Source organism: Diceros bicornis, chromosome X (assembly GCF_020826845.1).
Source record: "Diceros bicornis minor isolate mBicDic1 chromosome X, mDicBic1.mat.cur, whole genome shotgun sequence".
NCBI lineage: Eukaryota > Metazoa > Chordata > Mammalia > Perissodactyla > Rhinocerotidae > Diceros > Diceros bicornis.
In genome coordinates, this window is record NC_080781.1 from 96,534,415 (window position 1) to 96,606,503 (window position 72,089).

The window sequence follows — 72,089 nt, forward strand, 5'->3', positions numbered from 1 at the left end:
CTATTAGGTGAGTCTCTTTTCACCACAGCACTGTGCACCTTTCTTTCCGGTAATTTTAGGATGCTTTCTGTAATGGGTGAGTTTGTGCGTGGGCCCTTTAAGAGCCGGTTTTAGTTTCTTTGTGAACCAGCTTTTCTTGGGGTACTCCCCAAAGTTTTAGTAGCAGGCAAAGTCAGATATTATGCTGCTGGTCTTGATTGTGCTGGGTCCACAAAATTCCCACAATAGGGGTGCTCCCGGCTCGGCCCCGCTCCTCCAGGGAGGGCTGCGTACCTGTGCGCTGCTCCCGGCGTCCGTGAAGCTGGCATTTTTCCTCTCCGGAAGGGAGTCTCTGCCTCTTCCACCTCAATTAGGATTGTCCGTTGTTGCAGGAGTTCCTCTTATCCAGTTTTCAGTTCTGTCTCAGAGGTAATTTTTCCACAAGTAGTTGTAAATTGGCTGTGTCCACGGGAGGAGGTGAGTTCCGAGTCTGCTTACGCTGCCATCTTGAGTTCGCCCCCTAAATCTGCTACTGATCACTCTAGTTGAGGGCTCCCATCTTGTAGTCATCAGTTGCAGAGTCCTGAGAAGCTGCATCTTCTCAGCCACCCAACACCACGGGTTCAGTCACCTGCATGAAGAGCTCTGCCCCGGGAGATAAAATCCATGAATTCCCAGCACATGTCTGACGCATTTGCATCCATCCATCCATTCATACAGTTAACAGGCATTAAGACCTAACTCTACACCATCCCACTGGTAAAGTTTCAGGCTTCTCCAGAATGGAAACAAGGAATTAAAGTGTGGAAAGGGTGGTGCGGGAAATTCACATGTTAAATCTAAGAAGAGATGGCTCCTTCCCATTAAGATTTCACCCTGCTCAAGTCTCTTGTAATTGATGATTTTAGAACATAATTTAATACCCTGGACCATTCCCCACATCTCTAGTTACTGTCTTCACATATTTTCTCCCCTTTGCACCAAAGTTCTACTAGGAATTCTTGATACTCAACTTTCATCCTCCTGCACCTCCCCTCCCACTCAGTCTTCCTCCTTCATCTGATGTGGCTGTGTTCCCCCACACTGCCACTGAAATTAACCTTGACAGGGTCAACAACCACCTCTTTGTCACATTTATGATCAAGAATGTTGATGGAGCTGGCCTTGTGGTGTAGTGGTTAACTTCTGTGCTCTCCACTTCAGTGGCCCACCTTCGTGGGTTCGGATCCAGGGTGCAGACCTACACCACTCGTCAGCCACGCTGTGGCAGCGACCCACATATAAAGTAGAGGAAGACTGGCACAGATGTTGCTCAGGCCTAATCTTCCTCAAGCGAAAAATGAGGCGGATTGGCAACAGGTGTTAGCTCAGGGCTACTCTTCCTCAGCAAAAGGAAAAAGAAAAAAAGAATGTTTAAATAAGTATTCAAATGGACACAAACAGGCATTTCCCCAAAAGGAAAGGATTTCCTTTCTGCAGGATGAAATTTAATTTCTTGGGTATAGACAAGGATTATACTGCAGTGTGATCAGTTATGTAAAACCTAGAGTTGTAAATATCTTCCACAGAGTCAGAGTCTGATAATGTGAAAGCTGTGCTTTAGACATTGGGCTTTCAAAAGAAGCATACATTTTCTCTGACATATCTCATACTGTTGCTTCATTGAAAAGGATTTTGCAAATATATTCAGTGCAGGTTAGCAATAAGTTTTTATAGTCTCTTCAATAACCTCTGTCTTAATTGTTTTTTATTTCTTTATCAAGGGATTACCAGGTATTAAATAAAATAATCTGAAATTATAATGTTCTAAACTCTGCCATGGTTAAATATATCGTGTAATATGCCATATTTAGACAAAATAATAGTGGTGATAGGGAAGTCTTTTGCAGTTTCCTGACTGTTGAGTCAAAATTCTTTTACTGCACCATAGAAATCATGATACTTGACTTTCTTTTGTGATGTATTAATTAAGTAAAAAAAAAACCAACCTACAAAATAAGTATACCTGAATCCATACTCATATAAATAAATATTTGAACTAATAAAGAAATGGGTGACAAAAGACAAATTGTATTTATCAAATATTTTCAATAATATATATAGATACCCTGTCCCTATGAGGTGAACCTTAATTCTACCTCCCACCCCTGAGGACAGGGAAGACTTAGTGACTCCCTTCTAAAGAATAGAGTCTGGGAATGGAAAATAGTTACCATACACTAGAGAACCTCGACAAACCACACCTTTACTCAGTGATGAAGGTCAACATCTCCATCGACCCGATGATGTCACGTGGGTATCATGTCCTCCCAGATATGATGTGATGAGAAAGGCACTTCAACTCTGCGGTATTCTTTCTCAAAACCCACAAGCACAGTCTAATCACGAGAAAAAATAACAGACTAATTCTGCACCCCTTAAGACTGTCAGGGTCATGAAAACAGTCTGGCAGTTCCTCAAACAGTTAAACAGAGAGCTACCATACCCAGCAATGCCACTCCTAGGTACACAGCCAGGAGAAATGACAACATATGTCTACATAAACACTTGTTCACAAATGTACGTGGCATCATTATTCAAAATAGCCAAAAATGGAAACAATCCAAATGTTCACCAATTAAGGAATGGACAAATAAAATGTATGTTACTTGGCAATAAAAAGGAATGAAGTACTGCTACATGCTACGACATGGATGAACATTCAAAACATCATGCCAACTGAAAATGCCAATATGCAAAAGAGCACATATTGTATGATTCCATTTATATGAAATGTTCAGAAAAAGGCCATTGGGATAGCTGTACGCAAGGAATTCCCCCCTTTCTACCCAGACTTCCAGAAAGCTTTGTCTGGTGAATTTGGGCCAGAGCCCCTCCCTCCCACTTGCTTGCTCCGCTATGTTCAAGCTGCAATTCACGCTTCTGTCACGAGGTGGCGCTAATGCACCGCCATTTTCAAATTTCTCTACAAAGAAATTTATTCAAAGAGCAAAAAAATACACTACCCTCCCTTACAATCCAGCCTGCGAACCTAGGTACAGAATGGTCTATTTCTGTCTGAAAAGCTGATAGGTGTAAAAGAAGACTATAAAAACTCCGGGGCCTGCATAGGATGAAACACCAGGTGGCAGTAGTACACCTTAGCAGTGGGCAGCGGGCAGGCGAAGGGCAGAGCACGGCAGGCGGGAGGTGACAGAGAGAGGATGGGGCTTCGGAGGGGGGTCTGGGCAGCTGTATCCGCTGTCCTAGACAGGGGATGACACACACAGGGGTGGGAGAAGGACTGGGCAGCCTGTACTGAAGAAGAACGAAGCGTGACCCTCTGTCAGTCCACACTGTACATCAGCCGACAGTGATGAGGGAAGAGATAAATCGATGAACGTGATGTAGATTTGGGGTCAACAGTAAATGGAACTGCTTTAACATACATGTGAATTTCCCAAACAGAATTGGTATCATAGTAAACAAACCGTTTCAGGATATTTTTTACTCTTTGCAAAACGTACTCCTTTTCAATACAAAATAACAAAAAAGGAGATGGATGTGTTGCCACCATGTGGCCAGACCCAGGATTGCAGCTCTGAGTGTCAAAGCAGAGGGCTCAGCAACGCGGAGCGAGGGATGGGGGTTGGGAGCTTGACCTAACAGGGTCAGCCAGCGTTTTCTAGATTTTCACTCAACTGGAGCAATCTCTCTGTATCCATCAGTTTCCTAGGATATAAAAAGCACATTTTCTGGGATATCTAAACCTGAGATTGGAAGTCCAGCTCCAGTCTTGAATGAGGGTAAAGCTGCCACTGTGAGTGTGTACTTGAGGTGGTAGAGCCAGAAGGGACACAGACACACACACAGTCAATTCGGTTTTTGTACCTACTTCGTTTCCCCATGAAACTGAATACAACGAATACTTTTACAAAGTAATGAATATATGTGCATTTTTGTCAATCTGTTCACAAGTATTTTTTGTTTTCAGTTTTACCAAAGTACCATTTTTCCTGAGTATAATTTCAAACAATAGGTGAAACTGTATTCATAAATTGAAGTTGTCCTGCATCTCTCACTAGCCCTATTCCTGTTGTCCTAGAATGGTGCCTCCTAACCGAGTATCTGAGGTGTTAGTTTGCAAATATTTTCCCCAAAGTGTTCACAAAATTCTTTGTGTTTTTTAACTTAGAATTTGCTTTTCAAGCCCAATAATATTGTGACTGAAAAACTTTATGCATCATAATTTTTAAAATATTGAACATCACCCAGGGGCATGTAATGGCATCCTATAGGGAGACGAAAGCATTCAGAGCCCTGGAGGCATAAAGAGGAAAAGGAAAAACTTCAGTAATTCCAGAGTGAGCTGCTGACGGGAGACTACAAACAGTCTTTTTCGATTTACATAAACTCATCTAAAGTCAGTATCTTGGTACGAATACTGGTCATAATGAAGGGTAACTTGAATAGCTTCTAGGATTAAAGGAGATGGAATATGAAGTACAATTTCTTAAAGCAGTTTCGTACATATTACTTTCCATCCCTCTAGGTCACATGTCCCAAGGGCAACACCTGAGCTTCTACCCCAAGCCCCACTCCTCCCTTCAGGGATCAGTCAGTGGATGTGGCCCGACACCCGGTCACTTGACACAAAGGGCGGATTTCATCTCCTCTGTCATCTTCATCACCCAGACTGGTTGCTGGGTGAGTAGTGGCCACATTAGCAGGGGAGTGTGATCCACCATTTCTCCAGCCCTGAAAGCCCATCTTCTGAAAGGGAGGCTGCTCTGTGTCCTCTAAGGAGGGCAAGGGATGGCACCTCATTCCCATCCTGACACTTATCTGGTGAGGGGACTTCTGCTCTGTCAGCCTGAGCTTGCTCATCTGTGAAGTGGGATACCTGATACCTTTGTCACAGAGTTGTCCTGAGGAATAAATGAGAAAACATGCCCATAATACGTGGCATGTAGTGGGACTTCAATGACCCCTTTAATGTTGAGACGGAGCAGTAGGGGCTGGCTGAGCTTCGGGGATGAGGCAGGCATTGTGAAAAGTCACTTCTCATTGTTTCTCCTCCTGACCTTACAGACACATAGAGGGGGGGAGCAAATATCTCTCTGATATGCCCATGAGTTCAAAGTTCTGGAGACAGAAGCTTCTCTACTTACTTGAGTAGTTCAGAAACTCATAAGAGATGCTCCATATCATGCCTCTGAGCAGACCCTAATCCAGTTCCCCACCTGGTGAGCTCAGTGAGGGATGGCACCAGGGAAGCAAGGTGTGGTGTTTGCCTAACTGCTGCTCCAATTAGAGGAAATATATGAACCCATCCCACAGTTACCAGTGCAAGGGTCCTCAGATCATGCATGATCCAGCCACGTCACACCAGAATTTCAGTCATCTGCTGCCTTCCTGAGACACAAAAATTCACAAATTACTAGCATTTCTTTGAAACACAATTATCCATTCTTCCATTCACTGATAGCTAAATATATAGCGAGCTCAAAACCAATATTGTTCCATTGGAGGTATCTCATTAACTCTAAAGTGGAAATAAGAGGGAAATATGGGAAAGTTCAAGGGGTAACTCTGAGATGTGATGGCCCCTGCACATTAACTTCTATACTTTCAAGAAACTGAAGATTTTTAAAAATCCATCTTTGGACCCCTCACCCCATTCAGTTACAGGCCTTCTTTCTCTCTCTCCCGTCTCCCTTTCAAGATCAAAGTTCCAGAAAGCATTTTCTGCATTCCCTGCTAACATTCTTCACTTCCCACTGACTCCTTATCTCACTGCAGTATTGATTCTGTTCCCGTGATTCAATGAACACGCTCTCACCAAGGTCAGAAGCCACCTTTTTGTCACTAGGTCAAGATATTTATATAAATATATTAGTATATGCATATTGCTTTTAGTGTCCACCTAAAATATACATGCTTGTGCCAACTGCTTCTGTCACTTAACAAATCTTTCAGTTACCCAGACTCTGGAGCATGAGGTGCTGGGTACAAACCCCGGTTGTGCTGCTCCTTAACTGTGCAGTCCTGGGCCAAGTCCTTATGTCTCTGTCCCTCAGCTTTTTTCTATAAAATGGGGATTAGCAACAGTGTCTACCTCATAGGGGTGCTGTGAGCATTAAATGAATCAATACAAAAAAAAATCATTAGCACATAAGAAAAATTTAGCGATATTTGTTTTTCTTATACATCTTTATTGGCATTTCTATTCCCTTAGGCATGGAGAAATAGGATACAGACTGATGTTTATTCACAATCAACAATATTTCGGGTATGTCGTTAGGGAGTGTGAAACCGCGGGCCAACTTGCTTTAACTAGACTCAGTTTCTGTTTGCAAAATTAGTTATACAATGCATTACTAAAATCCACCCTATCGATAACATCTCCCCAGCGGTGCCTGGGTCACCATGGTAGTAGACACTTAAGTTGTTTTTCAGGAAATAAGGGTTGACCCCTGTCCGGTTCAGGCTGGTCGAGACCACCAATTCACCAACTAGATCTGCCCAGGTGTCCAACAGGCGACCTCCTGATGTCCGGGAGCTAAAAACTCCACCCTCAGATCACGCTAACACCTCCATTTCGTGAACATGCATCCTATGAAGAGTCATGAAGCCTGACTACACTTACACAGATCATCAAATACGTCACTCTTCCTTACCTCCAATCATCTATTTCAACACTTCAGACCACCCTGCCCCTTTATCCATAAATATCCCTAATCCCCATTCTTCAAGGAGATGGATTTGAGATTTGTTCTCCCATCTCCTCGCTTGGCTGCCTTGTGAATAAAGCCTTTCTCTGCTGCAAACTCATCATCTTGGTGATTGGCATATATTGTGTGGCAAACAAAACGAACTCGGTTCAGTAACAAGTGTATTAGTTCCTAGGGCTGCTGTAACTAATTACCAGAAACTTCATGACTTAGAACAAGAGAAGTTTATTATCTCATACTTCTTGAGACCAGAAACCTGAAATCAAGGTGTCAGCAGGACCATGTTCCCTCTGAAGCATTGAGAGGAGAATCTGTCCTTACCTCTTCCAGTCTGGTAGCTACTGGCTTTCCTTGTTTTGTGGCAGCATAACTCCATACTCTGTCTCTGTCTTCACATGATCTTCTTCCCTGTGTGTGTGAAATCTCCCTCTCCATTCTCTTATAAGGACACCAGTCATCAGATTTAGGTACCATCCTAAATTCCAAGATGATCTCTTCTTGAGATCTGTAACTTAATTATATCTGCAAAGACCCTATTTCCAAAGAAAGTATGGGCGGGTAGGATTTGGGAATATTTTGGGGAGTACATTCAATCCACTACAGTGAAACAAGTGAGTTACAATTAAACATATGATGAGATCTAATGTTTTGTATGTAAATATATAAATGTATGCATACATGCATAAATATATAGATGCCTGTATAAGAATACTTCTGGAAGAATATAATGTAGATGAAAACATTAGAAGGGCTTTGCTTTGGGTGAGGGGCTTTGAGTTATTATTATTTTATTTCCCTTTCCATCGCATTTATTTTTAGCTATAATAAACACCTATTGCTCTTGCAATTACACAAAATATTAAAAAGGCTGGGAAACATAAGTATTTTCTGTCCCAAGCACAGGAAAGCCATTCACTTTAGAACGGGAACATCCCTGAGACAGAGGGAGAGAGACAAGATGTTGGAAGAGCCATTTATACAGTAAAAAAGGACACAGTTCCCCAAATTTTAAACCACGCTGATTAAAATCAATATTTAAAATTTTTGCCTAGTTAACTGAAAGAAAAACATGGGACCTTAATTAGTTGTATTTTGCTGTGCTCTGATGATCAGTGATGTTGAGGGTCTTACCAGATGAGAAGCAGTGGTGTGCACTGGTTAGATGTGGGGCTCAGCAGCCACACAGAATCTGTTCAAATCTTAGTCTATGACTTGCTAGCCCTGCCCCTGCTGTGCCTCAGCTCCCTGATGTTTAAAGATGGGCAACAACAGCTCCTTCTCATGGGTTGTGTTGAGGACGAAGTGAGTAAGTATAGGGTTAGCACGTACAACAGTGTGGGGCACAGAGGGAGTCAGCAGTAATAGTAACCATTCTGATCATTATTATCATACCAGAATGGACCATCAGTGTTTCTACTGCCATTTTTATTATTGTGTGGGCTTATATTGATTGGCATGGATTGACCTTCATAATGTGATGTTTGTGACAGAAGAGCTGTTTACAAACCTACATGGTTATATTTGCATAGTAAAATTTCTAAAAATTATATACACATTCAACTGTTAACAGTGCTTATCCATGAGTAGTCGACTTTTAAAAGTTTGTAATGATTTTTTTTTTTTTTGCTTTCCATGCATTTTCCATTTTTATCTGCAATGAAAGTGCCTTGGTTTTAAAAGTAAAAAAAAGTAATCAGAAAAAATAAATATTCCCAGCCCTTCCCACAGGAAAGTGGTTCAATGTCACAATGGGGAACATCCCTAAACCAAGGGACTTAGGTAATAGGGTGGTCCCAGAACTAATTTATGAATCTACCACACGACCATCCCAGTTGGGCAGCTTCAGGGAAATTATAGAAACCTAGGAGAGCGCAAGCATGTCTTTAAAATAAACCTCAAATTCAGCAGTCAGAAAGTGTCTTGATTTCCTTGGATTTTAGTGAAGGTGATAAGTTGAAAGTAGTTTCACAACATGCTTCTTTCTGAGGTCTCCAAAATATAGTCCGTTGATCTGAAAGCAGGCTCACTGGTTTAACCACACAGTTAGCCAAGCAGTGACCGCCACAGGGGAGGGGAGGAGGGACTGCATGAGATCGCCCAGTGCTCAGTCCCACCGGTTCCAGAGGGGAGAATGCTTCAACAGCGGGGTTCAGGGGAAATATGTAGTCACAGGCTCATTCAGCCCAGGGCCCCAGGGCAATCAACACATGTGCATTAAAACACCTTTGAAGTACTTTCCTTGTGCAATGAAAAATAACAAAAGGAAACGAAAACATACAAATGCCCAGCACTTGTAATACAAATCAGCTCAAGTTCAAAATGTGATGCACTCCCAAACCGACTGAGGGATATGAGTGTTAGTCTGGACACAGGAAAACTAACTCCCTGCAATCACTGTCTTCTCTCACCAGGACGGCCCAGATCAGGTTCTGGACGTACAGCCCTAGATGATTAACAGTGTACTTGAAAGACAGAAAATAAGGCCTGGACAAAGGGGAAGAAGTTTCACATTCAGGATATATTTAGGCATTGTTGTGCTCTAGCTGGCACTTAAGAAACTCTAAGACTTTAAACACATGACACAAAAAAAGTGACTGAAAATATTATGTCCAGATTCTGTTCATGCTGCTTACAGCATGTAAACTGAGAAAATGGGTGTGTCCATTTTGGAAGCTCTGCAAGAGAATACACATGGGAAGGAGGCATAAATGGCAGGTCACGCTGCTGAGATGTGAATGTGCATTTGTTCTCTTCACGTTTCTTCTTTCCTCCTTTCCATGAGATACCTAGGCATCTATAGATAAACACATGCAACAAAATGATACCATATTTCTTGTAGGGAATATATACATGTGTAATAAAACTATAAAGAAATGTATTAAGAATGAAAAGCCCAAGTTCTTGTTAGTGATTAACCCTGGGTAAGAATGAGGTTAATGCAATCAGAAAAGACTTCAAATGAAATTCAGCTACATAAGTAATGTTTTATTTCTTAATATGAGTATCTTGAAATCTGTTTTATAATTTTCTATAACTTTTTGTATGTCTGAAATATATCAAGCACTGTTTGGTGAGTTTATATGTTTTAAGCAATGATCCATACTATTTTGAAAATTTTGGAAAACACAGTGAAGTCAAGTGATAAATAAATAATTAATCAGCAAACCTACCACCCATTAACATAAAACAATTATCACATTTGTTCATTTCCTCCCATTATCTTCTCTATGCATGCATAGATAATGTATATACATCACATGTGTATTTCATATATCTGAAGACTCATAGTTGCTAAAGATCATGAAACCAGCAATTAAATGTGCCCAAGCTTACATCACACTCGAACTACAAAACCCATGTCCCTACCCATTGGGATATATAATCTTTTTCTGTGTTAGGGCTGAGGCCAGCACAGGGGAGGTGACTACCCACGGTCCTGTAGGCAAGGATTGATCTGATATTTGGGACCCAGGTCTCCTGATTTTAGTTTGTTGCACAGCAGACCCATCTTGATACTCTGTTATTCTGTACTATCTCCTTTCTAGGGATCTCTGGGAGGCTGCTATTCCAGTGTCAAAACAGAAGGTAAAAACGAGGATCAGAAAGCAAATCAAATAAAAATAAAGAGAAGATGATTTGCTTCCTCTTTCCTACCATCCCCTGGTAACTCATCCTAAAAGAAATGGCACCAAATCCTAAACATCATATAAAGAAAACTAAGAACTTCTCATCATTTCAAAAACCATGAAAATCTCAACTTGAATGAGAAATGACAATCAACATACACCAACACCAACATGCCACAGATGTCAGAATGACCTGACAAGGATTTTAAAGTAGTCATCATAAAAATGCTTCAATGAGTAATTACAATTATGCTTGAAATAAATTAAAGAATAGAAATTCTCAGGAAAGAAACAGAAGATATACAGAAGAACAGTATGGATATTTTAGACCTAAAATATACAATAACTGAAATTTTAAAAATTCAATGTATAGACTCAACAACTGAATGGAGAGGAAAGAGAAAAGAATCAATGAACTTGAAGATAGAACAATAGGAATTACCCAATTTGAACAACGGAGAGAAAACAGACTTAAAAAAAAGAACAAAGACTCAGGGACCTGTGGGATTATAACAAAAATCTGATATTACTGTCATGGTTGTCTTGGAAAGAGAGGAGAAAAAGTGCATGGATGAAAAAGTATTTGAAGAAGTAAAGGCTGACAACCATGTAAAATAGTACAACTCCTGTTGAGGAGATTTGATAGTATCTAGTAAATTACACAGGAATTTACTCTTGGAACCAGCAATTTCTCCTCTAAGAATCTATCCCAAAGATACAATGCAAAAAGACAACAAGGCATAAGCACAAGGCTATTATTAGCAGAAAAATTCATAACATCAGAAGATAAGAAACAAGACAGACATTCACCAATAGGAGGCTGGCTGAATAACCTATAGTACATCTACATCCTAGAGTGCTATGCAAGTATAAAAAGCGTGAGGGATTCCTCCTGGAGAAAGATGGCAGAGTAGGAAGCTCCAGACCTCGTTCCCCCACAGGGACACTAACATAACAATATACAGTCCAAAAAGCCTTTATGAGAACTCCAGAAACAAGTTTAAAAGTTGCTGTACCCTAGGCAAGCACAAAGCCAAGAAGAGCTGCATTGATACAGGTAAGAAAATCTTTTGCATTTCACCCACATTAGCCCCTCACCCAAGCCAGCCAAGCTCAGCACAATTGGGAGAAAATACCCAACTTGCAGCTCCTCTCTCAGAAGAGAAAGACAAGAGTGATTTGTAGTCCAATGTTCTGGCTCTTCAGGGACTTCCCAAGGGTCTGGTTTCTGTCTCACCTGACTGGAAGGGCTGACAGGGAACCAGTATACTTTGGATGCCTGGGGGCCACCGAGAACAAATGAGAGCTCTGCAGCCTATTGCAGAACCAGAAAACTTGCAGTACCACAGACAGACACCAGAGGGAGCAAGAGATTATGAGGTCAGAAAGAAAAAAAAATAGCAAACCTCTAACTGGGAAATCACACCAACAAGACCAGAGAAGAGGCATCCCCAAAGCAGCTTTGAGATGCCTCAGAATTTCTAGGTAGGCTGACTGGTGAAGATCTTCCCCTGTACAAAACCAGTCCATAAAGACTGGGAGAGGAGGATGCTTTTTCAAACGCATAAACCTCAGCAAAAAGTAGTAAGACATACAGAGAAACAGGGAAACATGGCCCAATCAAAGGAACAAAATAAATCTCAAGAAACCAGTCATAAAGAAATAAGGATCTGGGCCGGCCCAGTGGCGTAAAAGTTAACTGCACACGCTCAGCTGTGGCGGCCGGGGTTCGGATCCCGGGCGCGCACCGATGCACCGCTTGTTAAGCCATGCTGTGGCAGCGTCCCATATAAAGTGGAGGAAGATGGGCACAGATGTTAGCCCAGGGCCAGTCTTCCTCAGCAAAAAGAGGAGGATTGGCATGGATGTTAGCTCAAGCCTGATCTTCCTCACAAAAAAAAAAAAAAAGAAATAAGGATCTATGAATTATCTGACAAAGAATTCAAAATAATTGTCTTAAAGAAGTTCAATGAGTTACAAGAGAATACAGATAGACAACTAAATAAAATCAGGAAATAATGCATGAACAAAATGAGAATATCAACAAAGAGATAGAAACTATAGAAAAGAACCAAACAAATTGTGCAGCTGAAGAATACAATAATTGAATTGAAAAATTCATTAGAGGGGTTCAAAAGAAGACAATCAAGCAGAATAAAGAATCAGTGAACTCAAAGATAGGTTATTTGAAATTATTGAGTCAGAAGAACAAAAAGAAAAAAGAATGAAGAAAAGTGAAGAAAGTTTAAGGCACTTAGGGGGATACCAACAAAAAGACCAATATGGGTCTACATTATGGGATTCCAAGAAGGAGAAGAGAGAGAAAGGGGCAGAGAGTTTATTTGAAGAAATAATGGCCAAAAATTTCTCAAATCTGAGGAATAAATGGAACATCCAAATTCAAGAAGCTCAAATGACTCTAAGTAGGAGGAACCCAAAGAGGCATTATAATAAAACTGTCAAAAGTCAAGACAAAGAGAGAATCTTGAAAGCAGCAACAGAAAGTGAACCATCATGTTCAAGGGAGTTCTTATTAGACTATCAGTGGATTCCTCAGAAGAAACATTACAGGCCAGAATGGAGCGGGATGATATATTCAAAGTGCTGAAAGAAAAAAAAAGTGCCAACCAAGAATACTACACCTGGCAAAACTTTCCTTCAAAAATTAAGGAGAGGGGCCGGCCCAGTGGCTTAGTGGTTAAGTTCACGCACTCCACTTTGGCAGCCTGGGGTTCACCAGTTTGGATCCTGGGTATGGACCTACACACCACTCATCAAGCCATGCTGAGGCAGCGTCCCACATAGAGCAACTAGAAGGATGTACAACTATGACATAAAACTATCTGCTGGGGCCTTGGGGAGAAAAAAGGGTAAAAAGGAGGAAGATTGGCAACAGATTAGCTCAGGGCCAATCTTCCTCAAAAAAACAAAGAAAAACAAAACAAAAAAAATGAAGGAGAAATAAAGACCTTCCCAGATAAACAAAAGCTGAGGGAGTTCAACCCAACTAGACCTACCTTACAAGAAATGCTAAAGGGAGTCCTTCAAGTTCAAACAAAAGGATGTGAGACAGCAACACAAAAGCATATAAAAATATAAAGCTCTCTGTTAAATGTATACATACAGACAAATAAAGAATCCTGTAATACTGTTATGGTGGTGCATAAGTCACTTTTAATTCTGGTATAGAATTTAAAAAGATAAAAGCATAAAAAATAACTGTAACTATAAAACTATATTAATGGATACAAAATATAAAAAGATGCATTTTGTGACATAAATAACATAAAGTGGGGGAAAGATGTAAAGGAGCAGGGCGATTACATGAGATTGAAGTTAAGTTTTTATCAGTTTAAAATAGATTGCTACAACTATAAGATGTTTTATATAATCCCCACAGTAAACACAAAGAAAATACCTATAGAAGATACACAAAAGAAAATGAGAACAGAATCAAAGCATATCACTATAAAAAAATCAATGAAACACAAAGGAAGGCAGCAAAGAGGAAAAGATGGACAAAATAAATGCAAGACACACGGAAAACAATTAACAAAATGGCAAGAGTAAGTCCTTCCCTATCCCATTACTTTATATATAAGTGGACTAAACTCCCCAAAATACATAGGGTGGCTAAAAGGATAAAAAAAATGAGATTCAACTATATGCTATGTACAAAAGACTCACTTTAGATAATAAAGATACACATAAGCAAAAAGTAAAAGGATGGAAAAAGATGTTCCATGCAAATGGTTACCAAAAGACAACAAGGGTGACCATACTTATATGAGAAAAAAATAGACTTTAGATCAAAATTGTCACAGGAGACAAAGAAGGATATTATATAATGATAAAATGGTCAATTCACCATGAAGTTATAATAATTATAAATATATATGTACCTAACATTACAGCACACAAATATATGAAGCAAACAGTGACAACGTTAGAGGGAGAAATAAACAGTAATACAATAATAATAAGAGATTTCAATACCCCAATTTCAATAATGAATAGGACAACCAGACAGAAGATCAATAAGGAAACAGAAGATTTGAACAACGCTATAGATCAATTGCACTTAACGACATATAAGGAACACTCCACCCAACAACAACAGAATGCATATTCTCAAGCACACATGGAACATTCTCCAAGATAGATCACATGTTAGGCCACAAAACAAGTCTTAAATTTAAGAAGGTTGAAATCTATTTTGACCACAATGGAATGAAACTAGAAATCAATAGCAAAAGGAAAACTGGAAAATTCACAAATATATGGAAATTAAACAATATAGTCCTGAACAACAAATAGGTCAAAGAAGAAATCACAAAGGAAATTAGAAGATATCTTGAGACAAATGAAATGAAAACAAAATACACCAAAATTTATGGTATGCAGCAAAAGCAGTACTAAGGGGGAAGTTTACAGGAGTAAAGGTCTACATCAAAAAAGAACAAAAATCTCTAATCAACAACCTAACTTTACACGTCAAGGAACTAGAAAAAGAGGCACAAACTAAACCCAAAGTTAGCAGAAGGAAAGAAATATAGAGCAGAGATCGAAACTCATAGCGATACAAGCCCACCTTAACAAACAAGAAAAAGCCCTAATAGGCAACCTTAAATTACACCTAACAGAACTAGAAAAAGAAGAACAAACAAAGCCCAAAGCCAGCAGAAGGAGAGAAATAATAAAAATCAGAGCAGAAATAAATGATATTGAGACCAAAAAAACAGTAGAAAGGATTAATGAAACAAAGAGTTGGTTCTTCGAGAAGATAAACAAAATAGACAAACCCTTAGCCAGGCTAACTAAGAAAAAAAGAGAAAAGGCTCAAGTAAACAAAATTAGAAATGAAAGAGGAGAAATTACAACGGATACCATGGAAATACAGAGGATTATAAGAGAATACTATGAGAAATTATATGCCAACAAATTGGACAATCTAGAAGAAATGGATAAATTCTTAGACTTATACAACCTCCCAAAATTGAACCAAGAAGAAATGGAGAATCTGAATAGACCAATCACAAGTAAAGAGATGGAAATAGTAATCAAAAACCTCCCAAAAAATAAAAGTCCAGGACCAGATGGCTTCTCCAGTGAATTTTACCAAACATTCAAAGAAGATTTAATACCCATCCTCCTCAAACTATTCCAAAAAATAGAGGAAGATGGAACACTTCCTGAATCATTCTATGAGGCCAACATCACCCTGATACCAAAACCAGACAAAGACAATACAAAGAAAGAAAATTACAGGCCAATATCGCTGATGAACATTGATGCAAAAATCCTCAACAAAATATTGGCAAACCGAATACAACAATATATTAAAAAGATCATACACCATGATCAAGTGGGATTTATACCAGAGACGCAGGGATGGTTCAACATCCGCAAATCAATCAACGTGATACATCACATCAACAAAACAAAGAATAAAAACCACATGATCGTCTCAATAGACGCAGAGAAGGCATTTGACAAGATACAACATCCATTTATGATAAAAACTCTCAATAAAATGGGAATAGAAGGAAAGTACCTCAACATAATAAAGGCCATATATGACAAACCCACAGCTAACATCATACTCAACGGGGAAAGACTGAAAGCCATTCCTCTGAGAACAGGAACGAGGCAGGGCTGCCCACTCTCACCACTCCTGTTCAACATAGTACTGGAGGTTTTGGCCAGAGCAATTAGGCAAGAAAAAGGAATAAAAGGAATCCAAATAGGTAACGAAGAAGTGAAACTCTCACTATTTGCAGATGACATGATTGTATATATAGAAAACCCTAAAGAATCTGTTGGAAAACTGTTAGAAACAATCAACAACTACAGCAAAGTTGCAGGGTACAAAATCAATCTACAAAAATCAGTTGCATTTCTATATGCTAATAATGAACTAACAGAAAGAGAGCTCAAAAAGATAATACCATTTACAATTGCATCAAAAAGAATAAAATACCTAGGAATAAATCTTACCAAGGAGGTGAAGGACCTATACAATGAGAACTACAAGACATTATTGAGGGAAATCTACGATGACATAAAGAAATGGAAAGATATCCCATGCACGTGGATTGGAAGAATAAACATAGTTAAAATGTCTATATTACCTAAAGCAATCTACAGATTCAATGCAATCCCAATCAGAATCCCAATGACATTCTTCACAGAAATAGAAAAAAGAATACTAAAATTTATATGGGGCAACAAAAGACCCCGAATAGCTAAAGAAATCCTAAAGAAAAAGAACAAAGCAGGAGGCATCACAATTCCTGACTTCAAAACATACTACAAAGCAATAGTAATCAAAACAGCATGGTACTGGTACAAAAACAGACACACAGATCAATGGAACAGAATTGAAAGCCCAGAAATAAAACCACACATATACGGACAGCTAATTTTCGACAAAGGTGCTAAGGACATGCAATGGAGAAAGGAAAGTCTCTTCAATAAATGGTGTTGGGAAAACTGGACAGCCACATGCAAAAGAATGAAAGTGGACCATGTGCTATCGCCATTCACAAAAATTAACTCAAAATGGATCAAAGACCTGAAGGTGAGACCTGAAACTATAAAACTCATAGAAGAAAATATAGGCAACACACTATTTGACATTGGGTTTAAAGGAATCTTTTCGGATGACATGCCTACCCAGACTAGGGAAACTAAAGAAAAAATAAACAAGTGGGACTTTATCAGACTAAAGAGCTTTTATAAGACAAATGAAACCAGAATCAAGATGAACAACCAACCAGCTGGGAGAGAATATTTGCAAAACATACATCTGACAAGGGGTTGATCTCCATAATATATAAAGAACTCACACAATTGAACAACAAAAAAACAAACAACCTGATCAAAAAATGGGCAGAGGAAATGAACAGACACTTCTCCAAGGAAGATATACAGATGGCCAATAGGCACATGAAAAGATGCTCAACATCACTAATCATCAGGGAAATGCAAATCAAAACAACACTAAGATACCACCTCACGCCCGTTAGAATGGCTATAATCACCAAGACAAAAAACAACAAACGTTGGAGAGGATGTGGAGAAACAGGAACCCTCATACACAGCTGGTGGGAATGCAAATTGGTGCAGCCTCTATGGAAAACGGTATGGAGATTCCTCAAAGAATTAAAAATAGAGATGCCCTATGATCCAGCCATCCCACTACTGGGAATCTATCCAACGCACCTGAAATCAACAATCCAAAGAGGCTTATGCACCCATATGTTCATTGCAGCATTATTCACCATAGCCAAGAAGTGGAAGCAACCTAAGTGTCCCTCGACTGACGATTGGATTAAGAAAATGTGGTATATATATACAATGGAATACTACTCAGCCATAAAAAAAGACAAAATCGTCCCATTTGCAACAACATGGATGGGCCTGGAGCGTATTATGTTAAGTGAAATAAGCCAGAAAGAGAAAGACAAACACTGTATGATCTCACTCATATGTGGAATATAAACCAACACATGGACAGAGAAAACTGGACTGTGGTTACCCGGGAAGTGGGGGTGGGGGGTGGGCACAAGGGGTGAAGGGAGTCATATATGGGGTGATGGACAAACAAAAATGTACAACCCAAAATTTCACAATGTTAGAAACCATTAAAATATCAATAAAAATCAAAAAAAAAAAAAAAACAAAACAGAGAATAGAAAAACAGCATAAAAAAATCAATGAAACTAAGAGTTGGTGCTTTGAGAAGATCAACAAAGTTGACAAATCCTTAGCTAAATTAACTTAGAAAAAATAGAGAAGACTCAAACAAAAACCAGAAATGAAAGAGGAGATATTACAACTGATGCCACAGAAATAAAAAGGATCATAACAGATTTCTATGAAAATTATACACCAAAAAATTGGATAACCTAGAAGAAATGGATAAATTCCTAGAATCATACAAACTACTAAGACTGAATAATGAATAAATAAAAAATCTAAACAGACCTATTACTAGTAAAGAGATTGAATAAGTAATCAAAAAACTCCCAACAAAGAAAAGCCCAGGACCAGATGTCTTCGCTGGATAATTCTACCAAACACTCAAAGAAAAATTAACACCATTCCCCCTCAAACTCTTCCAAAAAACTGAAGAGGAGGGAACACTTCCAAACTAATTTTATGAGGCCAGCATAACCCTGATACCAAAACAAGACAAAGACACAAGAAAAGAAAACTACAGAACAATATCCATGATTAATATTGATACAAAAATCAAAATACTAACAAACCAAATTCAACAGCATTTTGAAAAGAATATATACCATGACCAACTGGGATTTATTCCCAGGATGCAAAGATGTTTCAACACATGATAATCAATCAATGTAACACACCACAATGACAGAATGAAGAAAAAACTCAGGTGATAATCTCAATTGATGCACACAAAACATTTGAGAAAATCCAAACACTTTCATGATAAAAACTCTCAACAAACTAGGAATAGAAGGATATTACCTCAACACAATAAAGGCCATATATGAAAAGCCCACAGCTAACATCATACTCAATACTCAATGGTGAAAAGTTGGAAGCTTTTCAGGAACAAGGTAAGGATGCCCACTGTTGCCACTTCTATTCAACACTTGAAGTCCTAGCCAGAGTAATTAGGCAAGAAAAGGAAATAAAAGTCATCCAAATTGGAAAGGAAAAATAAAATTATCTCTGCTCACAGATGACAAGACCTTACATGTAGAAAACCCTAATGATTCCACCAAAAAAACTGTTAGAACAAATAAACAAATTCAGCAAAGTTGCAGGATACAAAATCAACCCACAAAAATGAGTTGCATTTTTATACAGTAACAATAAACAATCTGAAAAGGAAATTAAGAAAACAATTTCATTTAAAATAGCATCAAAAAAGAATAAAATACTTAGGAATAAACTTAACCAAGGAAGTACAAGACTTACATACTAAAAATTACAAAACTTTGCTGAAAGAAAGTAAAGAAGACACGAATAAATGGAAAGACATCTCATGTTCATGTAGTGGATGACTCAATATTGTTAAAATGTCCGTACTTCCCAAAGCTATCTACAGAATCAATGCATTTGATCTCTATCAAAATCCCAATGCTATTTTTTGCAGAAAGAGAAAAACACATCCTAAAATTCATATGGAATTTCAAAGGACCCCCAGAACTTGAAAAAGCCAATCTTGAGAAAGAAAAACAAAACTGAAGGCCTCACACTTCCTGATTTGAGAACATATTACAAAGTTACAGTACTCAAAACAGTATGGCATTGGCATAAATACAAACAGATAGACAAATGGAACAGAATAGAGAGCCTAGACATAAACCCTTGCATACGGTCAAATGATCTTTGACAAGGGTGCCAAGGCTACACAATGGGAAAAGGATAGTCAATTCAACAAGTGGTGTTAGGAAAACTGGATATATACATGCAAAAAAAATTAAGCTGGACCCCCTACCTTACGCCATATACAAAAATGAACTCAAAATGGATTAAAGACCTAAACATAAGAGCTGAAACTATAAAACTCCTAAAAGAAAACATAGAGAAAAATCTTCATGACATTGGATTTGATGATGATTTCTTGGATATGACATCAAAAGCACAGGCAACAAAAGCAAAAATAGACAAATGAGACTACATCAAACTTAAAAACTTCTGTGTAGCAAAGTGAAAAGGCAACCTACGGAATGGAGAAAATATTTGCAAATCACATATCTGATAAGGGTTTAATATCCAAAATATATAAAGAACTCCACAACCCAACAACAACAAAAAAACAAATAACCAGATTAAAAACTGGGCAAAGGACTTGAATAGACATTTCTTCAAAGAAGACACACAAATGGCCAATAAACATGAAAAGATGTTCAACATCACTAATCATCAGGGAAATGCAAATCAAAACCACAATAAGATATCAATCACTTCATGCTTGCTAGGATGACCACCATCAACAAACAGCAAATACTAAAATAGCCAAGATATGGAAACAACCTAAATGTCCATTGGCATATGAATGGATAAAGAAGATGTAGTATATACATATACAATGGAATATTATTCAGCCATGAAAGAAATGAAATCTTGCCATTTGCCACAACCTGAGGGACCTTGAGGGTATTGTGCTAAGTGAAATAAGTCAGACAAAAATAAATACCATATGATCTCACTTATATGTGGAATCTAATTTAAAAAAAACACAAGTTCATAGATAGAGAGAACAGATTGGTGGTTGCCAAAGGCTGGTGGTGGGGGGTGGGCAAAATGAGTGAAGGGATTCAAAATGTACAAACCTACAGTTATAAAATAAATAAGTCATGTATGTAACATACACCATGGTGACTACAGTTAATAATACTGTATTATGTATTTATAGTTACTAACAGAGTAAATCTTAAAAGTTCTCATCACAAGAAAAAAAATTCTGTAACTATATATGGTGATGGATGTTAACTAGACTTATTGTAGTGATCATTTCACAATGTATACAAATATTGAATCATTATGGTGTATACTCGAAACTAATATAATGTTGTATGTCAATTATACCTTTATTATAAAAAACTTAATAAATAACAAGTGTTGGTGAGACTGTGGAGAAATTAGAACCCTAGTGCACTGTTGATGGGAAGGTAAAACAGCACAGCCACTATGGAAAATAGTATGGAGGTTACTGAAAAATTAAAACATATGATCCAGCAATCTCACTTCTGGGTATATACAAAATGGAAAACAGGATCTTGAAGAGGTATTTACACACCCATGTTTAGTGAAACTATTCACAATAGCCAAGAGGTAGAAGAAACCTATCTGTCCACCTACATATAAATGGATAAACAAAATGTGTTATATACATACAACAGAATATTATTTAGCCTTATAAAAGAAGGATATCCTGTCATATTGTTGTAACATGGATGAACCTTGAAGACATTATGCTAAGTGAAATAAGCCAGTCACAAAAGCATAAATACTGTATGATTCTGCATCATACTGCTGATATGAGGTGTCTAAAGTAGTAAAATTCACAGAAACAGAAAGTAGAATGGTGGTTGCTAGGGGCTGCTGTGGGGGAAAAAGGGAAGTTGTTGTTCAATGAGTACAGAGTTTCAGTTTTGCAAGATGAGGAAGTTCTAGAGATCTGTTGCACAACAACGTGCATATAGTTAACACTAGTCTACCATACACTTAAAAATAGTTCAGGTGGTAAATTTTATGTTATCTGTGTTTTACCTCAACACACAAAAAAATTTTTAAATAAAGCAATGAGGACTTCCTCTCCATACTGGTATGGAATATCGCCAAGATATATTGCTAAGTGAAAAAAGCAAGGTGCAGAAAAATGTGTAGAGCTGCTGCTGTCCAATACAGTAGGCACCAGCCACACATGGCTATTTAAATTTAATTTAAATGAAATTAAAAATTCAGTTCCTCATTCGCACTCACCAGGTTTCACATATTTAACAGGTAGCTAACGGCTCTTTGTGTTGGAAAATAGACACAGAATATTTTCATCTCCACAAAAATTTCTATTGGACTTTACTTGTGTCGGATATGCCACCTTTTACCTACGAGGTAGGGAGAAAACTCATATATATGTTATATTTGCTTATATTTTAAAAACTGATAAAAACCTATACAGAGATGGAGGAGCAGCCCAGGATGGAAGCTAATGATGTATATTCTCTTGAAAATATCATACAAATTTACTGACTTTGTGCACTAAAAAGGGCAAGAAACAATGGCCAATCAAGTAGCAATGAGTGACTCTAGTCCCCAGATTAAATCCTCTGAACATATATCTCACTAAAAGAGATCCGGCTCCTTTGGAGAAATGGTGGATTCAAGCTCCCCAGAAGAAATTATACCAGATTGTCTGTACCAAACTCTCATACCAGAAAGCATGTCAAAAAGACTCAGAAGCCACCTTGAAGGGTCTCCCAATGGCCAAAGACAGAACAATTTGACATCAAGTAAAATAACGACTACAATGGACTAAAGCATGTCAAATATACAAACATCTATGAGTCATGATGACATTCTAAAAGAAAAGCAAAACAAACAAAACCAACTCACTGCTCACGTTTAGAGGATCCTAGGGAAACAACTCGATATTTTGAAAGGTAGAAATACTGCAAAAAATTAAACATCCATCCTTCCCTTCCTGTGCAAACCATACCTCAGGGAAACCTAACAGTTTATGAGGGGAAGTTCCTTTTACAGAAGAATTCCAGCTAATGAATGCAGAAGAAATTATAGAATTAGAACACCACCCTTCTACAACCTTTAATGAAATGCAGATCTAGGCAACTATCTTCAGAGGCTGCAAAAAACATGAGGTAAAAAGCAGACAGGAAATTTTATGACAGATGGGTCAGGCTGACAACACCTGAACCCAGTGATCAATCTTTGCATCACAAGAGGAGAGACAACCAGACACAATGAGACTCCTGGTGTAATGCTATAAAAAGTACACCACCACATCTGAAGTACTCTTGCCAAGGAATCTGAATTGGGTCAAGCTTCTAAATCTAATCACCAATTTAAGGAAATGGGGAAGGGCAGAAGAACATAAACAACACAAGAAGGATATGATCTGCATAATCCAGAATGCACATTCCACAGGACAAAAGATGCAGTTTCTTAAGCAAACAACTGGAAGGTTAAAAAAACCAAGGGGAACTTTTTTACATTAAAAGACACTTAAGACTTCAGATAAATTAAAATTAAACCACGTTGAGATACTACAACATGCTCACATAAACAATAAAAATGAAAAAGATGGAAAACACCAAGTGTTGGCGAGGATTGGGACTGTAGCCTGGAACAATCACTTTGAAAAACTGCTTGGCAGTATCTACTTGGCAGCCTCATACACATACCCTATGACTCGGAAATGCCTCTCTTAGGTACATGCCGAAAAGCAAGGAAAAGAAATGTCCATTCAAAAGGTATGTACAAGATCATTCAGAGTAACATTATTTATATAAGTCAAAAACCGGAAAATATCCAAATCCCCATAACAGATACATATATAGTGAAATATCCACACAATGTAATATCATACACCAATGATAATGAATAATCCACAACTATAGACATCAATAATGTAAATCACACACATATTATGTTCATTGAAAGGAGCCAGACATAAAAGAGAACATGCTATATAATTTCAGGAATTTTTCTTCTAATCTCCCAATTGAGTTTGGGGAAAGAGAGGAAAAGCAATATCCCATATCCTTTTATTTGAAGGTACTTAGTGTCCTCTTCTATTACCTGCAGAGTAACCTCAGAGAAGCACAAATCCTCAGAGTCCTTGAAAAGTGACTTACTACACATAGGAACAAGGCTAGTGCTACGTCTGATGGACAGGCAACTGGGTGTGAGACAGAAGACACTCCTGGCCCCTGACACTTCTGGCAGACCTAACACACTAACTCTAGGTGACCTTTGGTAAGTCATCACACGTCCTCTGGCCTCACCTATCCAAGGGGGTCAGATCAGCCCTGCCTCCCAACCAACAAAAACTGGAGCACAGAGCAAAGTGATTCCCATGTGAAAAGCACTGAGTTCATAAAAGGGAAAAGAACTCACCACAGAAGTCCAAGGAATTATTTTAACAGCCAAGTTGTCTAATGCATAGTAACTGTGATAATTATTACTTTTTTGTTTTTACAATTATTACCATTTCTTTTTTCTTAATACCCTCTGTATACGGAAAAATGCCTACTGAAGCACAGTTTTCACCCAAAGAGATATATGGCCCCAGCATAATATCAACCACCATGGGTTGACATAGTTTAATACACGTCTTTTTCTTCTTGCTAAGTGTACTGGTTAGGAGGGCTCTGGAGAAAGACTAGATCTAAACCCTAATTCTGCCACTTACAAACTGTGTGAGTGTGAATACTTTTACTTCACCTTACAGACACCGTATTGGCTCTTGTCTTCCCTTGGACCTCATCTCCTACCATTTGCACTATGCCTGCCAGGCTCCAGCCACTTGAGCTCGTCATCTGCTCCTGGAACAACTGGTGCTCACACACCCCTTGAAGGGCCGCTGACCAAAAGGCCTGTCCGGGCTTGGCATCTTCTTGTATGTAGTTCAGGACTCAGCTCAAATGTCAATTCCTGAGAAAGAGCTTCACTGACAACCCCACCTATAATCATTCTTGACCCGTCATTTTCTAGTCTATTTATGTGCTTATTTTCTTCAAAGCACTCATTCCCATATGAAATTGCCCCACTTATTGACTTACCTGATTATTGCCAGTTTTCCCAAACTAGAATGAAAGCTCCAGGGACCCTGCCTGTCTTGTTCTCTGTGTTGTGTCCCCAGTGCCTAGTTCAGTGCCTCGCATATAAATCACTGATAAAGTTTTACTTACATGAAGGAATTGCTACCTATTTCATACACAAGAGTAGACATAGATATTTAAAGCTGAGTGACAGGAAAAATTGACAAAGAAATTAGACATCAAAGGATCCAAAATTTTAAGAACACCTCGTTGCAAATCCACAGAGGTGCTTTTTAACCTGGGATGAGCCAGAACCAACTATTTGAACCAAATTATTCAAAATGCAGACATCTCCCACCCACCTCCCTGTTTTGGATACAGCAGACCTAGGGTAGGCCCAGGAATCTGAATTTCAACAAGCACCCCCTGAGGAGTTTTGAGAAAGTGGTCCATGGACCACACTTGGAAATATCCTGACCTAAACACGTGACATTTGTACACCATTAATTTAATGCTTACCATGAAGAGTTCTACAATATCTGCGGTGTCTGTGTTAATGCAATTACTGGAAAATGCACTGATCCTTCCCTCTCACCTACGACCACAGATTGCTTTCCCACATGGATCACACTTAAACTCCAGAGTATTCCTGGGTGGTCGGCAGCAGTGGGTATTGTTATTCTGTTGTATAGACGAGGCTGGTGGAAGGGTAGCGACTTACCTAAAGTGTCCCAATGATAGGACCCTGATCTCTTCATTCTTGCTCCAGGAACCTGTCTGCACACTTGACATCACACTTGGTTCTTCTCTGTCAGCTCCTGTTTCTGGGGCTCAGAGGCCACACCCTTCTATGATGTTCCAGCAGAAGGAGAGTCAGGGGATAAGACAGCACATGGAATAGAGAGGAAAGTGAGAGGATGGGATAGCACATGAACAACACAGGGGAAAGGGGTGAGAGTGTCCTTGCCTGTCCCCACTCAGTCCACTGGAAGCTGTGCAATGACACTTTGCCTCTTTCCCAGCTCCATCACACAGCCCCTCCCACACACATGCAGTGACACTGAAGCTCACACATCATGGAAATGGGGGCTTATCCCTGCGGGCTGTTACATGCCCAAGTATTCTCTCTGGTAGTCATGCTGCTAGGTTAATGTCAGAGGCATCACACTGACAAAATGAAGGAGACAAAGTTGGAATGCGAAACTAACATTTTGAGGGCCTACCAGATGCTACACAGTGTAGGTTGTTATTTTCAGACATTTTCTTTTTATATCCTCAAAGCAATTCTCTGAGGTGGGAATCACTACTTCCTTCCTACAGATGGGGAGATACTCAGGGTCAGGGAGCAAGTATATGCTCAAAGGATTCTAAGGAGGTGTCAAATGGACACAGAAGCCAACTTGAAGGGCCTAAAACATTGGCCAACTCTGGAACAATCTGAGCATCAAAATACAAAATAATAAACTCTTTCAGTAAAATAGGAAAAGTCAGTCATATAAATACTTAAATAAATAAACCACAGAAGAGAAAGGAAAAGTCTACCATACAGTCAAATGCCAACTAATAAATCTATAAGGAATGACAGAATTAGAAAAGCAACACTTGACCACTATCATAGTAACAAGTAATTCAGCCAAGGGTCCTGAATGGATGCTCAGTCTGTACCAAATCCCACAGCAGTCACTGAGACACCATGGTAACCATGCACGCCAAGGAAAGCTGGAAAAAACAAACAACCACCACCCTGATTTGGCTCAGCTAGAAACTGAGCAGAACTGACATAACACACAGTAATTAACCTCAAGTATTCTTGACAATAAATATTCCTGGCAGCTTTAGCAATATATACATACGTGCATACATACATACACACATGCTCTCTTCCTCTCCTCTCATCACTCAAGATCCCAGGAATTCATTGTGGTGGAATAGCTGGAGGGTAAAAAAGAAAAACACTACAATTCAACAGATTCAATTCTAAATACACATATAAAGCTGAAAGCTACTAAACTACTTTAGTGATTGATTTATCTGGAGATGAACTGCAGAACTGTGTCTGGGACATTTTTCTCCCTAGTTTCAGCATACTGCCAATAACCTCCAAAAGCTGATATGGAAATACAAGCAAACGCATGTTATACATCAAGTACCTTTCTCATCCTAAAGTAGCCCAAGCTTTCAACCAAAAAGATTCCTCAACGGCTATTTTTTGACATTTGGCTGCTCACAGTTTAGTTAAAATATAACACCGTCGGCCCTCTGTACCCACAGGTTCCCGCATCCACGGATTCAGGCAACCCAACCGAGGATCCAAAGGCCTACGATGGTTGCATCTGTACTGAACATATACAGACTTCTTTTTCTTGTCATTATTCCCTAAACAATACAGCATAATGACTATTTACATAGCATTTACGTTGTATTAGGTAATATAAGTAATCTAAAGATGACGTAAAGTGTACGTGAGGATGTGTGTAGGCTATATGCAAATACTATGCCATTTTATATAAGGGACTAGAGCATGTGCCGATTTTGGTATCCACGAGGGTCCTGGAACCGATCCCCTGTGGATACCAAGGAACCACTGTATGTGTAAATTGCAATTAAAAAATACTGTCATTCATGGTAGCACCAAAAAGTATGAAATAGTTAGGAACAATTTCTCTACATATGTGTAAGGTCTATACATTGAACACTACGAAATATTGCTGACAGAAATTTAAAAAGATGTAAATAAATGGAGAAACATACCATTTTCATGCATCAGAAGATTCTGTATTGTAGAGATGTCTATTCTCCTCAAATTGATCTATAGATTCAGTATAATCCTAATAAAAATCCTAGCAGACATTTGTTTTTAAAGAAATTGACAGGCTTATTCTAAAATTCATGTTGAAATGCAAAGGACCTAAACTATGAAAAATAACTTTGAAAAAGAAGAACAAAGTTGGAGGATCAAAACCATCTGATTTCAAGAGTCATTATAAACCTTGAGTAATCAGGACAGTGTGGTATTGGCATCATGGTAGACAAATAAATCAATGGAACAGAATAAAGAGTACAGAAATAGACTCACACCTATATGGTTAACTGATTTTTGTCAAAGTTGTAATGGCAATTCAGTGGAGAAAGGATAGATAGTCTTTTTAACAAATGGGGCTGGGACAAATGGATATCCATAAGCACAAACATAAACTTTGATCCGTGTATCACACTATATACAAGTCAACTCAAAATGGGTCATATGCCTAAATATAAAACCTAAAATTTCTAGAAGAAAACACAAGTAAAAAATCCTTGTGACCAGGGTTGATCTCCATAATATATAAAGAACTCACACAACTGAACAACAAAGAAACAAACAACCCGATCAAAAAATGGGCAGAGGAAATGAAAAGACACTTCTCCAAAGAATATACAGATGGCCAATAGGCACATGAAAAGATGTTCAACATCACTAATCATCGGGGAAATGCAAATCAAAACAACACTAAGATATCACCTCACACCCATTAGAATGGCTATAATCACCAAGACAAAAAACAACAAATGTTGGAGAGGATGTGGAGAAACAGGAACCCTCATACACAGCTGGTGGGAATGCAAACTGGTGCAGCCTCTATGGAAAATGGTATGGAGATTCCTCAAAAAATTAAAAATAAAGATGCCCTATGATCCAGCTATCCCACTACTGGGAATCTATCCAACGAATCTGAAATCAACAATCCAAAGAGGCTTATGCACCCCTATGTTCATTGCAGCATTATTCACTACAGCCAAGAAGTGGAAGCAACCTAAGTGTCCCTCGACTGACGACTGGATCAAGAAACTGTGGTATATATATACAATGGACTACTACTCAGCCATAAAAAAAAGACAAAATCGTCCCATTTGCAACAACATGGATGGGCCTGGAGGGTAATATGTTAAGTAAAGTAAGCCAGAAAAAGAAAGACAAACACTGTATGATCTCACTCATATGTGGAATATAAACCAACACATGGACAGAGAAATCTGTATTGTGGTTACAAGGGGCAGTGGGGGTGGGGGGTGGGCACAAAGGGTGAAGGGAGACATATATATGGTGATAGACAAACAAAAATATACAACCCAAAATTTCACAATGTTAAAAACTATTAAAACATCAATAAAAACAAAACAAAACAGGGGCCGGCCCGGTGGCGCAAGCGGTTAAGTGCGCGCGCTCCGCTGCGGCAGCCCGGGGTTCGCTGGTTCGGATCCCGGGCGCGCACCGACGCACTGCTTGGTAAGCCATGCTGTGGCGGCGTCCCATATAAAAGTGGAGGAAGATAGGCACAGATTTTAGCCCAGGGCCGTCTTCCTCAGCAAAAAAAGAGGAGGAATGGCGGATGTTAGCTCAGGGCTGATCTCCTCACAAAAAAAAAAAAAAAAAATCCTCATGACCTTGGGTTAGATGAAGATTTCATAGATGCAACCCCAAAACCACAATCCATAAGTGAACAAATCAATACATTGGACTTCATCAAAGTTAGAAATTTCTGCTCTTCCAAAGATACTGTGGAGAGAATTAAAAAACAAGCCATGGACTGGGAGAAAATATTTGCAAATCATATCTCTGATAACGGACTTGTATCCAGAATATGGAAAATATCACAAAGGTCAATAAAAAGAAAACAGACACTCTAATTAATAAATGGGCAAAATATTTGAATAGACATTCCTGCAAAGAAGATATACAAATGTCAAATAGGCATATGAAAAGATGCTAAACATCTTTTCTCAAATATTCAAAGTCATTAGGGAAAACAGTTTAGCAGTTTCTTTTTTTGTGTGTGTGTGTGGAGGACCAGCCCTGAGCTAACATCAATGCCAATCCTCCTCCCTTTTGCTGAGGAAGACTGGTCCTGAGCTAAAATCCATGCCCATCTTCCTTCCCTATATTGGATGTCGCCACAGCACGGCCTAACAAGCGGTGCGTCGGTGCGCACCCGGGATCCGAACTGGCGAACCCCGGGCCGCGGCAGCAGAGCACGCACACTTAACTGCTTGCACCACTGGGCCAGCCCCAGTTTAGCAGTTTCTTATAATGTTAATCTTACAACTATCATATGACCTAGTCATTGCATCCCTAAGTATTTACCCAAGAGAAAGAAAGCATATCAAAGTGAAGACTTATACCCAAATGTTCATAGCAGTTTTATTTACAAGAGCCTCAAACTGGAAACAACACAAATATCCATTACCAGGTGAATGGGGAGAACAAATTGTAGTATATCCATTTACAGTCATGCACCACATAATGACGTTTCAGTCAACGACGGACCACATATACGACAGTGGTCCCATAAGATTAATACCATGTAGCCTAGGTGTGTAGTAGGCTATACCATCTAGGTTTGTGTAAGTATACTCTATGATGTTCGCACAACAACAAAATCATCTAACGACACATTTCTCAGAATGTATCCCTGTCGTTAAGTGATGCATGATTGTAATGGAATATCAGGTCAACGATAGAAAAGAAGGGACTATTTGTACATGTGACAAATGGGTAAATCTAGAAATAATTAGATTGAAGGAAAGGAGACAGACAAAAAAGACACATTGTATGATTCCATTCACATAAAATTATACAAAAAGAAAACTAATCTATAGTGACAGAAGATCAGCAGTTGCCTGGGAATGGGGTAGGGTGACATGGAAAGAGAGGCAAGAGAGAAGTCAGTGGGGAGATTACAAAGGGCCATGAGGAAGCTTTCTGAGGTGATGGATACGTTCATTATCTTGACTGTAGTGTTGGATTCACAGGTGCATACATATAGCAAAGCTTATTAGAGCATATACTTTATGCACAGGGTATTGTATGTCATCCAAACCTCAATAAGGTATTTTAGATATATTTATATATTCATAATTTTCTGATGCAATTAAATTAATCAAGTGAAAGATTCCCAAGATTATGCTCTTGTAGCATTTTTGTGTGTGTGTGTGTGAGGAGATCAGCCCCGTGCTAACATCTGCCAATCCTCCTCTTTTTTTGCTGAGGAAGACTGGCCCTGGGCTAACATCTGTGCCCATCTTCCTCCATTTTATATGGGATGCCGCCACAGCATGGCTTGCCAAGCAGTGCGTCGGTGCGCGCCCGGGATCTGAACTGGCGAACCCCGGGCCGCCGCAGTGGAGCACGCGCACTTAACGGCTTGTGCCACCGGGCCGGCCCCTATGCTCTTGTAGTATTAACAGGTCCACACTATGTCCTATCAAATTGGGCCATACTACATATAACCTAAATAGAAACAATCATTTGCAATGACACATATCCAAATATATAGGAAAAGTTGATGTCCATTTCCTTCTGAAGTACAGAAATAATAATACTATATCTTAAGAAAATAATCATAACGATATTTAAGAGGAACTGGTTACTTTAGGGAATGAGGTTGACTATCACTATATAGAGCAAAGTCTAGGGTAACAAATATTTTTTAAAATATTAAGTTCTAGGGGCCGGCCCAGTGGCGCAAGCGGTTAAGTGCGCGCGCTCTGCTGCGGCGGCCCGGGGTTCGCTGGTTCGGATCCCGGGCGCGCACCGACGCACTGCTTGGTAAGCCATGCTGTGGCGGCGTCCCATATAAAGTGGAGGAAGATGGGCACCGATGTTAGCCCAGGGCCATCTTCCTCAGCAAAAAAAAAAAAAAAAAGAGGAGGATTGGCGGATGTTAGCTCAGGGCTGATCTCCTCACAAAAAAAAAAAAAATATTAAGTTCTAGTCACTGACGTTCCAAAGTAACACTTGAAAAATTCTGCCTTTTAAAAAAATGTCATTATAAAAGGAAAAAAAACCCTAGTCAGCAGGGAAGAATCTACATTACAATGTCAAATTGCTGGGAAGATCTAATAACTGCGTATTTCCTCACTCAACTGAGAGACACCCAGGAATCATTATCATTTATATAGTTGAGAACAATTTAGGTATATGTCCTGCAAATGCATGTTAAAGATCAAGTTTCTTCCTCAAGCTGGACAATTCATTGCTTTCAGACAAAAGAGGGCATCTCTAAGATGGGCTCAGGGCTACTACAAAGCATATAGCTGCTGAAGGAATGAAATTCCACCTGCTAAACCTCTTCTCCCACGATGGGATCAAAGTAGTTTCTCTCCTTTGAGGCTCGTTTGTGAACCTCACAACATGTTTTTATCAGACCTATGAACTCACTTGAGCCAGGCGTCAGATCCTACTAGGGATATGAAGTGTTGGGGTCTCCTGAGGACTGCTGCCTTTGAATCTGGAGCAGATGGTTCAGCAGCCATCAGGACACAGATCCTCAGAACCTGCCTCCTTCAGACACCTGATAGGAGCTCAGCCACAGGCATGAGGAGCTGCACAGGGAGAGACAGATCCAGCAATCACTATGCTTTACTGGGATAACTATGTGCCCCGTACATACTATGTCCCCTTTCGCCAAAAACAAAACACCTTCACTCTTCATACCACCACCCCTCCAGCTGTCTGAGATGACCCTAAGCAGATTAGCAATGAAGACATAAGATGGTAATACCTGGTATTGAAGGAATGGAGGGGCAATGGACACTCATATACACTGTTGGTGCCAAATGGGGGTATCCATTTTCTGAGGCCCATATTACTACAGCTGAATAACTCGAATGGCCTTTGATACAGACATCCTATTTCCACCAACAAGAGAGTTTCAGGTGAGGGTTTAGAAAAGGATCTCCAAGTGATGCTGACCTGCAACCAGGTTAAGGGGCCCTAGCTGAGGGGGCAGGTAAAGGAGCCGTGTGAGTTCCCTGATCTGCGAGGGAGAGACAGCTAATATTTATGAAGATTTTATTTAAGCAGGGCCTATGGATAGGTTCTTCACGTTGTTGCCTGGGTTTAGTCGTCAGCACAAATGCTAGTGACGTATCACTAGCCTCTCTTCACGGATGTTGGTGACTCCAAGCATGTGTTCTTGAACACAGAGACAGATGGCAAATAAGATAAAAGTCCAGGTTCTCCATTCAGCCTCTACAAAAATGGGGGGCAGGGTGTGGGAGTGGAAGGGAAGGGGTACCTTGTTACTGCTTGGTAGAGGTGGGATTTCACTCTCTACCAGGCCTCCACCTGGCAGGTGGGGGAAGACACTTCCTTACCGCCCTCTATGTGGCCTTCCCTGACACTGTGGTGGGGAGGAGGCCTCCTCATTACTAGATGGTCATGAAAGTTCCACCGTCCCACTCAGCTTCCTGTGACATCAGCCCAGAGAAGAGGGGAAGGCGCCTCATTCTCACTGGGTGTGGGTGGAAGTCAGGCTCCCTGCATGGTCCCCACTGACACCATGGCGAGAGGTGCTCATTTCCACGAGCAGGGATGAAAGTCCCTGTTCCACATGTAGTCTTCTCTAACACCTCCTCAGAGGGTGGGGAGGGGTGCATGGTTACAATCAACTGAACGTGGAACCCACATTCCCCACTCAGCCATTGCTGGCTTGGTGGGGATGGAGCTGTGTTTCATTCTGTGGTGTTTGTCTGAGATACAGTAGTTGTTGTCTAAAAGCTTGCTTTCTTGCTAGGTTTCCCCTTTTCTGCTTCTCTGTCTAGATACAGCAGGCTTTTCTTGGAGCTCTTTTTGTCCTTTCTTGTTGGCATTTTTGGGTCTCCTGCTTCTCCTGCACCCAGACTGGGATATATGAAGTGAAAATACAACCAAGGGAATTTACTGCCTTGTCATTACTTGGATCCCGAAGTCCCAAGCCAGTCTGCCTTTTTTCTCTCCACTTTTCAGTCTTATATTTGTTTTACATATTATATCCAGAGATTTTAGCTGCAGCTAGCAGGAGTAACAGGGAGAAATGTATCTACTCCTTCTGGTCCCCAAAACAGAGGTCCTTTGCTTCTATTTTTAATATAAGTAAAAATTTTTACATTTGCATTTTCCCGTTTCTTAGATAAAAAGTACCACGCTATTTACACCTTAATTTATGTTGACGTTTTCACTTAACACTATATTCTGGAGATCCCTCCATAGCCCATGTGGAGATTTTCATTATTCTTCTCTACATCTTACTTAGTGTACACCTTTGTGTGGTTGTATAATACTTTACTCATCCATCACACAATTGACGAACATTTAGGTTGTTCCCATTCTTTTGCTATTCAAATAGTATCAGAGTGAATATCTTTATCTATATTTATTATTATATTTATATCTAAAATCTTTTTGTGACATTGTCAGTATATCCTTAGGCTATTTCTGGAAATATGATTTCTGAGTCACAGTAAGGGCATATATAAAATTGCTAGTATTATCAAATTCCCCACCATAATGATTTGTATTAATTTCCTATGGCTACTGCAATAAATTACCACAAACTTGGTGTCATTAAACAACAGAAATATTCCCTCATAGTTCTGGAGGCTAGAAGTCCAAAATTAGTTTCACTGGGCCAAAGTCAAGGTATTGGTGGGGCTGCACTCCTTCCAGAGACTCTAGGGGAGCTCCTCGCCTCTTCCAGCTTTTGGTAGCTGCTGGCATTCCTTGGCTTGTGGCTCCATCACCCCAGCCTCTGCATCCTTGGTCACATAGCCTTCTCCTGTCTGTGTCAACTCTCCCCCTGCTCCTCTTATAAGGACACTTGGGTGTGCATTTGTGGACCATTTGGATAATCCAGGATAATCTTCCCATTATAAGACTCTTAATTTAATCACATCTGCAAAGATCCTTTTCCATATAAGATAAGATTTACAGGTTCCAGGGATTAGGACCTGATATTTTTGGGGACCACTATTAAGCCTACTACAGTGATCACACCATTTTACACCCCTGTGAGCAGAGTGTGAAAGGAAATGTTTTTCCACATCCTCACCAACTGAGTGTGCTGACAAACATTTAGATCTTTGCCAATCTAATAGTCAAGAAATGGTATCTTAGTGTAGTTTTAACTGCATCTCTCTTAATTAAAACAAGCTTGAGACTCTTTTCATATGTTTAAGGATAACTTATATTTTTTCCTTAACTGGTTGTATTTCTTACACGTCTTTGATAGGGCTGTTTCTTTTTCATGCCTCTATATTGGTAACTATTTATATAGGAGGGATATCAATGCTTTGTTAAGGATGTTAGCAGCAAATGTTTTTCCCAGTGTCTTTAATTGGCTAGCATGTTTTTGCCATGCATAGTTGTCATTGTTATTTTTATATTGTCAAATATATCAGTCTTTTTCCTTAATGCTCCTGGATGTTGATTTATACTTGGGAAAGTTTCCTCCACTTTGAGATTATAGAAGAATTCACCTATATTTTCTTCTAATATTTGTATGGATTTTTTTTTTTTTACATTTCCTTCAGAACCATTTGGAATTTACGCTGCTGTAAGATATAGAAATTGATCCCTTTTTACCTTTTTAACCTTATGATTATCCAGCTATCTCAATACCACTTCTAAATCATCCATCATATCTCCACTGCTTTGAAATATTGCTTTAGTCATATTCTAAATTCTAAATATAAGTGGGCCTATACCACTATTTTCTATTGTTTCACGAATCTTTCTGTCAATTAATGAGCTGATAAAATTAAAATTAAAATAATTTTTTACCTCCACTCACATAGAGCTTTCTCTTCAACAAAGAAGGAAGCTCCACTTTCTGTGTGGAGGTCGTCAGTATCGCTGTACACTGGGAATGCCCCCCTCCCTTCCATCCAGACTTCTAGAAAGCTCTGACTGGTGAGTGTGGATCACAGTCCTCCCCTCCCACCTCCCTGCTCCGCAACATTCAAGCTGCAGTTCAGGCTTCTGTCATGAGGTGGCACCAAGGTACCACCATCATCAAACTTTTCTACAAAAGAGTCAGCTAGGAGTCAAATACCACAATACCCTCCCTTAAAACACAGTCTATAAACTTATGTATAGAATGACTCTAATTCTGTCTGAAAAAACTGACAGATGTAAAAGAAGACTATAAAAACATATACTCTGGAGCCTGCATACAATGAAACACCAGGTGGCAGTAGTGCGCCTTGGCAGTGGGCAGGAGTGGGCGGGAGACTGGCGGAGCAGGGCAGGTGGGAGGTGACAAGAGAGGATGGAGCCTCACATCGGGGTCTGGGCAGCTGTGTCCAGTGTCCTGGACAAGGGATGACAAACAGGGGGTGGGAGAAGGTCTGGGCAGCCTGTACAGGGGTAGGGTAATTGAGGGTGAACACCCTGCTCTCTGGGACGGACCCGTCTACAGTGTGGACATGTCGACCTATGCTGATGAGGGAAGACTAACTCAATGAACGCAATGTTGATTTTGGGTCAACAGATGGCACTGTTTTGAATACAAATGAAGTTTTCCAAACAGAATTGGTATCATAGTAAACAAACCATTCCAAGACATTTGTTACTCTCTCAAAATGTCATCTCACTGTTGTGTGTGGGAGGGGGCTGTGTGATGGAGCTAGGGAGAGGCAAAGCATCATTGCACAGCTTCCAGTGGACGGAGTGGGGACAGGCAAGGACACTCTCACCCCTTTCCCCTGTGTTCATGTGCTTTCCCATCCTCTCACTTTCCTCTCTATTCCATGTGCTGTCTTATCCCAACTCTCCTTCTACTGGAACATCAGAGAAGGGTGTGGCCTCTGAGCCCCAGAAACAGGGGCTGACAGAGAATAACCAAGTGAGATGTTGAGTGTGCAGACAGGTTCCTGGAGCAAGACCGAGGAGATCAAGGTCCCGTCATTGGGACACTTTAGGTAAGTCGCTACCCTTCCACCAGCCTCATCTACACAATTGTCTATATAACAATACCCAATGCTTCCGACAACCCAGGAATATTGTGGAGTTTAAGTGTAATCCATGCGGGAAAGCAATCTGTCGTAGGTGAGAGGGAAGGACCAGTGCATTTTCGAGTAAGTGCATTAACAGAGACATCCCAGGAATTATAGAACTCTGCATGCTAGGCATTAAATTAATGCTACACAAATGTCAGATATTTAGGTCAGGATTTTTCCCAGTGTAGTCCATGGACCACCACATCAAAATCATCCAGAGATGCTTGTTAAAACTGCAGATTTAGGTCCACCCTAGGTCTGCTGTATCCAAAACAAGGAGGTGGGCTGGGAGACGTCTGCCTTTTGAACAATTTCTCCTGTTGGTTGAGGTATTCATCCAAGTTTGACAAGCACTGCTGTGGATTTACTCCAAAGTGTTCTTAAAATTTTGAATCCTTTGATGTCTTATTTCCTTGTCAACATTTCCTGTCACTTAGCTTTAAATATCTGTCTGCTCCTGCGTGTCAAACAGGAAACAATTCCTTCACATAAGTAATATTTATTCAGTGATTTATATGTAAGACACTGAACTAGGCACTGGGGACACAGCACAGAGAACAAGACAGGCAGAGTCCCTGGAGTTTCATTCTAGTTTGGGAAAACTGGCAATAAGCAGGTAAATAAACCAATAGCAGGGCAATTCCATATGGGGATGAGTGCTTTGAAGAAAGTAAACATAAATAGAGTAGAAATGAGGAGGACAGGGATTATTATGGATGGGTTGTCAGTGAAGCTCCTTCTTTGCGTACCATTAATTTGATGCCTACCATGCAGTGAAATTCCAATACTAGGTTGAGTAGAAGTGGCGAAAACAAGCATCCTTGTCTTGCTCCTGATGGGCTGTTGCTTTGAGATTTAATTGAGTTAATACATGAAAACCCTTAGAACAGTGCTAGGTACACAGTAACAGCTCAATAAATGCTAGATGTTTTTATAAATACGTGCAACTTGACATTTTTGTAGTTTTGATAGTTTTACAGTTTTCACGTGTCTTTAATAAAGCTTAATAACTTTACAACTGAATTGTATTTATCAACTGATGCATATTTTTTGTTTTTGGGGTTTTTTATTGAGATAAAAAATTGACATATAACATTATAATAGTTTCAGGTGTACAACATAATTATTTGATATATTAACTCAATTAAAGAGCTTCACTGACAACCTCATTCAATGGGGAAAGAACAGCCTTTTCAACAAATGGTGCTGAGAAAACTGGACAGCCACATGCCTAAGAATGAAGGTGCATTCTTACTTTACACCATATGTAAAAATTAACTTAAAATGGATCCAAGACTTAAACATAAGAGCTAAAACTATAAAACTCTTAGAAGAAAACATAGAAGAAAAGCTTGACGACATTGGATTTGGCAATGATTTCTTGGATATGACACCAAAAGTACAGGCAACAAAAGAAAAAATAGATAAATTGGACTTCATGAAAATTAAAAACTTTTGTGAATCAAAGCAAACTATCAGGAGAGTGAAAAGACAACCCACAGAATGGGAGAAAATGTTTGCAAATCATATATTGATGAGGGATTAATATCGAGGATATATAAAGAACTCCCACAACTCAAGAACAAAAAAACAAACAACACAAGTCAAAAATGGCAAAGGACTTGAATATACATTTCCCCAAAGATATACAAATGGCCTATAAGCACATGAAAAGATGCTCAACATCACTAGTCAGTAGGGAAATGCAAATCAAAACCACAATGAGAAACCACTTCACACCCATTGGTATGGCTATTATCAAAAAAATAGAAAATAACAAGTGTTGGCAAGGTTATGCAGAAACTGAAATCCTTGTGCACTGTTGGTAGGAATGTAAAATGGTGCAGCCTCTGTGGAAAACAGTATGTCTGTTCCTCAAAAAATTAAACATAGAAATTACCATATAATCTAGCAATTCCACTTCTAGGTATATACACAAAAGAATTGCAAGCAGGGACTCAAACAGATACTTGCACACCAATGTTCACAGCAGCATTATTCACAATAGCCAAAAGGTGGAAGCAATCCAGGTGTCCAACAACTAGATGAATGGATTTTTAAAAACGTGATACACATACAATGGAATATTATTCAGCCTTAAATAGGAATGAAATTCTGATACATGCTACAACACGTATAAACCTTGAAAACATTATGCTATGTGAAATAAGCCAGACACAAAAGGACAAATATTGTATGATTCCACTTATATGAGGTATCTAGAATAGGTGAATTCATAGAAACATGAAGTATAATAGAGGTTACCAAGGGCTGGAGAGAGCAGGGAATGGGGAGCTAGTGTTTAATCAGTATAGAGTTTCTGTTTACGATGATGAAAACATCCTGGAAATAGATAGTGGTGATGGCTGCACAACATTGTGAATGTACCCAGTGCTGCTGAATTGTACACTTAAAATTGGTTAAAATGTTAAATTTTATGTTATGTACATTTTACCACAATTTTTTAAAACATCCTTTCAAGGGAAACAGGGAGGCAGGACAGTCAGAGAAAGAGATGTGATGGCAGGTGCAGGGGTAGCAGTCAGAAAAAGATTGGAAGATGCTACTGTACCAGCTTTGAAGATGGAGGCCACAAGTCTCAAGCCATGAGCCAGTAGGAGCCACAAGCCAAGGAATGCAGGTGGCCTCTAAAACCTGGAATAGGCAAAGAAACTGATTCTCCCCTACACCCTCCAGAAGTGATGCATCCCAGGTGACACCTTGATTTTGGCCCAGTAATACTCATCTTGGACTTCAGACCTCCAAAACTATAAGAAGGTAAATTTTTGTTGTTTTAAGCCACCAAAAAAAAAGTGAGTTGTGGCCAATTAATGCATTTTTGTTCATTTTGAAATTCCCTTGCTTGTTCTTTTTTGGGATTTCCTTGATTTTAAATAACCAACTATCTCTGGCTTGTTTTTAACAGAAACCATTTTATTTCTTGTAGAAGGCATAACTTCTTGTCTTAGTCCATTTGGACTGCTATAACAAAAATATCATAAACTGCGTGGCTTATAAACAACAGAAATGTATTTCCCACAGTTCTGGAAGCTAGAAGTCCAAGATCAGAGTGGAGGCATGGTCAGGTGAGGACCCTCTTCCAGGTCACAGACTTCTTGTCGTATCTTCACATGGTGGAAAGGGGCAAGGGATCTCTCTGGGGTCTCTTAAAAAAAAGAACACGAATCCCATTCATGAGGGCTCTGATCTCATGACCTAATCACCTCCCAAAAGCCCCATCTCCTAATATCATCACCTTAGGGGTTAGGATTTCAACATATGAATTTTGGGGGACACAAACATTCAGACCATAGCACTTCCCATATCAACAAGTTTTAACTCTGTCTAGAGATTTTTTTTTTTTTTTTTTGGTGAGGAAGATTCGCCCTGAGCTAACATCCACTGCCAATCTTCCTCTTTTTGTATGTGAGCTGCCACCACAGCATGGCCATGGACAGACGAGTGGTGTAGGTCTGGGCCCGGGAATCGAACCCAGGCTGCCAAAGTGAAACGCACCAAACTTAACCACTAGGCCACCAGGGCTGGCCCTAGAGATATTTTTATATCATTGAAATCTACATAGGTTTTTGTTATATATATGTTTTACCACACAGACTTTCTAAAATATGAACTGACGAGGATTAACCTCATTAGTAGAACTGAGCATAATTTTGTATGTCTGCTGGCCATTTTATGTTTTTGTGGTTATAAATACCATTTTCATTAAGTTCTAAAACACATTTAGCATTGTTCTGATGGACTAATGTGATTTCCTCTCCAAGTATCTAGAATTTTCTTTACTCTTGCTTTTCCCTAGATTACACAAACACACATACACACATGTGCACACACATACACATACACCTATGCTTAATGCTCCTTAGATTATGGATAATTAGTGTCCATGATTAAAGAGAAAGAGTTTGATGATGTGTCAGAAATGGAATCAGGACCAATTCATTTTATTGGGCTTTGAACTGGGGTATAATTTTCATTGTGCCACATTAATGTGGTGAGTTTTATTTGTAAAATATGTGCTTGAAAGTGAAAAAATAACTCAATATTCTAATTGTTTGAGGAAAAAGAAAGAGTGCCACCTGCTATCTTAATTGGTCACCATCATTCTAGTAATTTGCTCAAAGAGAGAGAGGTATGCCCACTGGCAGCTCTAGATTCACGTCCTTATATCTCCATGATTAAAAGCAGGCAGACAAACAAACAATAGGTAAGTACCGCACAGATTCTGAACATCCCAGAAAGTCTCTTATTGACTCAGTCCAGGTCACCTTCCCACACTTGGAGGCAATGGCTGGAGCTGAGGGGCTCCAAGTCCTGATTGTCTGGGCCAGTGGACAGTGGGGTGGGGAGGGGGCTGCTCTCACTGGAGGTTCCTGTTAATCAAGTGATGCAAAAATGCAGGTCATGAAGGTTTCTGGTTTGAAAAATGAAAGATTCTAGAATGGAAAACAAAAAGAATAGAATGATTCTAAAAGAAATAAAATAGGAATTAAAAAGAAACAGGAAGCCCTGATATAAATATTTTAATTAATAATGAAGTGAATGAGAGGAGACAACTTGTCTTTATCAAATAATTCCAAATAATATATGTAGATACCCTGCCTCCATGAAGAGAACCTTAATTCAGCCTCCCATCCCTGAGGGCAGGACAGACTTAGTGACTCACTTCTAAAGAACGGAGTCTGGGAATGGCAGTTACTGTACACTGGAGAAATTCGACAAAGACCACCTTAACCCAGTGATGTGGGTCAGGATGTCCAGTGAGCCCCGTGACATTACATGGGTATCATGTCCTCCCAGACATGATGTGACCAGAAGGGCACTTCAACTCCATGGTATTCTTTCTCAAAACCCATAACCACAGTCTAATCACGAGAAAAATAACAAACTGCCTGCAATCTTCAAGACTGTCTGAGTCATAAAAACAGTGTGGCAGTTCCTCAGATAGAGAGTTACCACATAACCCAGCAATTCCACCCCTAGGTAGACAGCTAGGAGAAATGACAACATATGTCTACATAAAAACTAGTTTATACAAATGTACATGGCATCATTATTCATAATAGCCAAAAGTAGAAATAATCCAAACATCCACCAATTAATGAATGGATAAATAAAATGTGGTATGTTATTTGGCAATAAAAATAAATGAACCTTGAAAAGAGTATGCCAAGTGAAAGAATCCAAATATGCAAAAGACCACATAATGTATGATTCCACTTATGTGAAATGTCCAGAATAGGCAAATCCATGGAGAAAAAGCTTATCTGTGGTTCCTGGGGCTGGAGGTAGGTGCAGGCTTTAACTGCATTCAAGCACAATGGGACTTTTTAGGGTGATGGAATCACCTAAAACTCAATTATAGTAATGGTTATACAACTCTAAACAGTTACTAAAAGTCATCAAACTGTACCCGTAAGATGTGTGGATTTTGTTCTCTGTAAATTATATTGCAAGTAAGCTGTTAAAAATATGACATTGGCCTGGTCTTCTGTTGTACCACAGTAACGACCAAACTTTTTCATACAAAGATGCACGTGTATCATATAAATATTAATTTATATAAAACTATGGTTGTGTCCCAGGCTTGCTGACTCTATGGCCTGTGTTCCTTTAAGCAATGACCTTCCCCCCACACATGCAACCTCAGGTTGGGCTTGTGTGTAAAGTTTGATTTACTTCTGATCACTTCCACATCTTCTGACTGTGGTGGTGGCTTGAGAATGGGTCAATGACAGAGTCCAGGGCCTGTTCTGTGTGACATCATGTTAGCATTATTACTTTCTTCACTCTTCTGTGGGCTTTCTCACATGACTCCACTTTGGGCAGACTACACTGGAACTACCTTTCCAGGGTCAGTATGGCAGGACTTCTCAAAGGGCCACATAGGTGCACACCCTTTGCACCAACAAATTCCCTGTTAGAAGTTTATCTTCAGGATGTAGTTAAAGATGGTGACAAGGATTTGGTTATAAGGACTGCCGTCCTGGTAACTCCTTAATTTCACTTCTGGGTCTGAATTTAGGAAGGAAGACCAAATAAGAAGCCACGCCATGAAAGGGTAGAAGGAAGCAGAGGGAAATGTTGTGACTGTCAGCACACACACAGTGACACACACACACACAAACACACTCATACACTGTTATCACAATACGAAAATTCTCTCAAGATAGTTTTCTGGACTCAAAGAGAACACATTCAGCTCATCGATGCAAATAGCCACGGGAAATGTGCCTTGAACAGTGACCTTTACCAGTGTACAGACACTGAAAAGATGCCATCCAGAGAGCTGATAATAGGAACTATCAGAAACACTCTATATAACACAGGGTTGTGAGGACTGAATATGTCACATCCATAGGATGGAATTCTAGACAGGCAGCAAAAACAAGTTATAATCAAAACAATGACGAGAGATGGTTTGTTGCCCATCACACAAGCAATGACTCACATTATTTCTACTATGTGGAGAAACAGGTACTTTCTTACAACGATGTTAGGAATATAAATTAGTAATAGTATTTCCAATATTGTGTTAATAGAAAATATTACATTTTTCCTGGTTTATAAAGAACATTTTCAAGAACTTACAAAAAATTCTTACAAAGATATTTGTGTATATATGAGCAAGGATGTTAAGTATACTATTGTTTGTTACAGGAAATATGGTGAGGGAACTAAATTTTCACCACCTGAGTACTGAAATATCTAATCCATATAAAAAAACTAAAATTTTACAGAAATATTTAAAATATTATCATAGAAATCTATTTACATGGAAAGATGTTCATAAGTGCAAAAGCAGGTTACAAAGATCATAAGTGGCCTTGATCCATTTTTTGCTGATATAGATCTCTACTTATCCAGAGGTCTCAAAGAGTAAAAATAAAAAATGATCTTTTACTTCCATTCACACAGAGCCTTCTCTTCAACACAGAAGTAGGCTGCGCTTTCTGTCTGGATATCTCAGTATCCCTGTACCCTGAGAATGCCCCATTCCACCCAGACTTCCAAAAAACTCTGCCTGGTGGGAGTCGGGCAGAGACCCTCCCTCCCATCGTCCTGCTCCTCTATATTCAAGATGCAGTTCAGATTTCTGTCACGAGGTAGCACCAACGTACCGTTATCATCAAACTACAAAAAATGGTCAGCTTGGAGCAAAAAAACACAATACCATCCCTCAAAAACCAGCTTTTGAACCTTTGTACAGAATGATTCTAATTCTGTCTGAAAAAACTGACAGGTGTAAAAAAAGACTGAAAACATATACCTTGGAGCCCGCATACGATGAAACACCAGGTGGCAGTAGTGCACCTTGGCAGTGGGTGGCGGACAGACGACTGGCACAGCAGGGCAGGTGGAAGGTGATTGAGAGGATGAGGCGTCAGAGCGGGGTCTAGGCAGCTGTATCCAGTGTCCTGGACAGGGGATGACAGACAACAGGTGGGAGAAGGTCTTGGCAGCCTGTACAGGGGTAAGGTAATGGAATGTGAACACCCTGCTCTCTGGGAGGGACGCCCTCTGCAGTGTGGACATGTCGCCCTCCACTGATGACAGAAGAGAGAACTCAATGAACGTGATGTTGATTTGGGGTCAACAGCAGATGGAATTGCTTTAATATACATGTGAATTTTCCTAACAGAATTGGTATCTTGGTAAACAAACTGATGACATTCATTCCCCTCTGCTAAATGAACTCCTTTTCCTTAAAAAAGAAAAATGGAGATGGATGTCATTAGGTGGCCAGATCCAGGATGTCAGCTGATTGTCTCAGACCAGGGGGCTCAGCAAGAGGGAGGGAGGGATGGAGGTTCAGATATTGGTCTAATGGTTTCAGCCAGAGTTTTATGGAACTTTTTACCTACTAGCAGCCATCCAGCTGTATCCTTCATTTTCTGGGATATTTAAACCTGAGATTGGAAGTCCAGCCTTAGCTTGAGCTAAAGATAAAGCTGCACCTGTAAGTGTCAGTATTTAGGGTGATAGAGCTAGAGGAGACATAGAAACACACACAGGTACGGGCAGAAACACTTTCAATTCTTTTTTTTTCCTACTTTGTTTTTCCATGTAATTGAATAAAATGAATGCTTTTCCATAGTAATGAATACATGTGTATAATACTTTTCTGAATCTGTGTACAAGTACATTTTGCTTTCAAATTTTCATCAAAATACTTTTTTCCTGAATACAGTATTTCAAAAAATATATGAGAGTACATTTATAAAATGAAATTATCCTGCATCTCTCACCGGCCTGACTCCCACCTCCTGACCCTAAGGGGTCTGTTGTGATAGAATGGTGACTCCTCTCCAGATGTGTCCCTGTAGGTGACAGATACATGAACACAGACACCTGCACACGCACAGGGTCTCTTCCAAAAGAGGAATCACAGTACTCATTTTTTACATATTGTCTTTTCCACTCAATATGAATTCTCAGAATTTATATTTGCATCTTACTAACACTTGTGGTTTTGGCATATTTTGACATGCTTATTGTTCATGTATAATTTTACATGAATTTGCTGTTTAAATTATGAGCCAATCTCTTTGTTTGTTACTAAGTGTGTATCACAAACCATGGATTCTAACCCAGTGGCTGAGTTGTAGTTGGCAAATGATTTCTCCTTTGTTTTCACACAATTCTTAGTATATTCTCCATTTAGAATGTATTTTAAATTTAAGTAATACTGTGACTTAAAAACGATACAGTTCTCAATTCTAAAACAAAGTGAAAAACATTCTGAGAGCACGTAAGGCAGCCCAGGAGGATTCAAGACAAAAAATGAAAAACTTTAGAATAATTTTGCAGTTAGCTGTTGATCCTGTGAAAATAAAGTTTCCCTGACTTATTTAAACTCTCTTAAAGTCGGTATCCTAATATGAATGATGTATATCATGAATAGCTGTTAGGATTAAAGGAGATGAAACATAAAATGCATTTGCTTAAAGCAGCTCTGTTCATATCACTTTCCTTCCCTCTAGATCACTCGTCACATATGTGCTTCTGCCCGAGCCCCACTCCTCCCTTCAGGGATCAGCCAACAGATGTGGCCCGACACCCAGGTCTTTTGGCACAAAGGGTGGGATTTCATCTCTCCTGTCATCTTCATCACCCAGACGGGTTGCTGGGTGAGTATTGGCCACATTAGCAGGGAGTGTGATCCACCATTTCTCCAGCCCTGGAAGCCCATCTTCTGAAAGGGAGGCTGCTCTGTGTCCTATAGGGAGGGCGAGGGATGGAACCTCATTCCCACCCTGACACTTATCTGGAGAGGAGACTTAGGCTCTATGAGCCAGAGCTTGGTCATCTGTGAAATGGGACTGAGAATACCTCATACCTCAATCATAGAGCTGTCCTGAGGGGTAAATGAGAAAACCTGCCCAGAGTATATGGCATGTGGTGGGACTTCAATGGCCCTTTAAATGTTGAGACAGAGCAGTAGGGACAGGTTGAGCCTCGGGGATGAGGTAGGCATTGTGAAAAGTCATTTCTCATTGTGTCTCCTAATGAGAAGATAGATATCTTTATGAATAAAGCAAATATCTCTCTGATATACCTTGACATCAAAGTTTTGGAGACAGAAGGTTCTCTACTTTCTTGGGCGTTTCAGAATCTCCTAAACGCTGCTCCACATCATGCCTCTGAGCAGACCCTAACGCAGGTCCCCACGCTAGGAAGACAGGCTTGTCTGACTCCCCTGGCGAGCTCGGTGAGAGATGGTACCAGGGCAGCAAGGTGTGGTGTTGGCCTAACTGCTGCTCCTGGACTGCTCCGTATATTAATACATTTATAGGAAAAATCTGGACCTGTCACCCAGTCACCAGTGCAGGGGTCCTCAGATCAGGCATGATCCAGCCATGTCACACCAGGATTTCAGCCATCTGCTGATCCCTGAGATGCAAAATTCCTAAAATTACTAGCATTTCTTTGATACACAATTATCTATTCTTTCATTCACTAATAACTAAATATATATTGAGCTTAAAGCCCATACCGTTCCATTGGAACGTCTCATTAACTCTATAGTGCAAATAAGAGGAAAATATGGGTAAATTCAAGAGTTAAATCTGAGATGAGATGGCTCCTGTATATTTACTTTTAAATTCGCTCAAGTTTCAAGGAATTGAATATTAAAAAAACAAAAAAAAACCCTCCTTGGTCCTGTCATCTCCATTCAGCCACAGAATCAATATCTACCTCTATCTCTCTCCCTCTCTCCCTTACCCTTTAAATGAAAGTTCCAGAAAGAGTTTTCTACATTCTCTGATAATGTTCTTCACTTCCCACTGACTCCTTATCTCACTGCACTGTGGCTTCCATCTCCATGACGGCAATGAACGTGCTCTTACCACGGTCACAAGCCACCTTTTTGTCACTAGGTCCAGATATTTTGTTTAAATATATTAACATACTGAGTGTTACTTTTAGTGACCACCTAAAATACTCACGCTTGTGCAGAGTGCTTCTGTCACTTAACAACAAATCTTTGACAGTTTCCCAGGCTCTGGAGCACAAGATGCTGGGTATAAACCCAAGCTGTCCTGTTCCCTAACTGGTCAGTCCTGGGCCAAGTCCTTATGTTTCTGTCCCTCAGCTCATCATCTATAATATGGGGATGAGCAACAGTATCCACTCATAGGGGTGCTCTAAGCACTGAATCACTCATACATAAAAAGCACTTGAGGGGGCCAGCCCCGTGGCGTAGTGGTTAAGTGCGCATGCTCCGCTGCTGCGGGCCGGGGTCCGGATCCTGGGCATGCACCGATGCACTGCTTGTCAAGCCATGCTGTGGCGGCATCCCATATAAAGTAGAGGAAGATGGGCACGGATGTTAGCCCAGGGCCAGTCTTCCTCAGCAAAAAGAGGAGGATTGGCATGTGATGTTAGCTCAGGGCTGATCTTCCTCACACAAAAAAAAATAAATAAATAATAAAAAAAATTTTAAAAAAAGCACTTGGCACATAATACATTTTAGCCAATTTTTTATTTCTTTTTCTCTATCTTTACTGATATTACTATTCCTGCAGCCATTAAAAAACAGGATACAGACTGATATTTATTCACAATCAGTGACATTTGGGATATGTTGTTACTGAGTGTATTAATCGTACTGAACTCAGCTCAAGCGTCACTTCCTGAGAAAGAGCTTCACTGACACTCATCTATAATAACCTGTCCCATCATTTTCTACTCAATGGATTTGATTATTTTCTTTAAAGGACTTAGCCCCATATGGAACTGACTCACTATATTGACTTGTTTCTCTGCTTATGGACAGTTTTCCCAAGCTAGAATAAAAGCTCCGGGAATACTGCCCTGTCTTGTTCACTGTGTTGTGCACCTAGTGACTAGTTCACTGCCTGTTATGGGTTGAATTCTGTCACCCAAAAAAAGATAAGTTGAAGTCTTAACCCAGAGTACCTCAGAACGTAACCTTATTTGGAACTATGGTTGTTGCAGATAGAATCAGTTAAGATGAGGTCATACTGGAGTAGGGTGGGCCCCTCAACCAATGTAACTGGTGATCTTATAAGAAGACAGCCATGTGAAGACAGAACAGGGATAACACCATGCGACCATGAAAGCAGAGATTGGAGTCACACAGCTGCAAGCCAAGAAATGTGAAGATTGTCAGCACCCACCAGAAGGAAGGAAGAAGCACAAGACAGATTCTCTGACATGTTTCAGAGGGAGCAGAGCCCTGGCAACACGTTGATTATAGACTTCTAGGCCCCAGAACTGAGAAAATAAACTTCTATTATTTAAGCCACTCAGCTTGTGGTACTTTGTTATGGCAGCCTTAGACGACGAATGCAGTCCCTCACATAGAAAACACTGAATAAGTATTACTGAAAATAAAGAATTGCTCCCTTTTTGACCCACTGTAAGTAGGCACAGATATTTAAATCTGAGTTGCAGGAGAAACTGACACCAAAATTACACATTAAAGGATTCAAAATTTTAAAAAACCCCTGTTGCAAATCCACAGCAGTGCTTTTCAAACTTGGACAAATACCACAACCAACAGGAGAAATTATTCAACGTGTAGACACCTCCCACCCCACCTCCCTGATCTGGATACAGCAGACCTAGGATGGGCTCATGTATACGCTATTTTAACAAGCACCCGCCGACGATTCTGTGAACTAGTCCATGGTCCACACTGGGAGAAATCCTGACCTAAATATCTGACATTTTGTGCCAACAATTTACCGTCCACCACGCAGAATTCTGTGATATCTGGGGTGTCTCTATTAATGTAATTACTCGAAAGTGCACTGGTCCTTCCCTCCCACCTATGACTGCAGATTGTTTTCCCACATGGATCACACTTAAACCCAGAGTATTCCAGGGTGGTCGGGAGCAGTGGGTACTGTTATCCTATTGTATAGACGAGGCTGGTGGAAGGGTAGTGACTTACCTAAGTGTCCCAACGGTGGGACCCTGATCTCTTCACTCTTGTTCCAGGAACCTGTCTGCACACTCGACATCACACTTGGTTCTTCTCTGTCAGCTCCTGTTTCTGGGGCTCAGAGGCCACACCCTTCTCTGATGTTCCAGCAGAAGGAGAGTCAGTGGATAAGACAGCACATGGAATAGCGAGGAAAGTGAGAGGATGGGACAGCACATGAACACAGGGGAAAGGGGTGAGGATGTCCTTGTCTGTCCCGACTCAGTCCACTGGAAGCTGTGCAATGATACTTTGCCTCTCCCTAGCTCCATCACACAGCCTCCTCCCGCACACGCAATGACACTGAAGCTCACACATCATGGAAATAGGGGCTTATCCCTGCTGGCTGTTACATTTCCAAGTAGTCTAACTGGTAGTCATGCTATTATGTTAATGCCACAGGCATCACACTGACAGAATGAAGGGGACAAAGTTGGAATGGGGAACTAACATTTTGAGGGCCTACTAGATGCTACACAGTGTAGGCTGTTATTTTCAGGCTTTTTCTCTTTATATCCTCAAAGCAATGCTCTGAGGTGGGCATCATTATTTCCTTTCTACAGATGGGAAGACATTCAGGGTCAGGGAGCAAGTACATGTTCAAAGGATTCTAGGGAGGCATCAAATGGACACAGAGGCCAATTTGAAGAGGCTAACACTGGCCAACTACGGGACAATGTGAGCATCAAAATAAATAATTATAATGTCAGATGGTAACCCTTTGAGCAAAACAGGAATCTATGAGTCATACTAATATAAACACATGAAAAAACAAATAAATGATGGGGAGAAGGGAAAGCTCTACTGAACATCTGAAAGTCAATTTAGAAATCTAGAAGGAAGACAGAAATATAAAAGCAACACTTAACAACTATCATAGCAATGCATGGTTCAGGCAAGAATCATGAATAGATTTTCAGTCTGTACCAAATCCCACAGCAGTTACTGAGTCACCGTGGTAACCATGCTGGCCAAGGAAAGGTGGGAAAAACAAACAGCAACCACCCTGATTTGTTTCCTAACATGTGCTAGGAACTGAGCAGGACTGACATAACACACAGTAATTAACCTCAAATATTCCTCACAACAAATATTCCTCAGAGCCTCACCAATAAACACACACACAGACACATGCCTACCCACATTCACACATGCTCTCTCCTCTTTCTCTTAGCACCCAAGAACCCAGGAATTCATCAAGGTGGATTTGTTTGGGATAAAGAATAAATCTCCAAAATTCAATTCTAACTACACAAATAAACTTGAAAGCTATTAAACTATTTCATTTTAGTGATTAATTTTTCTGGAGATGACCTGTAGAATTTTCTCTGGTACATTTTTTCCCCTAGTTTCAGTACACTGTGAAACACATCTAAAAGGTAATATGGACATCTACACAAATGAATCTAGTGATGGTAAATTTTATGCATCAACTTGGCAGGGCCACAGCGCCCAGATATTTGATCAAACATTATGCTGGGGGATGGCCTGGTGGCATAGTGGTTAAGTTCACATGCTCCACTTCGGTGGCCTGGGATTCGCAGGTTTGGATTCTGGGCGCAGCCCTACGCACCGCTCATCAAGCCAAGCTGTGACGGCATCCCACATACAAAACAGAGGAAGGTTGGCACAGATGTTAGCTAAGGGACAACCTTCCTCAAGCAAAAAGAGAAAGATTGGCAACAGATATTAGCTCAGGGACAATCTTCTCACCAAAAAAAAACAAAAAAAAAACCCAAAAAACAAAAAAGCATCATTCTGGATGCTTCTGTGAGAGTGTTTTTGAATGAGATATACATTAAAATGGATAGAATTTGAATAAAGCAGTCAGCTTTCTGTAATATGGGTGGGCCTCATCCAATCAGGTGAAGGCCTGAATAGAACAAAGGGCTGATCTCCCCTGAGCCAGAGGGAATTCTGCAAGAAGACTGCCCTTGGACTTCATCTACAACATCAGCTCCTCGTGGCTCACCAGCAGACTGCCTACAGACTCCAAGTGTAACTCTTTTCTTAGCCTCCAGACTGCTGGCCTCCGCCATCAGATTCTGCCAAGCCTCTACAATCTCATGCGTCACTTCCTTAAAATAAATCTCTATCTATATATAAACATCCTATTAGTTCTATTTCTCTGGAGATCCCTGACTAATACACAAGGTAAGCATCAAGAATCTTTTCCATCCTAGAGTAACCTGTGCTTTCAACGAAAAAGATTCCCTGGCAACATTTGACTACTGACAATGCAGTGAAAATATAATACCTGGAAATTATAATAAAAAATACTGTCATTAACAATAGCATCAAAAAGCATGAAATACAGAGGTAATATATGTAGCACATCTATGTCCACAGATGTGCAAGGCCTGTACTCTGAACACTGCAAAATATTGCTGAGAGAAACTAGAGGAGGCTTAAATAAATGGAGGAATACACTGTCTTCATGTGTTGGAAGACTCAGTATTGTTAAGATGTCTATTCTCCCCAAACTGATCCATAGATTCAATGCAATCCCAATAAAAATCCTAGCATACATTTTTTTAAAAGAAATTCACAGGCTTATTCTAAGAGTCATATGGAAATGCAAAGGGCCTAGGCTATGAAAACAACTTTGACAAAGAACAAAGTTGGAGGATAAGCATCACGTTATTTCAAGACTTGTTATAAATGTATAGTAATCAAGACAGTGTGGTATTGGGATGAAGGTAAAAATGTACATCGAAGGAACAAATAAAGACTCCAGAAACAGATCCACACACATATGGACAACTGATTTGGACAAGGCTACAAAGGCAATTCAGTGGAGAAATGATAGTCTTTTCAACAAATGGTGATGGGACAAGTGGATATCCATACACACAATCATAAACTGCGATCCATATATCACACTATATACAAGAGTGATCTCAAAATGATCACTGACCTAAATATAAAAGCTAAAACTGTAAAACTTCTAAAAAAAAAAACAGGAGAAAATTCTTGTGACCCTAGGTTAGATAAAGATTTCTTAGATATGACATCAAAAGCAAAATCAAAATAATAAGTGAACAAATTGATATACTAGACTTCCTCAAGTTAAAAACTTCTGTTCTTGCAAAGAGACCATTGAGAGAATTAAAAGATAAGCCACTGACTGGGAAAAAAATATGTGCAAGTCATATATCTTATAAAGGATTTGTATCCAGAATAAATAAATCTCACAAAGGTCAATAAGAAAAAAAAGACACTCCAGTAAATAAGTGGGCAAAAGATTTGAACAGATACTTCACCAAAGAAGATATACAAATGTCAAATAAGCGCATGAAAAGATGCTCAACATCACTAGTCACTAGAGAAATGTAAGTGAAAACTGCAATGGGATACCACAACACCCCTCTGAGGGGGTGGCCAAATTTAAAGGGAAGGCCAAAATTAAAGACTGACCATACCAACTCCTGGCAAGGGTGTGGAGGATGGAACTCTCACACATGGCTATGGTAATGAAAAATGGTACAACCACTTTGGAAAACAGTTTAGCAGTTTCTTACAAAGTTAATTTTACCATTACCATATGACCCAGCCATTGCACTCCTAAGCATTGACTTAGGGAAAAAAAGCATTATGTTCAAGCAAAGAGTTATACTCAAAAGTTCAAAGCAGCTTTATTTACAACAGCCCTAAATTGGAAGCAAAACAAATATCCATTACCGGGTGAATGGATAGAACAAATTGTGGAATATCCATTTATAGTCATGCGCCATATAACAATGTTTCGGTAAACAATGGACCACATATACAACAGTACTGTCATAAGATTAACACCATATAGCCTAGGTGTGTAGTAGGCTATACCATCTAGGTTTGTGTAAGTGCACTCTCTGATGTTCACACAACAACGAAATCCCCCCAACAACGTATTTCTCAGAATGTATCCCTGTCCTTAAGTGACACATTACTGTAATGGAATATTAGTCAACAGCAGAAAAGAAGGAACTATTTGTACATGCAACAAATGGATAAATCCAGAAATAATTAGGTTGAAGGAAAGGGGACAGACAAAAAAGAATACATATTGTATGAGTCCATTCACATAAAATTATACGGAAAAAAACTAATCTATAGTGACAGAAGATCAGTGGTTGCCTGGGAATGGGGTAGGGTGATGTGAAGAGGGAAGCAGGAGAGAGGTAGGTGAGGGGATTACAAAGGGGCACAAGGAAGCTTTTTGTGGTGATGGATATGTTTGTTATCTTGACTGTAGTACTGGACTCACAGTGCATACATATAGCAAAGCTTATTAGAGCATATACTTTCTAAGGTATTGTATGTCACCCATACCTCAATAAAGTATTTGAGATATATTTATATATTCATGATTCTCTGATGCAATTAATCAGGTGAAAGATTCCCACGATTATGCTGTTGTGGCATTAACAGGTCCACACTATGTCCTATCAAATTAGCCCACACTACATATAACCAAAATAGAACAATCATTGGCAATGAAATATATCCAAATATTTAGGGAAAGCTGATGTCCATTTCCTTCTGAAATACATAATAATATTATATCCAAGGAAAATAATCATAATGATATTTGAGAGGAACTGGTTATTTTAGGGACTGTGCCTGAGTATCATTACAATAGGGCAAACTCAAGAGTAATAAATATTTTTAAAAAATATTAAGTTCTTTTAACTGACTTTAAACTAATAACTGAAAATTTCTGCCTCTTTAAAAAATCTGATCATATAATGGCAAAAAAAAAAAAAAAAAACCTGGTCACCAGGGAAGAATCTACGTTACAACATCAAATTGCTAGGAAGATCTAACAACTGCATATTTCCACATACATCTGAGAGATACACGGGAATTGCAGATTAGTATTTATACGGTGAGAACAATTTAGGTATATTTATTGCAAATGCATGTTAAAGACCAAATTCCTTCCCAAGTGGACAATTCACTGCTTTTTGGCAAAAAAAGGACTTCTCTAAGATGGGCTTCAGGGCTACTACAAAGCATGTAGCTGCTGATGGAATGAATTCCACCTGCTAAACCTCTTCTCCCATGATGGGATCAAAGTAGCTTCTCTCCTTTGAGGCCTGTTTGTGAACCGCGCAGGAGCTATTCCACAACATGCTTTTGTTCAGATCTATGAACTCACTTGAGCCAGGCATCAGATCCCACCAGGGATGTGAAGTGTTGGGGTCTCCTGAGGACTGCTGCCCTTGAATCTGGAGCAGATGGTTCAGCAGCCATCAGGACAGATCCTCAGAACCTGCCGCCTTCAGACGCCTGATAGGAGCTCGGCCACCAGCATGAGGAGCTGCACAGGGAGAGACAGATCCAGCAATCACTATGCTTTACTGGAGTAACTATGTGCCCAGCCTATGCGAGGCACTGGGTTAGTGAAAACGACACCGATACAAATGGATAGTGATCATAACCAGAATATACAATGGGCTTCTCACCAGGGTCTTTCTTCTCTCTTTCCCTCATCTATCCCCCAACAACAAACTTGGAAACAATAACAAGTGGCCTGAATTCACACAGGCATTCACGGTCCCGCAGTAACCACAGGGCCATGGGCTTACTCGTGTGTTATCACTGAAGCTCACAGAGATCCTGTGGGTTAAGCATTCTTATCCCCGTTTGACTGAGGGGGGAGCTGGGGCTCAGAGAGAGTCGTTACCTGTCTTACCTCCAGCGCCCCTGCCTTTAGAGGGAAAGTATCTCCAGGACACCCCTGGAGCCGGACGCCACACTCACTGGGTTCGGCGGGACCCCAGCGCCTTTACCTACGAGACCGCCGGGGCTCCGAGTCCCAAAGCGGGGAAGACCCGACTTGGATCTGGGTCCCTTCGTCTACCCCACATCCCAGGGCGGCTCAGCCCCCACTGCGGGGACCCACACCCTCAAATGAACCCGAAACACATGAGGGCTAAAAGGCTCTTCTCGCCAGGCCACGTCTGTCTCTATTAAAAAGTCGTCAAGGTCGCCACAATGACGTCAGGTTTCTACGGCAACCACGAAGCGCCAGCAGAGCCTCCCCACCGGAAACGTCTCCGCACACTCCACCCCCACGCCCTTAGCTGAAAGCAAAACGCCTTCGCTCTGCAGGCTGCCACATGAGAAAGCATAGTAATTACAGACACTAGACTAGGCCCTCGGCATTTGGCGGAACTCTGCCCATGTTGTGGCAACAAAGCACGTCCCTGTCGTCAGGAATTTTGTTTGCTTTAAAGAGACAGTAGGGGACTGTTATCAGTACAAGAGACCCAAGGGAAGTTTCCTGGGGTTCTTAGAGATGAGCTATCCTAGGAGGTTCACGTGAACGTGTAAAATCACGCCCATGTTAAATAGTTTGCCATCTGTGGGAGAGAACTAAGTCCATAGTCTATAGTCACATGTCTATAATCATGTTACTGAATGATCTAGGAACACACACAAAAAATGTCGTTTAAGAAATCTGTTATTTCAGGGAGGCAGGCCTAAAATATTCCAGTCATTTAGTAGGCAGAAACCTAGTTAATTGAATCACACATACATTGGTATTTCCTGGAGAATTCTTATCCTCCATTCCCGATATTTTCTTCCATGTGGAGGGACATCCACGACCAAACACATCTAACCTCTCTATACACTTCATTTCTCTACCTAGAGAATCACTTACCTGATTAGTGAGGTTGGAAGGACAAACGGGTTGCATGGCCCAGGCCCTCTCTCTTCAAAGCTCTTGTATCAAGCTGCCCTTCTGCAGCACATGTTTTACTCTGCCCTCAGGGGTGGGTGTAAAAATAGATCCACAGTTCTTCTCCTCTTCCTGTGACTTCTTGCTGGCTCCCAATATACTCCTATCATCTTGCTCCAAAAATGCCTGAGTCTTTACAAGGCCCCAAATACATCCCTTCTCCACATCTGGTCTCTAAACCAACTAAGAAATATGACAAAAGAATAGAAGAAAAATACATTGACTTTATTCCTTATAAAGATGATATCGGAGAATGTGGCTTAGACTTGCCACAAGGCAAGTAGGCTTCCTATTAATGAACCCCAGAACTGGACAGACTTATCCATCCAGCACTGCTGCACTGGGACAGTCAGAAAGGTCAAAGACTGCAATGCACATCTCTCTGCTGTCTGATGAAGGAGTCCTGTCCATGTGTACTCAAGAAAAATGGCTTCCTTGCGAGACTATCCCTGTAGCAGGAGAAAGTGTTTCAGAACCCCTTCTTTGAGAAACACTTCTCAAAATGAATAATTACCCCTTGTTCTAATTGCATACTCACCAAGCCACTTTCTGAGGATATGGCTCTCCATGTGTCTCAGGGAGCAGTTCCTAGCAATACCCTCTCATTCCCTTCACAAGCGTGATTGCAGTGGAGGCTCATCTTGTGGAAGGGATTAGAATAAATTTCTAAATTCCAAGAGTAGGAATCATATGAAAATCATACATCATGAAAATTTCTTTTGGAAATCCCTTCAAGAAGGAACTGAGGAAATGTTCAAAATCTATACCCACACATAAACCCACACATAGACTATAGCCAAAATCATAAGGAAGTCCTACCAAACCTTCAAGGATCAGCAAATCCATATCTCATCCAATGATTACAGACCACAGAAAAAAAAGAAGCGTTAACCAAAACCTCATGTCAGATAGCCATTTCTATTTAACAAAGACCACCAAAACAATAGCCATTTTTTATCTGTCAGGATTCTGTGGGTTGTCTAGGCTCAGCTGGGTGTTTTTCTGCTTCATGTAGAGTCTGTCACCTGGACTGCAGTCATCTGGAGGCTCTGCTTGGCTCTACATCCAAGAGAGCTCACTCACATGGATGAGGATTGGTGTTGGCGTCTGCTGGGGGCTCAGCTGGGGCTGTTGACTGGAACACCCTGATTCTCCTCCAGATCACTCCATGTGTAGGGTTGCCAGATTAAATTTAACTCATTTAAATTTGAATTTCAGGTAGACCACAAATAATTTTTAGTGTAAGCATGTCGCATGCATTATTACTTTGTTCATCTGAAATTCAAATTCAACTGTATTTTTTACTTGCTAAATCTGGAAACCCTAGGCGAGAAGCCTGTGAATCTATATAAGTTTAATGACAGACCTGAGATGACTCTTCCAATGGGGCTGGTCCGGGAAAAACAAGGAGATCAGATTTGGCAATAAAAAGTTGTTTAATACCTAATGCTGGTGGAATGAAGGGGAAATGGACACTAGCATACACTGTCGGTGCCATATGGGCGTATCATTTTCTGAGGCCCATATTATTATGGCTCAATAACATGAATGGCCTTTGATACAGACATCCTATTTCCACCAACAAGGGAAATTCATAGGAGGGTTTAGAAAAGGATCACCAAGGTGATTCTGTCCCCTGGCTGAGGGGGCAGGTCAGGAGCACATGAGTTCCCTGATCCAAGGAAGAAAGACAGCTACTATTTATGGAACAGATTGTTTAGAGGGGCCCAGCTCCAAGCTCTTCATGTTAGTGACTGGGTTTAATCCTCAAGACAACCCTGGTGATGAGGAATCACTATCCTTTCTTCATGGATGTGTGTGACTATAAAGCACGTACACTGGAGCACAGAGACGGATAGCAAAGAGATTGCTCCCCACGCCCACTGCCAGAGCCAGGGATGGGACCTGGCAGCTGGGGCACCTTCAGTTGCGAGTGGCAGAACTTGAGTAAAGGTATCAGGACACAGTCTGCTGAGGTGCTTAATATCTGCTCTCCCTGTGTTTACCTTCCCTGCGCCAGGGAGCCAAGCTTGGTGCCCCTTCCGCCTGCTGCAGGGGAGGTTTGTGAGGGGGCTGGAAGCAGAAGCTGTCTGAAGCCTGTGTTTCTTCCATCCTTTGTAAAAACTTTGAGGCTGTTTGTACCTGGTAGGGAGGAAAAGGCCTCTGAAGATACAGAGAAGGAAGGGAGATTTCTCTCAGAGAGGGATGAGGTTGGAGGCCTACAGTTCCCTCCAGGAGTAGTCACCTGAGCACTGCTCCATATCAACGCTTGGAGTGGCTCCATGGATGGGGAGGCTGGGCATGTAGTCGTGCCAGATTTTCTAGTGTGGATCGAGGGATGGATGGAGCAGGAATGGGATTCCAGCTTTTGACCTGATCGCAATATACCATGCATTCTCAACAGAGATGACATCACCCCCAAGGGGCCAAAGATTGGCTCTGGGGGGTAGGGTTTTCATATGTATTGCAATGGACTGTGAACCTCCCAAGGACCAGGACAGATAAACTACATCTGTAGTTTTAAAAATTTCACATTCCTCTGGGAAATGGGGTTGTGGGTGATGAGGCAAAAAATGTCTGAAAAGGCTCCTGGGGGGAGGGTGATAATGAAAGAAGGTTGAAATATACTCCATATACACAGTGACCTCTTATCTAGATGATGGGCCACCAGGAGTTAGGGACAAGTCATTTAAACTTCCCCATGGGTACTCACTCAACAACCCCTCTTGGTGTTGGTGATAGTGGTGATGATGATAAAAATGAAATCCTGTCCCTGAGGTCAAGAGAACTGGGTGTAGGGGTTATGTGAATTGACTGGTTTTTAAGATGGTAGATAGAAAAGGATCAGTCAGAACAGTCGTGTCCTCTGAGAAAGATGATATGGAGGGTAGGAAATTAATGCTTACAAAATTAATGTATACAAGTGGTACGCTAAATGGTATCTCCTTTAATCTTAACACTTAAATTATCTTCAATTCAAGTTATCTATTTAATCCTATAATTCAGATCAGGGTAGGAAGTTAGGAGAGGTTAAGCAAATCAGGGAAACTGCTTTGAATGCCTGCTCAGTAGCGGAACCTGGAATTACTCTAAAGCTTTGCCGTTGTGTCCTGAAGCCACCAGGGCTCTGAATGCTCTAATCTCTCTGGGCACTGGCATTTGATGCTGCCCAGCATATTGCTTAATTTATTAATAATGACCTAATTACTTTTAAATTAGAATATTACTGTGAATTTTAAAACATTATGAATGGCAAAATTTTCATTCTCACTGCCTCCTACCCCAATTTGGGAGTCCTGGAGATTTAGGGAAGAAGTGAATATGGAGATACAGTAGAATGGGTTTCCAAAAGCATGGTACGTATCAGAAAACCACAGAAAAATATAACATTGACTGATGGAGTTTTCAATAATGTAGCTATAGTAGATAGCTATGTAGATACACTACATAAGGCAAATATAGCATAAGGCGGGGGCGGTAAGGGGACCTATTAAGGTGAGGTTTCTACATATCCATTGAAGTGGTAAAGTACTTATTCTAAATAGACTGTGGAAAGTTAAGAAGATAGTTTGTAATCCATAGAGCAAGCACAAAAATGTTGCACAAAGAAATATATTCAAAAATCACAAAAGAAAAATTAAAATGGAGTACTAAAAAGCATTCAAATAAGCCAAAGGAAGGCAAGAAAGGGGAAACGGTAATGAAAAACAGAGAAGACAGACAAAAAACAAATAATAAAGTGGTAGATCTTAATTGAAGCATATCAATAATTACATTATTTATCAATGGTCTAAATACATAACTAAATGACTGAGATTGTCAGAATGGATTTTTTTTTTTTTAGGAAGATCAGCCCTGAGCTAACATCCGTGCTAATCCTCCTCTTTTTCTGAGGAAGACCGTCTCTGAGCTAACATCTATTGCCAATCCTCCAACTTTTTTTTCCCCAAAGCCCCAGTAGATAGTTGTATGTCATAGTTGCACATCCTTCTAGTTGCTGTATGTGGGAGATGGCCTCAGCATAGCCGGAGAAGCGGTGCGTCGGTGCCCACCCAGGATCCAAACCTGGGCCGCCAGCAGCAGAGCGCGAGCACTTAACTGCTAAGCCATGGGGCCAGCCCTGTCAGAATGGATTTAAAAAATAGCAACAAAAAACAAAAAACAAATGGCCCAACTATATGTTGTCTACAAGAAACTCACTTCAAATATAACGATATAGGTAGCTTAAAGGTAAAAGAACGGATGAAGATATACCATGCAAACACTGATTAAAAGAAAGCAAGAGGGTCTATATTATCAGACAGTGTAGACTTGAAAGCAAACACAATTACCCAGGGATAAAGAGGGTCAGTCAATTCACCAAGAAGATATAACTATTTTAAATGTGTATTATATGTAACAACAGAGTCTCAAAATACATGAAGCAAAACTGACAGAACTGAAAGGGGAATAGACAAATTCACAATTATAATTGGGGTCGTCAACACTTCTCTCTCAGTAATAGAATTAGTAGAGAAAAAATCAGCAAGGTTATGGATGATATGAACACCACCATCAACCAACTGGATCTAATTAACATTTATAGAACACTCCACCCAAGACCAGCAGAATACACACTCTTTTCAAATGCACATGAAACATTCAGCAAGATAAAATTATATCCTGGGTCATAAAACAAACCCTAACAAATTTAAATAATTGAAATCAAACAGAATGTGTTATCTGAAAATAATGGAATAAAACTAGAAATCAATAATAGAAAGATAACAGGAAAATCTCCAAGAACTTGGAAACTAAATAACATATCTAATTAATTTAGGGGTCAAAAGAGGAAGTCTCAAGGGAAATCAAAAATATATAGGACAGGGGCCGTCCCGGTGGCTTATAGGTTAAGTGCGCGCGCTCCGATACTGGTGACCCTTGTCGGATCCCGGCGCACACCGACGGACGCACCGCTTCTCCGTCCGTGATGAGGCCGCATTCCACATACAGCAACTAGACGGATGTGCAACTGTGACATACAACTATCTACTGGGGCTTTGGGGGGAAAAAAAAGGAGGAGGATTGGCAATAGATGTTAGCTTTAGAGCCGCTCTTCCTCAGCAAAAAGAGGAGGATTAGCATGGATGTTAGCTCAGGGCTGATCTTCTTCACATAAATAAATAAATAAATATATATATATATAAATAAACAAACAAACAAATAAAAACATAGAACAGTATTAAAATGAAAATACAAAATGAAAACCTACAGCCATCAAAATTTGGGGGTCAGAAAACAAATAGGTCATTGTAATGTCAGGGTGGGGAGAATGGGTTGACTACAAAGGAGTACGGCAGAATTTTTTGGCATGATATCTTGATTGTGGTGGTGGTTACACAACTGTATGCGTTTTTAAAGACTCACAGAACTGTACATTAAAGGAACTGAATTTTTTTTTTGCTCATTTTTTTTTAATTTTTTGTTTATTGCAGTAACACTGGTTTATAACATTGTAAAAATTTCAGGTGTACATCATTATACTTCTATTTCTGCATAGATTACATCATGTTCACCACCCAAATACTAATTACAACCCATCACCACACACATGTACCGAATTATCACTTTAACCCTCTTCCCCCCTCTTCCCCTCTGGTAACCACCAATCCAATCTCTGTCTCTATGTGTTTGTTTATTGTTGTTATTATCTACTACTTAATGAAGGAAATCATATGGTATTTGACCTTCTCCCTCTGACTTATTTCACTTTGCATTATACCCTCAATGTCCATCCATGTTGTCACAAATGGCTGGATTTCATCGTTTCTTATGGCTGAGTAGTATTCCATTGTGTATATATACTACAGCTTCTTTATCCATTCGTCCCTTGATGGGCACTTAGGTTGCTTCCAAGTCTTGGCTATTGTGAATAACGCTGCAATGAACACAGGGGTGCATGTACCTTTACAAATTGGTGTTTTCAAGTTCTTTGGATAAATACCCAACAGTGGAATAGCTGGATCATACGGTAGTTCTAACTCTCAGGGAAACGCAAATCAAAACTACAATGAGATATCACCTCATGACCGTCAGAATGGCTATAATTAACAAGACAGGAAACAACATGTGTTGGAGAGGATGTGGAGAGAAGGGAACTCTCATACACTGCTGGTGGGAGTGCAAACTGGTGCAGCCACTATGGAAAACAGTATGGAGATTCCTCAAAAAATCAAGGAACTGAATTTTATTTCCTCTAAATCTTACCTTAATGAAAATACTTTAAAAAACATGCATCTTGTTAAGTGAAGAACATAAGTAGCAGATCATTATTATCCTGTGATTCCAATTTTATATCTAAAAAACAAATAAATAAATCAGTTGAATAGACCAATGTATCTATTCATGTATGTGTATTTCAATACGCATAGAAAAATGTATGCCAAGCACAGATCAAAAGATAGCAGTGGTAACCTTTGGGGGGTGGGCTGGGGGAATATTGGTCAGGAAAGAGACTTTCACTTGGTCCGGCTGTGAGGCATTTTAAACCAGGCATAAATTATTTATATTTATAATCCATTATGAAACAGCATATATTGAAAATATATGATATGTAGTAAAGGTACTGAGGAGACTAAAAATGATATGAAATATACACTTCAAACACATTTGTCTGTCTTTGTTTCAGTAAAATTAATGTAGGAATGATAGCTAGCTCCATATAGTTTATGATCTAAAAACACACAAAAAAAATCATGTTCAGTGGATAAAGCTAAAAATGTAAATAAATGTGATCTACGTTCCTTCTGAATTATAGTTCATTAAGGGAACATGGTATGCCCTGAGTGAATAATAACAGTATCTTTTAAAGAACATTAAATGATCAGGAACTGTGGCTGGGTATAATTATAATTGGGAAAATGTCATGGGGAAATATGGGCCTCTTGTCATGAGCAGAAGAAGAATTTCTAGGTGTTTCAGATCCAGACAAGGGAAGTGGGGCTGTGCGTCTCAGTGACCTCAGTCCTCCCTTAGCAGGGCCGACAGACTGGCCTGCACCCCGTGAGGGATCAGCTGCCCCCCAAACCTCTTTACCTCATGCAATACGTTCACTGGGGTGGGGGAATCAGGAGAGTCTCACCAGCGAGCCCAAGGCCTGTCATGTGTCCTCATCACCACTGCCACCAGCCTGTCAGGTTTCCATAGTAACAAGGACACAGTCCTGTCACCTCAGCAACAGAGGCTCCACAAAGCTGCTCGTCATGGCTGCTCTGCTCTGTTCACAAGAAAGGGAGGCTTTTGTTTGTTTGTTTGTTTTTTAGTTTTCTGCATTACTTTTCTTTTATTTTCATCTAGTTTTCCTGATAATTGCTGTGCTATTTTTTTTCCTTTTTTTTTTTTTGGTCATGAAGACTGGCCCTGAGCTAACATCTGTTGCCAATCCTCCTCTTCTTGCCAAGGAAGATTAGCCCTAAGCTAACATCTGTGCCCATCTTCCTCCATTCTGTATGTGGGACGCTACCACAGCATGGCTTGATGAGCGGTGCATTGGGCTGCACCTGGAATTCGAGCCCTAGAACCCCGGGCTGCCACAGCACAATGCGCAAACTTAACCACTATGCCACTGGGCCTGCCTCGAAAGGGAGGCATTTTAACCCTCAGAGTCCAACACCTTCCTGACTACCAAAAGCAAGTGGGCTCAGCCTGTTTACAAACTCTCCAGCGTGGCCAGAGCTCAGCAGGTAAAATGCAAACTCCTGACCATGGCCTGGAGGGCCTGTGTGCTCTTGCCCCTGCCTTCCTCACTACCCCTATCTGGGGCCACTCCCCCTCTCTCACTCACTCTGCTACACTGGCCTCACTCCCTTCCAAAAGGGCCAAGCTACTTCCCACCCCAGGGCCTCTGCACATGCTGCTCCCCCTGCTTGGGAGTCTCTCCCACCCTCGCTCTCTCTTTTTCACACTTCAGGTTACATTTTAAATGTAATTTCTCAGAGAAGATTTCTGTGTCCCTTTACCATCTAAATTAGATCCCCAATATTGTTCTTTTTCATAGGATGTTGGACTTTGCCCCATGAAGGCCACTTGAGCAAAAATGCTTGACAAAAAGGGAGAAATGCAAGTAAAGCAGATGGCACAGTGCCTGGATCATAGTATATATTCAATCCAGGTACCATACCCTCATTGACCTGGCTCTCTGGTACACTTCTATTTGGTAGCTGAGGAGAGGGGAGAGGAAATGACTCACCCAAGGTCCTGTCAACAGTGAAGGCTCACCCACTGAGTCAGGCAGTGCTTCTGGATCTTGCTCCAGTGTCCCTCCTTGCAGAGTCTCAGTCAGCAAATGCCTCATCTCTCCGGATGTCCCAGACTCCCAGCTCATGTACATGCCTGAATTGAACCTACTGGACCCCAAAAGGCCACAGCAAAGGCATAATCATTCAATAGGAAAGACTAAGTATTTCCCCCTCGCACACTCCATCAGACAACTCATTTATAGCATTCTTTATCACAGATATGGCCCTGAATCTGTTACATAATGTACATGAGTGTATTTGTTTTCCTTCTTCTTTTAACATCCCCAAAATGCTCTCTAAGACATAGTGATGATCTTGAGGTTAAAATAAAATCTCTGCTAAAGAGGGGAAAAGATGGAATGGAAAGGAAACAAAGATTTACTGCCAGTCTATATGTTCTAGATATTCTGTTTGGTATAAAGATATCCTTTTACAGATTATAAGAGTGAGGCTCAGAGAGGTTAAGCACATATTCAAGGGTCACACAGCTAATAAGAGAAAGAGCTGCTATCATAATCCCCATGTGCTTGACTGAAAGGTTTGTGTTTGGAACCAGACATTTAGCCTCCTCTTTATTTATTTATTTATTTATTTATTTATTTGATTTAGCTCAGGAAGATCAGCCCTGAGCTAACATCCAATGCCAATCCTCCTCTTTCTGCTGAGGAAGATCGGCCCTGGGCTAACATCCATGCCCATCTTCCTCTACTTTATATGGGATGCCACCACAGCATGGCTTGATAAACGGTGCGTGGGTGTGCACCCAGGATCCGAACCTGTGAACCCCAAGCCACCGAAGCTGAGCGTGTGCACTTAACCACTGCGCCACCAGGCCGACCCCCAGCCTCCTCTTTAGATGGACACTGTATGGCAATGGGAACTCCCATACACAACTGGTTGGATTACTTTGCAAGTAATTTGGTCACGTCTACCAGATTGTACCTATCTGATGACACCTCAAATGGACCCACAAGTACAATCTGCTAGAACTCATAATAAACTCACCTCAATTTTGATTTATAGATTGACAATGGATTATTTGCGTTGACATCATCAATGAAATAACCACAGCCATTTTAAGCCTCAGTCATCTACTCCAGTTCTGACATCAATCCCGAAGTATTTTTTTCTGCACCACCAGCAATTCTCTGACACCAGCTGGGTGTCCTACAATTCAACTCAATTCTGACACTAAATGGAGATAGCATCAGATCCCACAAATTAAGGGCTCAGTCCTACAAGTCAGCCCCACAACATATACACTTCAGATGCCAATCACAAGTCCCGGTTCTCATCTGTGCTTCTGACCAACTAGCTATAGATTGCAGGTTCCAACGACTCTCTCCTTGGGTTCGATTAATTTGCTAGAGCGGCTCACAGAACTCAGAGAAACACCTTACTTACTAGATTACCAGTTTATTATAAAAGGATATAACTCAGGAACAGCAAGATGGAAGAGATGCACATGGCAAGGTATGGGGACAGGGTGCAGAGCTTCTATGCTCTTTCCCAGCCTGCCACTCTCCCAGCACCTCCACATGTTCACCAACCCGGAAGCTCTCTGAACACAGTCCTTTTGGGTTTTTATGGAGGCTTCATTACGGCAGGCATGATTGATTGAATCATTGGCCATTGATGATTGAACTCAATTTCTAGCCCCTCTCCCCTCCCCAGAGGTGGGGGGAGGGGGTGGAACTGAAAGTTCCAATCCTCTAATCACAGGATTGGTTCCCCTGGCAACCAGCCCATCCTTTGGTTACCTAGGGGCTTCCCAAATCACCATTAATGTAACAGACACCTTTATCGCTCTCATCACTTAGGAAATTCCAAAGGTCTTAGGAGCTCTGTGCCAGGAACAGGGACAAAAACCAAACATATATTTCTTATTATAAATCACAATTTCACATCTAAAAATAGTTTTTGTTTTATTCTCATGCTTGCTTGAAGACTCTGAAATCAGCTACAGGCCAGAGTTTGTGTTTTCAAGAAAGAAGGACCGTCTCTGAGCCCTGTGGAAATGGACGTCAACACAAAGACAGGATAAGCAATTTGGCTAGTAAAGAAAACAGAGAGCCCTTTTTAGATTCAGACGGTGCATTACTTGCATAGACATTAAAAGGATGAGCAGGGCCGGCCCCGTGGCTTAGTGAAGTGCGTGCGCTCCGCTACCGGCGGCCCGGGTTCGGATCCTGGGCGCGCCCCGACGCACCGCTTCTCCGGCCATGCTGAGGCCGTGTCCCACATACAGCAACTAGAAGGATGTGCAACTATGACATACAACTATCTACTGGGCCATTGGGGGAAAAAAAGGAGGAGGATTGGCAATAGATGTTAGCTCAGAGCCGGTCTTCCTCAGCAAAAAAAAGAAGAGGATTAGCATAGATGTTAGCTCAGGGCTGATCTTTCTCACAAAAAAAAAAGGATGAGCAGCCAAAGGTAATATATGATTTCCCTGTCCCTTGCATTGGGAAAAACAAAAGGGGTCAGATGACTGCAACATGGATGACAGGACACTGTTTCTGAGGAGTGAATGCTGTCCTGCAGCTAAAGTTTTATAGCCTACAGCTGTGCTCAGGAGAGAGGTAGACATACCTCATCAGAATCTAGCAGGCAACAAGAAAATTTCATGATAACCTCCTGCTAGATAGGAGGGGTGAGTGGGAAATGGTGTGGTGGTAACAGCTGCTCAGAAGCCTTCCATGTTCTCACACTCTGAGAAGACAAAAAGACATTCTTCCAAGACTTAGATGAGCAGTGGTTCAAGTCGTGCCTACATGGCCAATGTGGATACATGCAAAGTTGTTAGGGTGCTAGAAAGGAGTTGTTTCCTCAAAAAGAACTATGCTGGGTATTTTAGCATATTGACACTTGAAAGAATACATTTGTGGCTACCGGCTTTTGAAGTCATTGCTTCAACAACTTTAAAAACCATACCAATGGACTGAGTCATTATTTCCAGAATGCTTTTTAGTTGAGAAGCAGATGGGTTCATGAGACTACTAACCCAAGAACCAGCAGAACAGGAGTTAATTATGTAGGACTGAATGACCTGGTGTGGGATGATTGTAGTTTTTGTTTGGAATAGTGTTGATATGTTTTAATCTTCTAAGTTCTGGATATATAATGTGGCCTATGTCTTTCTTACACTATCTATAACCCATAACAATTTAGTAGACGCTGCATTTGTTAACTGGAATGAAACATTTGTAAATGACTTTGTTTTCTCATTGATTCTCAACCCTCTTTAGAATTTACAAACACTAATTGGATCTTCTTACTTTTCATGGCAATGTTATGATTTGTACAGGTTCAATAAGAATCTGTCCTCCTCTTTACCAGGATATAATTGGAAACTTTGGTTATGCAACTAAGGCTTTGCCTGAAATGTCATATTTGAGAATGATGTTCATTTAATCAAGTATGACTAGCTACAGTTAGAGAATTAGGGTTGACTGTAGGGAGCCCACTGAGGAAAATTGGCTTGACACTTGCCTCACCGGGTCTCCAGCCTTATAAGTGAGAAAGGAAGGTCACTTACTGGCAGGGCAGTAACTCTGAGATAGTTTGGTAACCTTGAAAAAAAAATTCACCCAATTTATACATACTACATATGGAATCTGGTGGAGAGAGTTTCTTGGCTTTCATTCCTAGCCTCAGGATAAGCAAATAATAAGAGATTTTAAAAAGTCCAGTGTGAAAAACCCACAGCTAACATCATACTCAGTGGTGAAAGACTAAAAGTTTTTTCTCTAAGATCAGGAACAAGACAAGGATGCCCTCTTTGGCCACTTCTATTCAAGACAGTACTAGAAGTTCTATTTAGAGAAATTGCATGAGAAAAATAAATTAAAAGCATCCAAATTGGAAAGGAAGAAGTAGAATTATCTCTGTTCACAGATGACATGATCTAATATGTAGAAAAACCTAAAGATTCCACAAAAAATTGTTAGAACTAATGAACCAATTCAGCAAAGTTGTAGAATAAAAAATCAACACGCAAAAATCAGTTGCATTTTTATACACTAATAATGAAAAATTCAAAAGGAAATTAAGAAAACAATTTCATTTACAATAGCATCAAAAAGAATAATATACTTGGTAATAAACTTAACCAAAGAGGCAAAAGACTTGCGCACTAAACTACAAGATGTTTCTGAAAGAAATTAAAGAAGATAGAAATAAATGGAAAGACATCCTATGTTCACAGATTAGAAGACCTAATATTTTCAAGATGGCAATACCATCTGAAGTGATCTATAGATTCAATGCCATCCCTATCAAAATCCCAGTGACATTTTTTGCAGAAATAGAAAAATCCATCCTAAAATTCTTATGGAATTTCAAGGGACCCTGAAGAACCAAAACAATCTTGGAAAAGAAGAACAAAGTTGGAGGTCTCATACTTCCTGATTTCAAAACTTACTACAAAATCACAGTAATCAAAACAGTGTGGTGCTGACATAAAGACAGACATGTAGATCAATGGAATAGAATAGAGAACCAAGAAATAAATCCTCACACATATGATCAATTGACTTTTGACAAGGGTGCCAAGACCATTCAAGGGGAAAAGAATAGTCTTTTCAACAAATGGTGATGGGGAAGTTGGACCCCTACTTATACCATATATAAAAATTAACTCAAAATGGATTTAAGACCCAAATGTAAGACCTGAAATTATAAAATTCCAGAGAAAACATAGGAGAATATCTTCATGACATTGGATTTGACAATAATTTATTGGATATGACACTAAAAGCATAGGCCAAAAAAAGCAAAAATAGACAAATAGGACTACATCTAGCTTAAAAACTTCTGTGCAGCAAAGAAAATCAACAGAGTGAAAAGGCAACCTACTGAATGGGAGAAAATATTTGTAAACCATATATTTAATAAGGGTTAATATCCAGTATATATTACAAAAACTCCTACAACTCAACAACAACAAAAAACAAATAACGAGATTGAAAAATGGGCAAAGGGTTTAAATGTTCATCGACAGATGAATGGATAAAGAAAATGTGGTGTATATAGACAATGGAATATTATTCAGCCATAAAAAGAATGGAATTTTGCTATTCTTGGCAAGAACATAGATGGATCTTGAGGGAATTATGCTAAGTGAAATAAGTCAGACAGAGAAAGACAAATACCCTATGATCTCATTTACATGTGGAATCTAAAAAAAATAACAACAACAACAATAAAACCAAGCTTATAGATACAGAGAACAGATTGGTGGTTGCCAGAGGCAGGGGATGGGGATGGGCAAAATGGGTGAAGGTGGTCAAAAAGCACAAACTTCCAGTTATAAAATAAATAAATAAATCATGGGGATGTAATGTACAGCATGGCGATAATAGTTAATAATACTGTATTGCACATTTGAAAGTTGCTAAGAAAGTAAATCTTAAAAGGCCTCATCACAAGAAAAAAATTCTGTAACTGTGTATGGTGATGGATGTTAACTAGACTTATTGTGGGGGGTCATTTTACAATACATACAAACATCGAATCATTATGTTGCATGCCTGAAATTACCATAATATTGTATACCTCAATTAAAAAATGAATAATCTTTCTTTGAGATTATTGTTTATCAAAAATGGGAGACTATAGGGAAAAAATTGCTCTTCAAAGGAAAATTATGTGTACAAACTTCTGGGTTATTTGATTCTGATTCTATGGGAGCTATTTATAACTGCAAGCTTTAGGCAACTTAGAGCAATGGAAATAATTCCTGTCTAGAAATATGCAAATAAACTTTGGAGGGTGGGGAAAGGATGGCCATTCCCTCCTGCAAAAAAACCACTGAAAAAAAGGCTATTTTCAGTTGATGTGATTACACTGCAAACAATACGTGGAGCAGTTTTGTTCTCAGAGCACTTCACAGATTTAAAAATTATGGAGTTTTAAATTTTTTATGTCGGCTGTATCTGTCAATATTTACTATACTAAATTGAAAATTTTAATATTTATTTTTAATTCATTAAAAACTTAAAATATACATTGCACCATGTAACATAAATTGTAAATTCATATGAAAAATATATTTCCTAAAAAAAAGTCATGAGGAGATGGATATTTAAAAAAATATTTGAAAATCTCTTTAATATCTGTCCTAATAGAGGTCTGTTGGATTCTTATATCTGTTTCTGCACTTAATCTGTTGTCATAATGTCATATGGTACATAATGTATCTGGAAAATTTTGCCATACATTCATGAGAGAATGAGAGTGAAAAAGGTAAATAACATTATCTTACAGACCCTGTGAAAGGTTGACCTAGAAAAATAACTAAAAGAACTGACTCTTTAGTAAAGTGGTATAATGAAAAACTATTAAACAAAACTCACTATTTTATTTTGAACAAATTAGACCATAGACATATTAAAATAGAATCGATAATATTTAGTTCATTGTAAAAAAGCTGTTTTAAAATTAGCAGGACATCGCACTTCAAAAAATAAAGCAGGTTAAACTTTACGGGAATACAGTTCTTATTATGAAAACAAAGAGGCTCTGACAAGAGCCTTTGGGCTAGGATGCTCAGGTGGTCCTGAGGCAGCTCATCGGCGGCTGGTGTACCTAATGACGGCCTTGGTGGCCTCAGACACGGCGTGCTTGCCAATCTCTCCCGGCAGCAGCAGGCGCACGGCGTTCTGGATCTCTCTGGATGAGACGGTGGAGCGCTTGGTGGAATGGGCCAGGAGTGGGGCACAGTCTGAAACGCATTCAAAGATATCGTTAAGAAACTAATTCACGATGCACATGACATTAAATGAAATACCAATTTTAAGTTGGACCTGCTTCAGAACCTTGTAGACATGGGTGGAGTAACTTGTCTCCGGGCATCTCTTTCACATCTTCCCCTTTTCTTGACACCCTTCCCTGCAAAGACACATTTAGGGGAATGCTCAGCTGCAATGGACGTATTTTTCCAGTCTGCTGGCATGAAAGAGAAAGGTGATTGGTAACAGCGGGATTTCCATTTATATTCCCTGTATTCAAATGAGGTGTTGGTATATGCAACATCTGATTGGATGAAATGTAATGCAGGAAACCCTGTCAATAAGCACTGCATTGTTAAATTTGATTGGATAGTTCTACCTGGAAAGAGCCAATTAGAAGGCATGGGATAATCAGAGCGTCTAAAAGCTTCCTATAGCCTCTAGGGTGAGCACTTTGAAGACGCTATCTAGGGCACTTAAATTGTAGAAATTTCAGCTTCAGGTTCTCGAGAGAGTTTGACCTCTGTAACCCAAGTCCATGATGTCAAAGGAATGACGCTAGCCACATTTGGGCCATTTGTCCACCAACTCAAGAATCTAATTTCTTTAAGCAATAAATGAGGAGGTTTGGCAACAAATGTTAGCTCTAGACTAGTTTTCCTCAGCAAAAAAAGAAAGTTCAGGGGTTAGGGGAAGAGCTCCTGGCTGACAAGCCGTTGCTTCCAATTCTGATCAAAAACCTCAGTGAATTGGAAAAAAGTAAAAATGGCAAAACCAGTCTCCAAATACAGAACACAAACAGAAATAGGTATATTTGTAAAAATGTAAAATATCCTTAAACATTAACCAAGATTAAAATTGTGTCTCTTGGGCCAGCCCCGGTGGCCTAGTGGTTAAGTTCATTGCACTCTGCTTCCTGGATGCAGATCTACACCACCCGACAGTGGCCATGCTGTGCTGGGGGCGGGGGGCAGTGCTCACATACAAAAAGAAGGATTGGCAACATATGTTAGCTCAGGGTGACTCTTCCTCAGCGAAAAAAAAAAAATTGTTTCTCTTGGCGATACTTAAGTCCAGAAAATTAACCCAAATTGTATAATTGGTGAATCAATATGAGAGCTGTTGACTGGAAAAAAATTACACATCTAAGTAACCTCCTTAGGGAGAAAAAGGGAATAATTTGGAAAATACTATTTAAAGGATATCTCTTTCAAGTATCTATGATAATACGATTGAAAATATTGACAAAATGTGTGGATTGTGGAAATTATAAATTACAGAAATTTTTTTTGAAAGATTCTCCCTAAGCTAACATCTGTTGCCAATCTTCCTCTCTCTCTCTCTTTTTTTTTCCTCCCCAAACTCCCGTATATAATTGTGTATTCTAGGTGCAAGTCGTTCTAGTTCTATGTGAGCCGAGGCCACACTGTGGCTACTGACTGACAGACGAGTGGTGTGGTTCCCCCACTGAAACCAAACCTGGGCCGCCAAAGTGGAGCAGG

At 40.0% G+C, this 72,089-nt stretch overlaps 1 long non-coding RNA gene across 6 annotated transcripts; it reads right to left on the reverse strand.

Moving 5' to 3' along the window:
- Positions 1-7,917: 7,917 nt before the first annotated feature.
- On the reverse strand, positions 7,918-54,782 carry LOC131401277 (uncharacterized). 6 transcript variants are annotated; one of them, XR_009217623.1, is made up of 5 exons: positions 54,628-54,782; positions 53,994-54,155; positions 31,784-31,947; positions 25,307-25,430; positions 7,918-9,486 (listed from the first exon to the last, which is right to left on the reverse strand). It is a non-coding gene; the product is annotated as an uncharacterized LOC131401277 (long non-coding RNA). The 6 variants fall into 6 exon arrangements; XR_009217625.1 differs by having other exon boundaries at positions 54,531-54,782; XR_009217624.1 differs by lacking the exons at positions 7,918-9,486; positions 25,307-25,430; positions 31,784-31,947 and adding exons at positions 25,447-26,517; positions 43,670-43,817; positions 48,824-48,951.
- Positions 54,783-72,089: the final 17,307 nt, after the last annotated feature.